The sequence below is a fragment of the Mobula hypostoma genome, chromosome 10 (assembly GCF_963921235.1).
Source record: "Mobula hypostoma chromosome 10, sMobHyp1.1, whole genome shotgun sequence".
Lineage (NCBI taxonomy): Eukaryota > Metazoa > Chordata > Chondrichthyes > Myliobatiformes > Myliobatidae > Mobula > Mobula hypostoma.
Genome location: NC_086106.1, coordinates 21,493,811 through 21,565,899, shown reverse-complemented (window position 1 = coordinate 21,565,899; position 72,089 = coordinate 21,493,811). Strand labels below are relative to the sequence as shown.

Genomic DNA, 72,089 nt, shown 5'->3' with positions numbered 1-72,089 from the left:
TCAAACACGACAGCACACTGCTGACCCTTCGGCAAACGTTGCTATACCAACTATTTTAGAAGAACAAACGAGTTATCCGAAAAATCCTTCATACAAACGCATTTTTTACGACTTTACTTCAATATAATAGTATTTTTTTATGTCCCCCATCTCAGGCATGGATTTCCAATCACCCTCCTTTCTCTGTATATATATAAAAAAATAGAAAACAAAATTCCTGATATATGATGTAAATTTCCATCCAGTTACTATAAACGGGAGATTCTTGCGCCCTAGGGGAAAAAAACTATCTTTGAAATACATAATCTTACGGAATTCTATTAAGCTGACTATCAAACAGTGTTGCTCCAAAACGAAATGATCTGGTTGACTCAAACCTTCCCCTAAGGCATTCTCTAATCCATGAGGCCTCATGGTAAATCTTCTGAGTTCTCTTATTCAACCTTCAGCATCCTCTCTATACTGAGACGGATAAAAAATAGCACATTTCTCTTGGTAATGTCTAATCGGACCTTTGGAGATATTCTCACGGCATTTAAAATGAATGTCCAGTCAAATAAAGGACAACAGACCATATTTTACTTAAATACACTTGCGTGGCAGGAATGATAAGTCTACTGACGTGCATGCCGAGATCCATCTATACCTCTGCATCAGTAAGAATCCGCTTAATAACCTTGTACTCAGAATTTAGTTTCGATTTTCTAATGTTCATTATTTCACGCGCTTTTTTTTTTCTTTTTAGAAGTAATTTATCATTTATCTACCCAGATCTGAACGTTTTATATATCCCGTTGCAACATGTGGCAACTTTCTACTCAGTACACAACACCATCAGGCTTTATGCAATGTCTCTACTTTTACATCCAAGTCATTGCACAAAATCACAAAGTTTTATTTCAATGCCATCAAGAGTTAGAGATGTAAAAATAACTCAAGAAACATCTCCATTTCGAGAAATCCGGTCAAAATTACTTCCAACTAATACCGCACCTTGCATTTCGAGGACAGGGGAATGTTCTGCAGTTTCATCATATGGAAAATAAACTACGACAGCGGGTTGCGGACTGAATGGTTGAACACGCAGAAATACAATCCTGTGTTACTCAACTGTCCTTTTCTCAATATGAGTTTGGATAGTTTTTGTCCGAATCATTAATTTGAATATGAGAACTATCTCACTTTTCTTTCGATTTACTTGACTAGTTGAGAAACTTCTCGGCACAGTTAACTTCAGGCTGTTGTCGCGATATTTAGGGTACCAATGTTAATCGTGCCGCTTCAATGTTTTCGAATAACAGCGTTTATAGAAGGAAACTATCATAACTGCAGGCTACCATGAAACTAGCAAATTTAAAAGCCTCTCCTTGTTATTTACGTACGTATTTACATAGAAATAAAATGTAAAAAAAAACCCTTCCTGTCCTGCAAGCTGCACCGCCCGACAGTCTACCATAAGACCATAAGACATCGAAACGGAATTAGGTCATTCAGACCATGGAGACCGCTCCGCCAACTCATCATGTATGAACCCGCATCCCACTCAAATCCATATACCTGCCTTCTCGCAATATCATTTCACCCACTGACCCATCAGATACGATCACCTTCTGCCGTAAATGTATGCACAGTCTTGGCTTTCATTGCAGTTTGTGGCATTACTTTTGTTCTTAATGTTCGTCCCTCAATGGTCGCTACTTATCTTTGTTCTAAATGATCGCCCTCAATTTTGAGGCTGTGCCTTCTAGTCCAGATTAGCCCAACCACAGAAGACATACTCTCCATATCCACACTGTCTAGTTCTTCCAACATTCCGACGGTTTCAATGAGATCCTCCCACCCCACTCCACCTCCGCACACATCAACATCCGAGTGAGTATCGGCCAAAGCTACTAAACGGCCATCATATGTTTTTTTTTCATTCATTCGCATGGACCTCCTCTGGGGTCTTTTCGAGAAGAACACATCCTCTCTAAGATATGGGGTCCCAAACTGCTGACAATACACCAAGTGCGACCTAACTAATGTCTTATAAAGACTTAGTAATATCTTTGTGTTTTATACTCTATTGCCCTTGAATAAATGCCAACATTCCATTTGTTTTCATTACCACAGACTGAACCTGAAAATTAAACTTCTGGGAGTCTTGCAGGATGGTACCTAAGTCCCTTTGCACCCTGCTGCAGAGACTTAACTCTAAACTATTCACGGGACAGTTTACAATGAGTGGTACTGACTGATACGTATTTGAATTGTGGCAGTTTACGGAGAACCCGGTGGAAATTTTCACGCACATGGAAAGAAACGGACTACCTTACTTATAGAAGATGCCAGAATTTTCTTTCGAACACCAACGCTACGAAATGTAAAGATGTCTTGCTACCGCGACGCTGTAGTGTCTGAGGTCTAGTGAGAATGTAGACACAGTTAACAGTTGCTTGCCATGGATTCAACAGCTTATGTTGCTACCAGTATTTAGCACTGTATTTGCTTGAAAGAGATATTGAAAAGCAATCAGCGATTTGACTGGCGGCAAACGGCTCCGATTAAAGTAGTGGATATTGGAAAAGGCCATTTTTCTGGGAAATATACCAGTATATTCCCTAGTTGTCTTGTGGCTATATTTCTAGGGTCCGCGCCCTGGGTTGTGTCACGACCATAAACGTGCTTTTTTTTGTGAGTCCTCGAAATTTAGCCCATGAATTCATGTTAACTCAGCCAACTACCGCTTCTACGGCAGTCTCGGACCTCTAGTTCCGGCTTACAATGCACATACGTCCTTCAATTTGTGGCTTATTCACGTGCATGATCAATTGATATTTGGTCATTAACGAAAGCAAAGATTATTCGGAGGACACAAAGAAGTGATGATGCTCCCCACCTGCATCATTTTCCATTCACCAACAGAAGATGAAACACCAAATGCTTTTCTTCTTCTATTTGTATCAGCTTGGGCACAAGCCGGTTTTCCCCGTGAAGTAATGGATCGTATGCAGTGTTGCTGTTTTTTTTTAACTGCAACTTTTCTCTCTCTATCTCTCTCTTATTAATCCAACACACAACTATCATTCTCCACTGCACGGTCGCTTTGGCTTTGTCAGAAAATATATAAAAAAAATAATACTAATTGGTGTTAGCGAATTCAGAGTTACTGCACTCAAAAGTCAGAAGTGACTACAAGCTCACAGCTACCTGTCATTGAATTTTACTTCTACTTTTAGTCTGTGCTGATATTATGCATTATTACAATGCTGTCCAAAAGTAACCTTACGAACAGGAACTCGTCTTCCATTTGGGCAAGTTACTGCCTTCCAGAGGCAACGACAAATTTGCATCATTTGCTAACTCACTTTTCTTTACTTTTTTGTTGATCTTGTCTTCCCTAATGGAACCGCGTCTGTGGTGCGGGGTGTGCAGTATTGTTTTTGCTGTTAGTAGTTGGTATGCCAAACCTAACGTGGGGCGTTGAGCAGAACGAGGCTGTAGTTCGGAATGGAATACTGCAGATAAAAATATAATCAATTCCAAACTTGTGAAGCTAACGTGAATTCCAAATGGGAAGCAAATAACGGACATATGAGTATTTCGCAAACGTAATGTCCACAGTAATGTCGGGGGTGATTTCAGTGTTCTGCCATTGAGCTCAGGTAACGCGATTGAAAGCATTTTTATTCTCTAATGTCTTTCCTTCTAATACGCCGGTGTAAAATGTACTTGAACCAGGTAATATTTTTGTGTATTTGGCAAAACCTTACAAAAAAACACTATGCAAACACACTAGGAAAATGCGAAATTCAAAGAGGAAATCAAAAGACGCATGAACCAGCTATACATTGTGCCCATAGTAATATCTACAACTGATAACATCTGAAAGACAGTACGGTAAAGATTAAATAGTTAGGGCAACACGGCAATATTTATGTGAATTTTCAGAGCGCAACAACCATTAACATATATAGAATAGTTCATCGTAATCTACAAATGAGCATGCATTGCTACGGCTACACCTAAGATTTTACTGGCTTCAGCTTAGAGGAAAAATAAAGCATATTATTAATTAATTGAATTGTTACACCATTTTCTGTAGATATAAACATGAGTTTGGATTGGATAATTACAGAAAATTCAGCAGGTAGATGGTAAGGCACTGAGGAATGCAGTGGAACAGACGGATCTGGGATACAGAATCAAAATCCCCTAAAAGTGGCGTCACAGGTAGATAGGGTCGTAAAGAGAACTTTTGTCCATTGGCCTTTATTAATCAAAGTATTGAGTATAAGAGCTGGAATGTTATGATGAGGTTTGGTAAGGAATTAGTGAGGCCGAATCTGGAGTATTGTGTTCAGTTTTGGTCATCAAATTACAGGAAGAATATTAATAAGGTTGAAAGAGTGCTGAGAAGGTATACAAGGATGTTGCCGGGACTTGAGAAACTCAGTTACAGAGAAAGATTGAATAGGTTATACTTTATTCCCTGGATCGTAGAAGAATGAGGGGAGATTTGATAGAAATATATAAAATTATGGTCGGTATAGATAGAGTGAATGCAAGCAGGCTTTTTCCAATGAGGCAAGGGGAGAAAAAAATAGCGGATATGGGTTAAGGGTGAGGGTGGAAAAGTTTAAAGGGAACATTGGGAGGTGTGGGGCGGGCTTCTTCACACAGAAGGTGGTGGGAGTATGGAATGAGCTGCCAGACGAGGTGGTAAATACGGGTCTTAAAAAAAAGCATTTAAGAATAAATTGAGCAGATACATGGATGGGAAATGTATGGAGGAATACGGTCCGTGTGCAGGTCAGTGGGACTAGGCAGAAAATAGTTCGGCACAGCCAAGAAGGGTCAAAAGGCCTGTTTCTGTGCTGTAGTTTTTCTATGGTTTCTATGGTTTCTAACTATAGCTGTTTAACAGTAACTGATTACTTACAGAGGTAAAATCTGGTGGCAAAAATCAACCATCAATAATTTGTTTTAAAATAAAAACTCATGAAATAATTCATACCATACAATAAATGCAAGCTTGATCCAGTTTTAGAGACAGAATATCACAAATTATATTACATGATGTTACAAATAGGACAATCCATATTTCCAGATCGGATATAATAGTACAGGAAATACAAGGGAGAGCAACAGATACAGTGATTCCAACTACACATAACCTGTAGAATTCAACAAGTAAATAACACCAGAATTATGCTATATTAATATAGGAAATTGAAAGACATTGGAACATCAATAGGTACTCATTGCCTCGAGGGTAATATCCACAACTGGTTTCATTCAAAGGGCACTACATAATACTGTCTTTACTTGACAGTAGCATTGGAATGCAATCGACGATTTCACTAGCCGCAAAGTGCTCGTGCTTGAAATTAGTGAATACTGGAAAGGCCCATTGTTCTGTGAGTCTCCGAAATGCACCGACATATTTCCTGCTTGTTTTATCGCTATACATTTACGGTATCATCGCTGCGTCCTCTGTTTGATTCACTGCCATGAACATACTTCTATTGCGTTTCCGTAAAATTTAGCACATGAATTGATGTGGACTGAGCAACGTTCGCTTTCAGCTCAATCTACGGACTTCCAATATCTGCGTACCATGCAGGATCTTCCTTCACTTTGTACGTTATTGACGTGCATGATTAATTGATGTTTGGTCATGAGTGAAATCAAGGATTATTGGTAAGTTACAAAGAAGCTGTACCAGCGATGATATTCCCCACCTACATCACTTTCTATAAAAGAGCGCGACCGGTTTTTCTCCTCTATTTGCACCATCTAGGGCAGAAGTAGATTTTCCAAGCGAAGTAGTGACATGCCCTTGTTTTTTTGTTTTTTTTTTACCTAATATACTGCTATCACTATTCACGTAACGGTCAACTTGGCCTTGTCAGATAACTTAAAGTGACAGCGATGCAGAGTAATTGCAGTGAAAAACGCAGAAGTGACTGCAAGCTTACCGATACCTGTCATTTAAATTTCACTTCTACTTTCAGTCTATGCTGGTATCATGCACTATTACAATGCTGTCCAGCAGACGCCTGAGGAACAACAACTCCTCTTCCATCTGGGAAAGTTGCTAGCTTCCAGTGGCAACGTCGAAATCGTATTTTAGCTACGTCGCGCTTACTTTACTTTAGATGTGTTGATCTTGTCTTCCCTAATGGAACGGCATCTGTGATGCGGGATGTGCAGCAAAGTATTTGTTGTTCATAGTTGTCCTGGAAAAAAGTGCGGTAGGGAGTTGAGCACCATAAGGCTGTAGTTCGGACAGGAATACTGCAGGCAAAAATATACACAATTCTATATATGTGAAAAATACAGATTGATGTGTACTTTACATCACTCTGAAGTGATGACACAAACAGCAGCACATCCCTAAGCCTCATCCTTTCCATAGATTGATCCGATTATGTCACTGCCTATGTTCATTTATAATGTTACCCCCCACCTTACGTACGGGTAGAGGGATGGAATAACATTTATTTCATTTACTTTAAACTTAATGAGTATTCTCGTGGTCTTTAGTATAGCGGGTATCTGGAGATTTGCAGAAATGTTGCAGTGTTGGCATATCTGTTTAAAGCTATTCTCGTCCTTTTTTTGTTTAAAATTTATTGAGTTATGTACGTGATATACGTTTGAAAGGCTATACCTGGGAAGTAAGTTGCTTCCGCTTGCTTATTCTGTCATACCGTATCTGCACGGTGATTATGGACTATCACATCGTAAGGGGGCTATACATCTCTCGCAAAGCGTCTTTTCCCCCTATTAACATGCAGGTTACACAGGGGTAAGGTATATCACCTTCTTAGCCCTCCGTCCTGGGCCATATGAAGCCATAGAAACACGTGTTCGATGGTCGCATGTGCAGCTGGTGCATATCACAAGTTTTGGTTATGCGGCCACTGACATCAGGCAGACAATATGTGTAGAATATTGATTATGGCTGTGGTCACCAGTATTTCAAAGCCGCTGCTCAGAATGAGGCAATGGCAAAACACTTGCGCAGAAAATTTGCCAAGATGAATCATGATAATGAGACCATGATATCCTAAGTCATAAAACACGACATATAATGCTGAACATAACAATAGATCAGATAGAATGTAATTTATAGACTAACTCTAAAACTGGATCAAGCTTCTAGAGTAGATGTGGTCTGTTTCATGAGATTGTATTTTCAAGCAAGATTGCGATGAGTGATGCCTCCCACTCGAATGCCCCTGTGTGAGTATAAGATCGAGTTAATTTGCATCAGAATCTGTAATGTGTTGGATGCTTTCGGGTTTCACTTGGAATTATCTGCATTTATCATCTAGAATTGGATAGCTTTTTATTATTATTATGTATTTTGATATATTTTGAGTTAATCATCTGGTCAAAAATTGCAATAAGGAACCAGTTTGTATCGGAGTGGAGACCACAAACTTTGGTCCATGGTCTTAATAACTACCCTGTCAGTTCGACATTCGTTCTCCAATTGGTTAGCTTTTCCTTATGTATGTATTATTTCTTCATGCTTCCTAGTTGAAGCTTCAAGTAAGCTTAGTTGTGATAACTTCTCACCGGAATGGCATATGCTGTCATGGAGTGCTGAACCCGCTTTTCATTAATGAGGATATATCCTTAAAACTTTGCTCAAACTATTGTGTATATTTTCAAAATATGTTTTGTTGCTCTTTGTACTCCTGCCCGAGGTAGCATTGGTCTAAATGCATTGAGTCCACATAGTGTTTTCGAAATATTTCACTTTTTTTTTTTTATTTTTGTTTGTAAATTTCCAAATCAGCATCGTGCCAAAATAATACGTTAACAGAGCTGTAGCTAACGTGTAAATTGATTTTGGCTGAGCTCTAGTTGGCATATTTCTAAGTCGTTATATATTCTGTCCAAAGTTTATCCTTTATCGTGCCATGATCTATTTCTGTTGCTTGCTGATGTCCGAGATAAGACTTTTGTCAGTGTTATATTCATCCATCAGTTCTATTATTTATCTCCTCTTCTGTATTATATTCTACTCGCTCTATTGCACCTTTATTTCTAATGTTCTGCATTTAATTTGTCCAATGTTCATGTTTATATCTCTAAAAATATCGCTAATATTTGAATTAATTGCTTTTGCTAAACTGATGACGGAGCGTAGAACTTCAAATCGTCGATGTTTTGCCGTTGGGTCAAAATTCAGTATACATCGTTTAGATATCTCTGATTTGACACACCTTTTTTTGTTTAATTCATTGGATTAGAGGGCATGATTATAGCTAGATAAAACGATAATCGTTTTTTGAGATTAGCAAGGAAAAGCGCCTCGGATATTTTCATTATGGTTGTTTTACTTCTTTGGTTATTAATATTTATACCGTGCAAAGTGTTATTTGTGTAGTTTTGTTTTCATATGTTTCTAGTTTCCCTAAATATTGTCGTAATATACTGTTGTTGAGACTATTAGCAAATATTATTTTTTTGCAAATATTGATCGCCTGTTTTGTTTGGGCATGTTGGGTCAGTGTGCATGTATACTCTCTATGTGGGGTTAAACGTTAGCATATTGTTTTTTTTCGGTAAACTGAGCATCGTCATCAGTATTCTGTGAAGGCTCTATGTCTGTGCTTTTTCAATTTCCATCAGATTGTAGATTAATCGCTGAAGTGATTAAACTTCTGTCGACACCGGGTGGTGTCACCTCCTTATTCTTTTTTTTTGGATAGCACTGTTACAATCTTTAGGTCGGTTTCATTCTAACTCTTGTGATAATTCATGTTTTTTTTGGCTGAACCATTTCTTTAGAGAATAGATTAATTGAAAAATAACTATAAGTTGATTTACAATTCGTTGTCCATTTACTTACTTGAAGGACTAGTTTGTGGAGAAGCTGTTGATCAGTTTCCCTTTGAATGCTGTTATGTCTGCCTCAATTACGATTACTTGATATTATACGTGCAGTACTAATGTGTTTAGTTCTGAAGATTTCTTTTTGTTTTTTTTTTCTCCCACGTCCGTCTGATGTTAGACGCTTCAGATTCCTGATTTATTCGTGGACTTCTCCCAACAGAAACACCAGGAGTAGTTGGAGCTACTTTGAATGCAGGATGCATCTTATTAGGCTTTTCGGGTGGCTGCCCTTCTAATCAGTTGAACAACAATGGCCATTTGCTTATTGTCAATCCTAGCGCTAGCACCTGTTCTCTAACAAGGAGAACATCCACTAATTCTGCTTAAATTCCCGTTTTGCATCAGCTCTGTGCTAAAGTGGTGTACATTTGTCCTCCGTTCGGGAATGCCCTAAGGTATAAGGTTGACACATTTAACTTTAATTCAAATTTCTCTACGAAGTATTTAAACTTCTTCTCTTTCAGGTTTTCACAATTTGCCTCCTACTTCCTTCTGTGTCAGAACCCATCCCTCCCTTTCTTTCTGCACACTTTGAAGCCCTCATAAATCATGCACTCATTATTTTTGCCCACGTGTCTATCGCCACTAATGCTGTTTGCTTCCATTGGTCGGTAGGTCACCTAGTGCGAGACAACAAATTATTCCTCATTGTAGAGAATTTCAAAGGAGCATCGCAGGGAGTTGAGAAACCCTGTGGGTAATGGAGTTGGCCGGAATTAAGTAAAGTGATGCGTTAGATAAAAATATTTCAGCAGTTGAAATTGTACCTTCCACGGGGTAAACACATAACGGAAATATGATTATTTCGAAATGTAATGTTCCCAGTAAAAGCTGCGGTGTTTTCAGTATTCTGCGAATGAGCTCAGGTAACGGGCTGCCAATGATTTTGGCTCTGTAACGTCTTTCCATCCAATCTGTTGGTTTAAAATGTACCGGATCGATGTAATGTCCCGGTGCATCTGACTTCTGTCTTTAAGTAGTTTCATTACTCCGTTGCTAATTGACATTTTTTTTTTCCAAAATGAGATGACAGTTACTCACACATCAGTATGTGTGCTGGAATCCGCTGCTTCTCTTGTTACGTATTTTCCAGGGACCGAACATACGCTGGATCCTCTCTCAATCTCTCTCTTTCACCCCACCCTCTCTCTCTCAATTCCCCCCCACCGTGTCTATTTTTCACTCTGTCACTCTTTCCCCTCGGTTCCCTTCTCTCTATTAATCAGATCCATATCAAGCCGAATCCGTGGTCATCTGTAAAACATTCGCACTGTAATAATTGACTTCTCAATTTCTGTGATCATCTGCAGAATAAGTGCAAACGTGAAATCTAAAGTTGAATTATACCAATCCAGCCCCATAATGACTTGTTCTCAAGCCATGCCTCTGTTTGAAAATTAGTTTCTTGATTTCATTCCAATTCACTATTGTCCACTTTACTCTCTCAATATCTGACTTATTCCGAATCAGAATCAGAATTAGGTTTAATATCATTGACATATATCGTGAAAATTGTTGTTATGTGGCAGCAGTACATTGTAAAACATAATGATCAAATTGGGAATTACGATAAGAATCACGCATACATACATGCATACATACATAAATACACAAACAAATAAACAAACAAACAAACAAATAAATAAATAGATACATGAATGAATGAGTGAGTGAGTGAGTGAATGAATGAATGAATGAATGAATGAATATATATATATATATATATATATATATATATATATACACATAAATAAATAACTAAAGACTGGAGTCGTTGAGTGTGTGTCTTCAGTGTCCTAAACATCCGTGTTTGGGGATCAAAATGCACCGGAATGCAGCACAGCTTAGAATCCTCAGGCCAATGGTTTGTACGAGACGTTCCAAGTTTCAATGACAGCGGCTCTCAATGCATGTCCGGAGAAGGTAATTAGGTGGACATAATGCCGGGAATCATGTGAGCCTGAGGACGGCCACTAAGGCGGATCTTCAGTCCTCCTCTGCGAGGCTCGTTGTCGGGCAACCTCTGGGGGTGCCGAATGCCTTTCTCACATAAAGCACGTCGGGGTCCACTGTGGCCGCCTTATGAAGGCCCGTTGCGCGTGTTGGAAGGGGGGGGATTTTGATTTTTTTACGCCAGTCTTTGAAGGTATCTCGGACGTGTTTCTGTGGACCCTCTACACCGTGCTCATTTGGATCTGGACTCTCCAGTGGAAGTGATACAGCCCTCGGTGAGGCCGGCCTCCCACATTCAGACCTTCTCTATTTAAGTCTTTTTTTCCTCCCTGGCATCTGCCCTTGACTGCAGGCAGGAGGAGTTTCGGCCGAGTGTTGCGGGACGCTGCTCATTTAAACTTTGTCTGCTAGGGTGAGTTCTATGGTTTGTCGGGAAGTGCGCGTGTAGGGATTCTTTAATTTCATTAGGCAGAATTCACACAGACAATTAAGAATTACATTTGCTGTGTATAGCATTTGTTGCTCTGTAAGTTAATCTGTTATTGGTGCTTTTTTTTCTCCCCCGTTCAAATATATACGATGTCCCCGTTTATTTGCGTGACAAATAAAGTGTATCCGAAAAGTAATTACCCGTATCGACTTTTGTTTACACTGGTACAATAGAAACGAAACAATGTTTATTCGAACGATGGTGTAATCACAAACCCAGATACAAACCGATAACCTATGAATTTAAGGATTCAATCGGCAAATGAATCACACTTAAATAAAAACGTAACGTTCAGTAATATAAATATTGTGATGTACAGAACAGCTTAAACTGTAGCAATAAGGCTAAAACATGCCGAAAATATGTGTAGAATGTTTCGTCTTTTGAACCCAGATGGTTCCAGTGTATTTAGTGATAGACAAGGACTGACGTGATCATTTATATACTTGATATATGGAATGAAACGGCATATTTGTGCTGAAGGAAGGGAGAAAATATTTTAAACATTCAGTTTTGTAGAAAAATTACGTCGACAAGTGCATAGACTAGTACATAATATATTCAGAGAAACGATACAATCTCGGGTGTAAACGTCTATCTGGCATGTTTGATTAGAGTGGTGATGCACGCAGAAAACATACCTCAGTCCATGTACGATACACATTTTTAAACGTGTCAAAGCGTAGAGCGTGATCGCAGAACGAAAACACCAATGTCACATATACAGGTGCAGTGTTGAGTACACTATTCACAGATTCAATATCTAACTGTATTAAATCAGAGACGGAGCAGAGACAAGTGAATATACTTCAAAGGAAAAAAAAAGCAATCTGCATGCTTAATAGTTATCGGTCGTATGAACAAGAACAACGCTGCGTATAAAATGCGCAGTTACAAGCAGCAACGCGAATGCAATCACTCACAAGACCTTCTGAAATGCAGCCAAGGTATAATATGTCTTAAACATGGTGTATTTTAATACAAAGATAAACAGTATAGCATTCCATTTACTGCAACAGTGCTAAATGTAGTATAGAGAGCTACAGGACTTCTTGTAGTGTGAACAGAGAGAGGATGTATACCAAGATACTTGCAGATACTTGAAATGCATAGGCAGCCTTAGCTATGTTTCACCCGTTTCACGGGCCGCACCCTCCCAGGGGCCCCCGACTGACATGCAAAATATGCACAGCTCCCAGATACAAAATATTCTCCTGCTATTGCCAGCCGAACCACCAGTGGGCGCTCGCTGCCTGACGTCTGTGAAAATACATTAAGAAATTAACTTGACTTATAAAATTGCTCCTAGCTAAGAAGGCTACTTATCAATGAGAGGAAAATGAAACGCTCCTCTCCTAGTAGTGCTGAAAAACGGAAAATATTAGACACAAAACAAGACGTCTTAAATAGTCTCCCAAAATTTAAGCCTTTCTTTGATCCAGCATCTGCAAAGGGCTTGCTGACTGCAGTTGCTGCTACACAGTCGTCACAGCATGGGGCTGCAATGCCATGTGTCAGTGTAAGCGGCACAGAAGATGTTGATAAACAGAGCAATTAAAATGAGAAAAACAATTCTATTCAAACAAATGGTAATAACGATGCCCAAACTTGGTTTGATGAACAAGCACTACAGCATGATAACAGTCCTACAACTGAGACAGGTGATGGAGATGCGCCACCAGCACACCAGACAGAGAGAAAGCCCCACTAGCATTCGCAGAGACCGATCCGGCACGTTGGCCAGCGCATATTTCCAGTGACCTACGGATCGACATTGTTAGGAGATGTCCCGTTCAGTTAGAGGATATAAGCTTTCTATAGAGCCAATCACGCCGTCGTTTTACCAAGGACAGATATCTTAAAAAAGGTGAAAAATGGAGAAACCACTCGTAGGTAATGGTTTGTGTACTCAGAATCATCTGATTCAATCTTCTGTTTCTGCTGTACTCCATATGGCAAGCGAAATCACAGTCTCGCTTGCGGAGGTTTCAAAGTGTGGGAGCGACTCACTCTCACACTCCAGGATCATGAGAAGTCAAATGCGCACCGTGCCAACATGGATTGCTTGCGCGAGCTGGAAACGCGCTTAAGAAAGTACAGTGTCATTGACAGCACGTACTAAGAAATGCAAATGCTGAAATAAAAACTTGAATTATGTCATGAAGAGGTTCATTGCCATTGTATGTCACCTTGCAGAACGAAACCTTAATTTCCGTGGCCACAATTCCACCTTACATGAACCAAATAATGGGAACTTTCTAGGTCTGGTGGAGCTGCTTGCCGAGTTCGACCCAGTGATGAGCTAACATGTCAGACGAGCAGAGAAAAAAAAAATTGCTGACGACTACTTGGAGAAAACCATACAAAATGAGTTAATCACACTTATTGGAGACAAGACAGTGGAAGCGATAACAGAGAGAGTAAAACAATCACGTTACTAGTCAGTGATAATGGACTGCACCACTGACGCTGCACACATAGTGCTCTGTGACACTGAGCACTGTCACATGCCAAGTAAATGTCGGAGATACTGTTAGTGAGCATTTTTTTTCGGTTTCCTACCAATGCTTGACACAGCAGGTGCAGGCTTAATCGACGTTTTCTTAACGCATATGGAGAATTTACGATTAGATATCTCAAAATGCAGCGGGCAGACATATGATAACCGGAGCAATATACGGGGGAAAAATAACAGGCTTTACAAGAGGGTGCTAGATATTAACAAAACAAAAAGAAAACTCTGTTCATGCCATGCGCTGGCCGCAGCCTAAACATAGTCATTGTCGATGCTGCAAAATCAACAGTGGAGTCTGTGAGCTTCTTTGGGGTGCTGCAACGTCTATACACACTATTCAACTCATCGACACAGAGATGGGAGATTTTCAAGGAGAACGTGTCACAGATGACCCTCAAGGCCATATCCAACACGGGATGGGAGTGCCGCGTGGAAAGTGTGTAAGTCCTGCGCTACGAGCTTCCTGATGTTGGCAATGCGCTCCTGTCACTGATTGAACGTGCCCCACAGAACGGTGACAATGAAACCACATCTGCAGCCAGAGGCCTAGAACAGGAGATCATGTCGTGGAAATTCCTGCTGACTGTTATCATCTGGTACAACGTTTTACATGAGGTGAATCGTGTCAGCAAGCTGCTCCAGAGCCCGCATGTGGGATTCGATGTGCTACAGCGCGAGGTGGAATATGTTCTGAAATTTCTCAAGGAATACAGAGAGAATGGCCTTTTATCTGCCCAAACAGGTGCCAGAGACATAGCTGAAGAGATGGAGATGCGAACGGTCTTTCCTGCTGCTGGAATCAGTAAACCAAAAAGCCATTTCCACCACGAGTCCTAAAGTGCAGATCCTTCCCGGACAGTGACACCTGAAGAACGGTACAAGAGAGAAGTTTCCCTTCCACTAGTGGACTCTGCCATCACAGGCATTAGTGAGCGCTTCAAACTGATGGAGTCATTTTACAGTCTGTTTGGCTTCATTTATGAAAAAGAGGAAATAAAAAAAAGCCACCCAAGGTCGCACACTGAAAGACAACTGCCTTAACATGGAGAGGATACTTGCTGATATGGAAGCTCCGGACCTTTTGTGAGAAGTGTCGGCTGCTGTTAGTGCCGTGTCTGCAAAAGAAACGACTGGCCTGCAGATTCTGAGCTACATTTACAGCAACAATGTGGTTGAACTGCATCCTGTCCTCACTACTGCTCTAAGAATCATGCTGACAGTGCCTGTGACTTTAGCGAGTGGAGAGAGAAGGTTTTCGATGCTAAAACTCATCAAAATGCATCTGAGAACAACTACGTTCCAGCAGCGTCAGTCAGCTCTTGCTCAGTTATCAATTGAGCATGAAATAAAAAGATGAGCTGGAGAAGGATGAGCTCATTAAAGCATTCTCAGTACTCAAGCACAGGAGGGTGGTGATGTTCTAGTGGTTAGGATTTTAACAGATTTTTAGCAAAATTAAAGTTTATAATTCCAATAATAAAATAAACCACATATTTCACTCAAAATGTGCATAGGCGATTTGGCGGCTTTTCCACAAATGGTAATTTCTTACTCCCGCTTGCGACACCTTTCTATGAGACTCTCCTCCTGTTCGCTCTCCAGGCCTTACGTGAACTGTCTGCTGTTCTGAAAGAACGGCGAGACGCAGCTTGTTGTAAACTTCCAGTAGTTACTTTTCAGACACAGTTCATTGAATAATCACAGTATGAATTTTCGTTAAATGTGACATTGCGTTTGTTTTTAATTTAATTAGAGGGAAATTGTTTAAGCTGTTTTTTTGTCAGCTGATACCGAACACATAGTGCCATTCAATGCAGACTAGGTGCTGAAAAGGGCGAGGAAGCTCATTCCAAATCAAAAAAAAAACAAACAAACAAACTTTGTTTGAATTTTTAATTAAGATAATTGTTTGGATTATGTTGAGCTGTCTGTCCATTATGCTGAAAGTGCATATAATGCATCAACGTTTAAGTCCGAAATTATACCATTATTGATGGAAACCAACTTGAATATTGTTTTTTTTTTCTTTCTTTTTTTTTCGGGGGGAGCGGGGGTAGGGCACCATATTAACTATTGAAACGGGCACCCAGATGCTTAAGGCTGCTTATGTTGAAATGGGTAAAGGGACTGTGTGATGTGCACAATGGTGGGATCCAGTATAGACATGGAAAAGGAGAACAGTTGAACATCACATCAACAACGTGCTAGAGAAAAAAGAAAAGTTTACTTGCAAACTCAGAGCTGTGGTTCGTTTGCTGACATTTTGGCAGAAGTTACAGCACAGAAATAAACAACACGGGTATTGGAATTTCTGAATTCCCAGTTAAGTTAACGTTCTTATTTCTGTCTGTCCATACGGGTGGCACATATTTCCTCTCAATCTATACTCAGCGAGTTCAGCCGACCGTCAAAGATCCTCATAAACATATGGTATAATGAATTTTTGTCATATTAAACTGTCTGAATATGGTACAAACACAAATAGAGCATAATATATTGTAAGAGTACTCAATGTTTACAAAGAAAAGACGTACTCTATATCGGGAAGTACATTGCCTGGAGCTCGGCAAAAGAGTAACCCTGAAGTACTGGAAACATACAAAATTCTGTTCCCTTGTGAAACATTCAGGTAGAGAAGAGCTCAAGTAAAGTCTGTCTATAGAACCTGTCGATCCAAACATAAGAGCTCTTCGTTGACTGGGGAAAAATAAAGGCTTCCAACCAAGAAGTTGGATTGGAATGGGATCTAATAACAGAGCGATTAAGAAACTACTAGACAGGTACAAGGAGGATTCTAAAGAGGGGGCATTACATGGGAGGCAGAGTGTAAAGGGTCGGCACCACATTGTCAGCCGAAGGGCCTGTACTGTGCTCTACTGCACTATGTAACACTCCAGTACAGTTGGAGCAAAGGTAGTTGCTGACTTCGGAGAAAATGCAGTAAAGGATATGTAGTGGAACAGTCATAATTACAATCAGTTGTATGGGTTGAAATGTGTCTGTTTTAGTGCGAGAATTAGCAGTAACCAGAACGATAAACACAGGTATATAGGTTCAGTATATCGAGCTATAAAGTAGTGGCCATGACAAAGACTTGGCGTTCATAAAGGCAGAAATGTCTACTGGCAGCTACGGTTACGTATATCTCATAAAGAGAAGAGATGAGTTAAAAGAACTGGAAAGTGGCACTGCTGAGCAGAGATCTTATCATAGCTACAGACATGGAGCATCGTCTGCAGGAATCATCTGCAGAGTAAGAATGGTCGAAGTAAGCAACATGCAGGGGCCAAATAGAATTTGGAAATAAATACAAATATTTTAGGAGAACACAGGACTAAAACTGCATTGCACATTTTCTATAATATTTGGGGCTCCCATCTTGATGGTACGCTCGTGTGGCATTCCTTGTTGAAGAACACTGATTCTCCTTTGTCGCTGCTACTTGTTACTTACTTAAACAATGCTGTTCTGCCGTCATATTCTTATCATTACACGTGGGAATCTCCTCTCTGATATATTTGTAGTTAGATTTTCTGATAGCCATGCATCAATATCAGGCTCTCACTCTCAAATTGTTGGGTGAATGTTATGATATTGTCATCACGGACCACTAATGCTTCATTTCCCTTCACTTTTTCATCAAATCTACCTCATGCCACAAAACCAAATTCAGGATTCTACATTTTTTTTCCAACATCACGACCGCGTTGAATGTAATTAACATTAGGAAAATATTTCCAGTTACATTTAAGTGATGATTATACTTCTATGTTATTTTCATCACTGATTCATTTAGGTAAATTTACTACATAGAAGATACTTAATCTGATCTGGTAGATACCGAAACACCAAACCACGCAAGGGAGTATAATGAGAAAACCCGTTAGTTCGTTTGATGTGCGCTCTAAATACCTGTCGTGTATGATTTAGGAGTGCAGAGGTAGAAGGGTTTACGTTTTGGCTGTTGTTGGATTTATAGAACGATAGGTACAAGGAATAAACATAATATTATTTTATTTTCACCGTGTGAATATAAACATTTCGCCTCAAATCGTCCACTACCTACCAATGAAACATGGAGGCAGGAGATGTGAACAAAATTAATATTGAATCTGCCTCGAGAATGTTGTCGTGATCATACATGGAGAGGCAGGATCACCATGGAAAATACAATTTACTTGTAGTCGTTGGTTTTGGAAAGGAGTGCACGTTTCTTTCTGTTTATATACCTCAGACTCCAGAATCTGTGGAAAAGTCTCTTTTAAGACTCAGGTGAATAGTTATTTGAATATATTCAAGGCAAATTTTAAAAGAGTTCAGAAGCGCAACGGGAAAATATAACCTAGAAAAATGGGAATAGAAATTTGAGATGACGCTCAGATGACACTAATGCCGAGAAGACCAGATTCAAGGCATTTAATGCTCTAACCCTTTCCAGCATTCGCACTACGTAATTTTGCTGTTAACCTTCCATTTTTTAGCATGCGACTATCTAGGATCGGGGCACCTACCCCTTTTTTGTGGCATGGAACAACACCATTCATCAAGGGAACTGTGGACCCCAGGAGGTAAAATCTTTATCCAGAAGAATGTCAATGTCTATGTTTTATCATCCTCAAACACCATTTCTGGCAATGCATCCGAGGTAGAGGAGGTAATAGGTTTCAAAGTCGATTTTGAAAAAAAAAGTATGGACATGATATGTTTTGATATGGAATTTGACAAAAAAGCTCCTCCTTTCCCACAGTCCTTTTTTTATGATGCTCAGGACTGCGTCAGCCGAGTGAACTATGTACCAGCATCGAGCGAAATGCAATTGCTACCTGTACAAGATAATCACTTCTGTCTGTCTTTCAAGTTTATTCATGAACTGTAACGTAAACGTTATATTACTTGCCGGTTTAAAGCCGCTGCTACTGTGGCGGTTGTTGATTGGTTTATCATTTTGATGTTTGAAGCACATATTTCCCTTTGGTTTCCTTGTTCGCTATGGCAGTTGTGTTCTGTTCATGGTGACCCGGGGGTATAAGAATAGCACGTGCAAGAGACTTTTTAACTTTACTTTCTCATCACGGGCTTATCTTCACACTGAGGTCCCGAAGATTGCTAAAGTACCATTACAAAAGGATGCTCCAGATATAGGAGGGACCATCCTCACAATTACCTAAGTGTCAGTTGAATGTTCGGCTTTTTAGTTCTGCACGTATATGGCATTCCGATATGTCCATCCATCGACTGTTCCGCTGACTTGATCAGGCCACACTTTAATTGGAAGAACAGCACCTTACATTCCTTTTGGCTAGCCTCCAACTTCATGGCATGAACATCGATTTATCATAATTGCAGTAATGTCTTCGCCCGCCGCACTTCGCCATTTCCCATCCCTTTTTTCCCCTCCCCTTGTGTCTCTTGGCCCGCCCATCGCTTCCATCTGGTGCACCACCACATCACCCACCTTTTTACTTTTTTTTCAGGGCCTTGACATTCTTCCACCAGTCAATTTCCTAGCTCTTTGCTTCATCCGTCCCGCTCCAAGTTTCACCAATCGCCTGCTGTTTCTCCCTTCTATCCCCTTACCTCTCAAATAACCTCCTCAGCATTTTCTTCATCTGTCCTGCCGAACGACTTCGGCCTGAAACGCCAAGTATTTTTTTTTTCATAGATGATGCCTGGCTCGCTGATTTCTTCGAGAATTTTGTTATACACTTTTTCATAGATGTTGCGTGACTTGCGGTGTTCTTCCAGCATTTGTGTGTGTAGCTGCGTACCTTGGATTCAGTAATGAGGACTTTCTCATGGACTATGGGTTTCTTCAACTGAACACGACCTGGTAGTCCTGGCACTATTCAAACAAAATTTCAATTGCTCTTTTACCTGCTGATTCATGCTTACGTTTAGTTTGACAGACCCAAGTGGCTTCATCAGTTGTCTTAAATACGAAATTCCTGAAACACTTAGCCATGCAATCATTTCGTGTAAAATAATTGGTAAAACAACAAGCCAAACGCAAAGACTTGTGGTGCACTGCTGGTGATAGGGAGTGTAGAAGAGATCTGATGCAAATCCGTACCGGCTGGTGTCAGCAAGTGAGAAAATCAATAGTTTGCACACAGATGTATGGAGGTCCAGGATTTGGAGCTTAGCAATGAATTTCGAGAAGATGCAAAATTAGAAGCACCTGTGTTATTAAATAATGATTAATACACGAAATGAGTAGACAAATCCTTCCTATGCAAAATTATTTTTGAGAGTTGCAGTACTGAAGGAAAAGAAAACGCGCTGCATGGTGCATTTTTGGCAACTTGAAACAAACATCACATCTCGAAAATAACCCAGTATATTCCCAGAATTCGCTGCAAGTACATAACCGTGCACATTCCATGAGTGTGGAGTTCATTGCATTGAGAGGCAGGGCGAAGCCATAATTCTCAGTAGTGCGAATTGTCAGTGCAGCACTCCAACCAGTTTTACGAAATGTTGCAAAGATTGGGTCGTTGCTATTTTTGTTTCTGATTACGCTCTTTTCTATAGCGCGACTTAAATACTGTACAGTGTACGAGTGGCGCTGCCTCCAACAAAAAAACAACTGGGTTTGCAGTGTTGGCTTTCAACGTGGTAGTGTAGCAAGAAATAATGTCACACATCAAAAAAAAAAGGCTCGGAGTGTTCCACTGTATCTTCAAGATTGAGATTTGTTTTAAAACAAGGACTTTTACGCCATCAATATCACTTTCCCAAAACCACGCCACCAGCAACTAATTCGCTGATATAATTCATGAAGATTTACACCTTTACTACAAGGAATTCCTCAGCAGAAGTGACATTAAATAAGAAGAGTGGGATAATGTTCTCAATGTCTGTAACTCAGCAATTCCATGCGATGACCCCTATGTCAATAACTCTATAGACCATGAAACCCTCATTCGAAACAGACGCTCCAATATCGTGGATCTATTGTTATTCTGGTGTCCAACCATTACAGTCCATGACCTGATACTGCAATTTTCCAAAGAAAAAGGCAGGTTAGGTGGAGACATCCAGAACAACAGACTCAAAAGTTGGGTGGGACGGCCACGTGATTAAGCTGATTAGAAATTTTATGTGCATGACGTACGCAGCGGAAATTACACCAACTTTACAGAGAAATAATAATAATTTAAATAATAACAACAACAACTGTTTAATCGGTACTGTATAGTTCAGAAGGCATGATATGGAAAATCCGTAGAATATATCAGTACAAATCAGCAGAAATTTGTGACATAGGATCGGAATATGTTAAATCCTTGTGGGTAGAGTTAAGAAACTACAAGACAAAAAAAAGACCCTGATCGATGTTTTATACAGGCCTCACAACAGTGGCTGGCAGTTGAGCCACACAGTACAGTACAGAACGGAAACGACGTTTCAAAAGGGCAGTTATATGATAGTCATTTGAGATTTTAATATGCATGTCGATTGGGAAAATAAGGTTGGCAAAGGAACTCAAGAGAATGAGTTTGTTGAATACCTGAGAGATGGGTTTATAGAGCAGTTTCTCGTTGAGCCTATTAGGGGATCACCTATACTAGGATGGGTGTCATGTAATGAACCGGCACGATCAGGAAGCTTAAATTAAAATACTCTTTCGGAACCAGTGACCACAATTAGAAACTTGATCGAGAGAAAGTAAAGTCTGACGTAGCTGTATTTCAGTGGAGTAAGGGAAGTTATAGTTGTATGAGAGAGGAGTTCGATAAACTAACTGGAGGGATCTTGTGGCAGGAATATCAGCAGAGCAGCAATGCCGTGCATTTATTGGCAAACAAGAGGAAGATGCAGGGCATGTGTAATCTAAAATTTCAGAAATACTTAGAAGGGCAAAATACTACAACCATGGCTGAAAAGGAATGTAAAATCTAATGTAAAAATAAAAGACAGGGAGTCCACCAAAGAAAATAACAGTGGGAAGATGGACGATTCTTTTTTTCTCAAACTGTAGAGAACAACTAAAAGAATCATTAGAATGAAAACGTTGAAATATGAATGCAAGCCGGCAGGTAAGATTAAGGTCGATGGAAAAAGCTTTTTCAAGTATGTTAAAAAAGTAAAATAGAGCTGACAGTGGATACCTGTCCACTGGAAAATGAGGCAGGAAAAATAATAAAATGGGAGAAGGAGATGGGAGATGAATTGCATGAGTATTTTTTCATCAGTCTTCTCTGTGGAAGACACGAGCCGTGTGTCAGATTTTGCAGTGTTTGAAAGAAGAGAAGTGGGTGCAGATACTGTTAAAAGGGAGTATGTGCTCAAATCGTTGGAAGACAAAAAGTGCATAAGTCACCCGGACCCGATGAATTGCACCAAAGGTTCTGACAGAGATAGCGTTCCAACTTGTTTCGGCGTTAGCAATGATTGATTAAACATCTTTGGTCTCTGGCATTGCCAGATGACTACAAAATTGAGATGAGAAAGGCAGATAGAAAGAAAGTATAGAACATTTATCCTGTACTCAGTTATTTGGAAGATGTTAGAGTCAATTGTTAAGTCAATTGAGGTGATTGAGTACTTGATCACACAGGACAAGATATAAAAATGTCAGCATTGTTTCCTCAAGAGACAAAGTTGCTTAACAAACCTGTTGTAAATATTTTACCTGATTACAAGTACAACAGATAAAGGGATTTAGGAGTTGTTGTATATTTACACTTTCAGAAGGTCATTGACAATGTGCCACGCAGGAGGCTGCTTACCAATGTAAGAGCCCATGGCATTACAGGAAAGGTCCTGACATCAGTAGAGCATTGGCTGCTTGGTAGGAGGCAGCGAGTGGGAATAAGGATCCTTTTCTGGTTGGATGTCAGTGACAAGTGGTGTTCTGCAGGGATCGGTGTTCCGACCGGTTTTTTATGCTATATATAAATGATTTAGATGATGAAATAGATGGCTTTGTCGCTATGTTTACAGACGATGCGAAGATTGGTGCAGCGGCGTGTAGTTTTGAGAAAATACGTAGGATGCAGAAAGACTTAGACAGATTAGAAGAATGGGCAAGATAGTGGCAAATGAAAAATAATGTTGGACAATGCATGGTCATGTAATTTGGTAGTACAAATAAATGTGCGAACAATTTTGTAAACGGGGAGGAAATCCAAAAATCTGAGATGCAAAAGGATTTGGGAGCTCTTGTGCAGAACACGCTAAAAGTTAATTTGCAGGTTGAGTCGGGGGTAAGGAAGGCAACTGTAATGTTAGGATTCATTTCAAGAGGACTAGAACACAAGAGTTGTCATGCTGAGCTTGTAGAAGGCACTGGTGAGGCCTCATCCTCAGTATTGTAAGCAGTTTTGAGGTCTCCATCTTAGAAAATATATGCTGGCATTGGAGCGTGTCTAGAGTAGGTACACAGGGATGATTGCAGGAATGAAAGGGTTATCATACGATGCATGTTTGATGGTTCTGGCTCTGTACTCGATGGAATTTAGAGAGATGAGGGGGGATCTAATTTAAACTTTTTGCATATTCAAAAGCCTACGCAGAGTAGATGTGGATAGGATTCTGGGAGATTCTGGGACAAGGAGACACAGCCTTAGGATAGACGGCCGTCCATTAATGACAGAGGCTCCGAGAAATATCAATCGGCAGAGGGTGGTGAATTTGTGGAATTTGTTGCCACATTCAGCTGTGGAGGCAGGTCGTTTGGTGCACTCAAGGCAGAGATTGATAGGTTTTTGATTAGACGTGACATGGAATGTTCCGGGGAAATGGCCGTGAAATGAGGTTGATAGGAAGCAAAAAAAAAATCAGCCATGATTTAATGGCGGAGCAGGCTGTTCCCAGGTCTTATTCTCTTCTTCCTCTATCCAATTTAAATGCCATGTATTTTATGAACTCTTTATTCTACCTTTGCCTCTGAAGCGGTTAAAAATAATAGCCACATCTGGAAACTACTGGTATAATTCGAGAAGAAAGCGAAACTGCTTCCAAATCTCAGTGAGTGCACTTTCTGTCAGCCAGAAGAATTGTTTTTATATTTCAGTATTTCCTTATTATCTGAACATACCATTGAAAATGAGCATCCAGAGACTGCAGCACACACACACAGACATACATACAAACATATACACGCATACACAGACACGTACACATATACACAGATGCATATGTACCTACTCACAGACATACACAATATGCAAAGAACATTTGTTCCCTCGCATATTTGTTAATATTTCAAAAATTAAGATTGGAAATTCGTTGATAAACGTGTTGTGCATGAGTCCCCGGTAGACACCTTGTAGCGCTGATGAACGGGAAAGAAACACTGTCCAACAAGCATAGGAAATGACATGATATATCTGTATTAGGAAATGAAGGCATCACGAAAACATTACAGTCGATAGCAATAAATTACACCCGATAGTTTCTATCTCGTGATGAGTTCCTTTTCCAGACTTCAAGAGAATAGTTGCTCCTTCCGCTTCCATGACTCAAAACATGACAGTAGCTTATAGGGAAGGGAGAGTGACGGAGTGAGTCATAGTGACCGTTAGAGTGATATTGTGTACATATGATAACGATGTCAGAGAAAAAGAGACAGAGAGGCTGTTTCGCTTCACTTCGCTACTCTGCATGACTTCCTTGGATATTTGTTGAAATAAAAATGCAAATTCATTCACGCACTGCATTTTAATCAGCACCATCTATCAAGCTGAAAAATAAAGACTGTGGTATAATTGCCCCACAGTCCTTGAGCAATATTTGTTATTGAGGTGAACGGACAACATACTCGGACCAGTGCAGAAGTACATGGGTTAAACTGCTTGTCATAGTGAGGAGAGCTGAGTGAGCTTACGAACAGTTGGCTTTGTTGATAATGCAAGTGATGTTGCTGTCTCTATGGAGAAAACATTTCGGCGAAATTGGTCACACCGCAGTCTTAGTTAATCGCAACCATTACATCTCAAATAAAGAGCATAAAAACCGAACAACATTGAAGAGCTGTTTTTCACACACACACCCCAGTTTTTTTTGCTTTCGACTCCTCCTAACTCTACAAACCCACTGATAGCCATATGAAGCTGCATGCTCCCCCCACTCCCTTTCCCTGCTCTGCCTTTATTCTCGTTACCTCCGTAAACATGTCAATATTCCTAGCTTACACTGGTAACGGTCCAACGACCCTCAACTCTTTCTGTGCTACATGGACGACTGCACTGGTGCACCCTTGCTGATATGTTCAATGTCATCAACTTTGTCTCCATCCTCCACAGCAGTCAACAAATTATTGTGCATTTCTGACACGTTGCTTGCCGTTTTCAATCTCTTTGCCACCATTCCTGGAGACATCTGGAAACCATCTGCAGATATCTTTACAAACCTGCTGACGCTCACAGTTATCTTGACGAGATTTCCTTTCACCCTGGACTGTAAAATATTCAATTTCCTTTTCGCACCTCCCCCATCTTTTCTTATTTATTCAGAGGACGAGACACTACCCCTATTGGCGTTAAAATAGTAAGGGAGGAGCTTGCAAACAACCTGAGTGGAGACGGAATCTCAGCTATTGCTCATTAAATTATGACGTTTTCTCCCACAAGAGGTAAATCTGAAACAGCGCAGCAATTGCATAACTCCAGAACAGCAACTGGAGGAGTTGTCTCTGCCCAGTTCTGAAGAATACCCTGCCACAGCATTCTAGCTCTCCGTCATGTACACCATCTGACACCCGGAGACGAAACGATGAACTTTCTCTTGAATGTCACGCTGTGTCTTTGCTTTCGCCGTGAGTACTGGTCACAATTTTCCGCAATGTGCGAGTAAAATATAAAACTGAACAAGTAAATTCAGAAATTCATGAACTCATTGTATCAGCCGTCTTGCGTGTTTCGCGTCTAATTACGCTTTTCATCTCCATTTTCTTATTTTCCAGACTTCTTCTGCCAGTCCGTGACCCAGAGCCCGACAGTGGTAACAAGAAATGAATGCCAGTCCCTTACCATCACATGCAAGTTCCGTCCTGATCAGCAGAAATACAATCATTTTGTAACTGGGCATTTCTTCAAATATACGCAGCAAAGGACGGACTGGGAGCGTATCTACACAGGAGGAAGATATAGTATAACAGAAAATAAAGCAGAGATGACAGTTACCTTGAAAATTACGAATCTCGTAGTTATGGACAGCGCCACCTATTTCTGTAAAGTTGAATATAAATATACACAGAGCTGGGAAAGCGATTCCCGCCGTACACAAATAAGCGTTGTAAATTATCCCATCTACACCTTAAGGAGCGGAGTTAATCTGCTGATAATTCCAGTAGGCACTTCGCCTGCGTTCCATTCAATAGAGTTTGTAATGAGACTGGAAGTTCAGTGTTCATACTGTAGTTCTTATCTCACTGAGTTTGCATGCATAAAACCATCTTTCCCAAAAACTGGGTAGCAAGCAGCAACTGAGAACGATCCCCCCCCCCCTCCCCAATCCCTTACTTAAGACGGGATCTTGCTCCAATAACATGGAAGCTGGAATAGTAGTTGGGAAGACTTTATCGCCGGCCCAGTCCTGTTCTGCGATTTGGACCTGACTTGAAACACCGTGGGTATGGAACACACAACGGAGGGTAATCGAACAAGAAACTTCTGCCCAGATAAATTATCTATTTTGGAGTCGGGAAAATAGAATTATATATTGAATTATTTTCACTCTGTGATCTGGTGAATCCCACTATACTTTGCCCCTTCAGATTTTTTTTTTTTTTTTTTGGCACTTGCTGCCGTTGAAGGAACCGACATTCGGAAAATACGAAGTGTCCAGTTTACAGGGTTTTCTTTTTCAAAGGTAAATTCACGGGGGGTTGTGGAACACTGGATGCTGTGTTTTGCATGTTCTAGAAATCTGGAACTATTGTAGACTGTCCAAGAACTACTGATGATTACACAAAGGTGAGGATGATTCTTGTAACAGTGAGACTGTCAGATGGATCACGGTGAATTACGACACTCGCTACCTTGATGGAACCGGGTCCAAAGTCACTGTCACAGTCGGTAAGTATCTGAACAGGCCAAATTTATAAAGCCTTTTCTTCAATAATCTTGCAAGGGCAGTTTCGCTGAAGATATCAAGTTTGAGATTACTAGAGATAGAAGCTATAACGTTCTGCTTGACAAAGAATAACGCCTTTAGATTGGGAACCATGACCCCGTCTTAGAAAAGGTACAATTATTGTAAGGACAGCGCTTCTCTGTAGCCATGCATTTCGGGAGAAGCGGCAATGGTTAATTGACATATGCGGGTAGCCTTCTGTGTTACTCGTAGGAGGTTTGGGGGCAGAAGAGGAAATGCTGATCTTTTGTCTGCACATTGCTCTATCAAGTAGGACAGGAATTTACACGGAAATTCTGTGCTAAGAGCTGGTGCCGGTACAGAGAATCTGCATGTTGAAAGATTGAGAAAGTAACTTCATATTATGGAGGAACTATAGACACAAATAGTCAGCGGAGACGCCCAGTTACGAATGAGCCTGACACCCGCGTGTAAACTGCAATGCAAGCGACATCTCTCAGCTTGTGTGAGAACATTTTAAGATGACAGCATATGTACCATATGCAGTAAAAGTAGAACAATCAGTATCAAAAAATAAAATAAAAAATGAAAACTGACTGAATTGTAAGTAAAACAGAGGATGACTTGGCACAACGATTGGGGAAACAAGAGAAAATCTGCAGATGCTGGAAACCAAACCAACACACGAGAAAGTCTACAGGAACACCGCAAGCCAAATAACATCTATGAATATCCTGATAATTTGACTCTGCCCAGTGCATCACCTGTGCATTCTTTTCCATAGACGCTCCGCGCTGCTGGGCTCCTGCAGCATTGGGGTGCATTGTACCAAATGGTTAGGATTTATTTACACCGAGATGTATCAAATTAAACAACGTGCAGTACTTGCCCCACAGGTCTGCATCCCAAGATTGCAAATAATTCCCGGCTCATGGCTATTAATCTACTAAATCGAAGAGCAGAATATTTCCAGAGAGTACAGTAATCTTTCTTCATGTTCATCTTTCCCTTACGGTAGCGAAAAAAACAAAACAAAAAAAAAAAAAACAGAATGCTACAAAATAGAACAGGAACATCCCCCATCTCTCTGGGTGCCTGCTCTGGGAGATTGTTTCATAAACATTATATGTTTTATTGATTAATTCCCGTGAAGTTTCACATTTTCCAGCATTTAAATGTGGTCATTTCATTGTTTTCCTCCTGCACCATCGGATAATTAGTTCTCCACAAAATTAAGTCGTCGGAAAAATTGCCTAGTGCAATGAAAGCATTCTGGAGACACTGTCAACGAAACCAGCAGGTGTGCGTCCTTCACTTATTCCTACGGGTGCCCTGTCCAGCAACGATAGTAAAGTAATAGTGTTGCCTCTTTTAATTTCCCTCAGATCCATTATCCCTGGTGTCCCAGAGTCCGCCTCTACAATCTTCTAATTCTGAAGACGACGTCACATTAAGCTGCAAATATTTCGGATTTTGTACATATACGGTACACTGGTTCCGGCAGTTCAAAGCAAAGCCTCCAAAACTTCTGCTCCAGGGCCACACTTCTGGAGAACAGGATCAGGAAAATGCTACCGAAAGACACTTCTTCAGTTCTCTTGATCGTGAGCAGAAAATCAGCAAGTTACTGATCTCAAAACTGCAAGTAAGCGACTCGGCTTTGTACCAATGTGCCATAAGTCGGCGAGGAGCACAGTGATAGACAGGAGGAAGCGAGATGCGCAAAAACCTCAATGTGGTGGATTACACAGCGTTTCAAAAGACGAAAGGAGCTGTACAAAAACATGCGAGCTCCAAGACCGAAGTAAAAAGACTGAGAATATTGCACTAATGTTTCAGGTTCGAACAGGTGCAACGTCAAATCCTTATACTTCATCTTCAGCTGAAGTCCATTCGATAGTTTTCGCGCCATCAGTCAATGGTGGAATTTAAGTGCTATTTACATGCAGACATTTTCGGAGTCTTTCGGTTCCGAATGTATCATCCGGCAGCCGGACTGGAACAGGTATATTGTGGTGAGCATTCGCTCCACGATTGGAGACTCGAGGAACTTTTGTTTTTAATGTACCTCAACTGTATTGAGATACGCAGAAAAAAAACAGACTGGGAAATATGAATGGAAAAAAAAATCATTTAGTCACTTACAGGCAGGGGAGGAGATTATTACACGCCTGTGTTAAAGTCAGGTTGCCGCACGAACGCAGAACCGAACAGCGGTATAAGACACACTAAAATGTTAGACTAAATGAACTGAATATCCCACCATTTGTAACGTAATTTTTAAAGTGTCTGTCATTTTCATTTTCTACGAGATTATGCATCCATAGAAATATCTCTTTTAGATCTTCTGTTCAGACTGATTATTTGAATAATTTCAAAACAATTCCATGCATTTTCCTGAAATGTATCATGCACAGATTATTGGGAACATAGGAAGCGGGTTTATTATGTTGAGATGATATTAATATGGTGTAGAGCATGACTAATGACTACAGAACCCCAATCCTCCACATTCCAAGGTATGTAATTTGACAGGAAAGACATGGGAAGATTGCGTGATGAGATGCTAACGATAAATATTCAAAACACAGGTAATTGTTCCATATATTTTGCAGGTGGCGTAGTGACATCAGCGTCGGACATCGGGATGAAAGGTCCCGAGTTCGAATCCAGCCGTCTGTCCTGCACGCTTTTCATCCGTGCTGGTTTAGGAGCTGGTAATCTCTTTGGAAACTCATCCGGCAGAAAGCAATGGCAAACCACTGCTGTAACTTGCTTTGTATGCGGTTCCCTACTAAGTCAGAGAGGCCTGGACGGATATTTTCAACCACTCGGAGAAACTCCGGATGCAACGGACCTTTCCTTTATTCACAGAGTATTTGAGCAACTCAGGGTGCTCTTTGCGGAACTTCCTCTGAGTCATTGTATAAATGGTCGTTCTTTTTTTTTGGAGGTCAGCAGCGAATGAATATTCCCATATTTACAAAACCCAGCACAGGGTTCCCGCAATTCCTGCACAAAATAGCTTAAAAACACTTACAAATGATGAAATTTCCATAACTTGACAAAAAGAACAAAATGATGATAAAACTAAAACTGCTGGAGGTAGCGAATTATAAAACGATGGGTCATCTGCCGTTCGACATCTTATGGAACATAAAACAAAGAATATCAAACGCAACAACACACTACAGACTCATCGTCACACGTTGCGGTTCCCACTAATTTAGAACAACTGAACTACGTAACCAAACATTCCCTCATACAAAGTCAATAAACTTCAATTTATTGTATACATTACATCTATATAAAAAGTATTTTTGAAAGAAATCTTCATTATTCTTCTATCATCTCCGGCATGGATTTCCAGTCACCCACCATTCTCCGTTTGAAAAAAAAACAAAAATCTCTATTTCTGTTATCTGCAGGAAATTCACCGTAAACGGAGAATTACACATTCTCTCTATAACGAGCAGGACAGAAAATAATACACTTCTTTGAGTGATATCTCATTGGATCTCAGCAGAGGTATAGTACCTATTCGTGGCATCCAAAATCAACATCCAGTCCAATGAAGGACAGCACAACATAATATTTCTCAGATAAACTTGATTGCCAGGAATAATGGATCCACTGCCGCAGATGCCGAAATCCCTCTGTACCAGTGGACGCCTAAGAATCCTCAAGTAACATTGTAATCAGTCGTTAAGTTCTATTTTCAAATGTTCGTAATTTCACACTTTCTTTTTCGTTTGAAACGTTTTTTTTTTTCATTTCTCCACCCAAACCTCCACCCTTTCTCTGACCCGTCGCATCATTGGACAACTTTCTAATCGGTACACAATGCCACCAACCTTTATGTACTGTCTCTACTTTCACACCCACGTCATTAGAAACATGCAAACATAGAAAACCTACCGCACAATACAGGCTCTTCGGCCCTCAAAGTTGTGCCGAACATGCATCTACCGTAAAATTACAAGAGTTACACATAGCCCTCTACTTTTTCTAAGCTCCACGTACCTATCCAAAAGTATCTTAAAAGACCCTTTTGTATCAGCCTCCAACACCGTTGCCGGCAGCCCATTTCACGCACTCACCACTCTCTGCGTAGGAAAGACTTCCTCTGACGTCTCCTCTGTACCTACTCCCAGGCACCTTAAACATGTGCCCTTTTGTAGCAACCATTTCAGCCCTGGGAAAAACCATCTGTCTACCCACACGATCAAAGTCTCTCATCATCTTATACACCTCTATCAGGAGACCTCTCATCCTCCGTCGTTCCAAGGAGAAAAGGCCCGGTTCACTCAATCTGCTTCCATAAGGCATGCTCTCCAATCCAAGCAAATCTCCAATACATCGTAACTATGGTTTATACATTCTTCCTGTAGTGAGTCGATCAGAACTGGACACAGTGCTCCAAGTGGGGTCTGAGCAGCGTCCCATATAAGTGGAACATTATCTCTCTGCTCCTAAATTCAGTTCCACGGTTGATGAAGGCCAAAACACGGTATGGCATCTGAACCTTAGAGTCAACCTGCGCAGCTGCTTTGAGAGTCCTACGGAGGCGGACCCCAAGATCCCTCCGATTCTCTACACTGCCAGGAGTCTTACCATTAGTAATAGACAATAGACAATAGGTGCAAGTGTGGGCCATTCGGCCCCTCGAGCCAGTACCGCCACTCACGCGATCATGGCTGACCATCCACAATTAGTATCCAGTTCCCGCCTTACACCCATAACCTTTGATTCCGCTATCTTTAAGAGCTCTATCCATCTCTTTCTTTAAAGTATCCAGAGACTTGGCCTCCACCGCCTTTTGGGGCAGAGCATTCCACATATCCGCCACTCTCTGGGTGAAAAAAAAAACTTTTTCCTCAACTCCGTTCTAAATGGCCGACCCCTTATGCTTAAACTGTGGCATCTGGTTCTGGTCTGACCCCTCAGCAGGACCATACTTCCTGCCTCCAGCATGTCCATCCCCTTAATAATCATGTAAATAGGGCATATCATCGGCATATGATCAGAGTAAAATCAAAATAACAACGCTAAAATGTAAAACGCCATTACGGAATTTCTTGGCTTTGCTGCTTTTGTACCCCTGTGCAATGCAATGCTGCAGAGCAGTACAGCGGTTTTGTCGTGGGATTATACTATATATGGGCAGGTTTGCTTACCATGCTAAATGGCACGTACTGTTTGTACGGCCACTTGGGCTACACGTGGCTTTAGACGGGCCTCTGGTGTTACAAACCGCGTGGATATCTTGTGACTGTCTTACGACGATGATGTAATTGAGTAGCTGATGAGTATGATGTAATGGTCTTTTGGGGGTCACCTGATGTAGTTTTTCCCCGCCGATGGGAGGTCACGTGATGACATGTTCACCACGGGTATAAAAGGAGACCCGAGGGGTGACGCAGTTGGCTTTCCAGTTAGAACCACAGCCAGAGACTCCGCACCGCTGTATATTTGCCTTATGACGCAGTTCTGATTTAAAACGGCGTTGTACGTCCTTTTGTAAGGACAACAGTGTTTGGCCGGGCGTTTAACCAATTGCTGCCAGGTTTGTTGATGTATCTTTTTAGTAGTACAGGGGAGTGAAGACGGGACCCTGAAGGGTCGTTTGGTGATTTTGGAGAGAATCGACCATGATTGAATTCGTTCAAGAAAGAGTGATCTGCATCAGATAGCCTCTGCTAAAAGCAGCAGAAAAGGCTGTGCCGTATCTAGTATCCAGAGGGAAAAGTCAGTGCCTTCAAACCGCTTTGTTTCCGTCGTCGTGAATCCTGCAGACAAGGCAGAATCCGACTGGGATGGGCAGTGACGTCGTGCCCTCGAGAAAATCTCTACTTCAGGAAAGTCTCTCCTAATTGACTGTATAAAGCTCTTGGACTTTCGAATCTTTTGGCATTCTTGTGGGATTTGTGGAGCAGGGCCAGGTTCAGATTGCTGCACTGCCCTTACCAGTGCTGCTGAGAATGCTGCGCGGGGAAGGTGTTCTCCCCTTTGTATTTACTCAGGAAACTGACATAGCACATATGGAAGGAAGGAAAACAAGCAGAGTGTCATGAAAGATATAGAGACTAAAGAGGAGGAGTTGCTTCCGCCTTAGAGCGAATAAAGGTAGATAAATCCTCCAGGCCTGATGTGATATTTTCTCAGACCTTGAGAAAAACTACTGATGAAATTGCATGGGGCCCTAGCAGAAATATTTTAAATGTACTTAGCCATAGGTATGGTCTCGCAGTATTGGAGGGTAGCTCATGTTGTTCCGTTGTTTAACAAAGGTCTCAAAATTAAACCCGGTAATTACAGGCCGGTGAGCCTGACATCGGTAGTAGGTACATTATTGGAAGATCTTCTGAGAGACCGGACAGCCATGGGTTATTTAAGAATAATAGGCATGGCTTTGTGCGTGGTAGATCGTGTTTCAGGAATCTGGTAGAGTTTTTCAAGGAGGTTTCCAAGAAAGTGGACAAAGTAAAGGCTGTGGATGAAGAGAGGTGTAATGGATGATTGCAAATCAGACTGGAGGCCTGTGACTAGTGCTGTGCCTCAAGCATCTGTGCTGGGACCATTGTTGTTTATTGTCTATATCAATGATCTAGATCATAAAGTGGTAAATTTGACGAGCAAGTTTGCTGATGACACTAAGATTGGAGACGTTATGGACAACGAGGAAGGCTTTCAAAGCTTGCAGATAGATCTTGACAAACTGCAGGGGTGGGCCATAATGTGGCAGATGGAATTTAATGCAGACAATTGAGAGGTGTTACATTTTGGAAGGACAAATCAAGGTAGGACATACACATTAAATGGTAGGGCACTGAGTAGTGCAGAGGAACACAGAGATCTGGAAGTTCAGATACAAAATTCCCTGACAGTGCGGTTACAGGTAGATAGGGTTGTAAAGGAGGCCTTTAGCATCCTGGCATTCATAAATAAAAGCATTGAATATATCAGTTGGGATGTTGTGGGAAGGTTGTGTAAGGCGTTGCTGAGGCCAAATTTGGAGTATTGTGTACAGTTCTGGTCACCTAATTATAGGAATAATATCTGTAAGATTGAAATATGCAGAGAAGATTTACTAGAATGTAGCATAGTCTTCAGGAGTTGAATTTCAGGGAAAGACTGAACTGGTTGGGCTTTATTCTTTGGAGTGCAGAAGAATGGGGGAAGATTTGATAGAGGTTTACAAAATTATGAGGGATATCGACAGAGTAAAGGTGAAAATATTCTTTCAATTTAGATTAGGATGGATAAATACGAGAAGACATGTGTTTAGGGTGAAAGGGGAAAGGTTGAGGGGGACGTTCGGGAGAAGTGATGGGAGTGTGGAACGAGCTGCCATCTGACGTGGTAAATGCGGGCTCGCTCTTACGTTTGAAGAATACATTCGATAGCTACATGGATGGGAAATGTCTGGAGGGTTGTGGACTGGATACAGGTCATGGGACCAACGGAATAATGTTTCAGCACAGACTAGAAGGGCCGCATGAACTGTTTTATGTTCTGTGGTGTTCTATGGTTCTATGAAACAAGAGGAGTGGGAGAATGTACTCAGTGCCTGTAACTCAGCAATTCCACGCGATCACCCCTATGTTAATACCTGTGTAGACCGCGAAACCCTCAGTCGAAACACAGGCTCCGATATCGTGGATTCAACAATTACAATATATACATCTGCTACTGCAATTTTCCAAAGACAAAGGCAGAGAGAACAACAAATTCGAAAGCTGGGTGGGACGGCCACGGCATTAAGCTGATTAAAAAAAAAAAAAAAAAATCCGTCGCAGGTCAAGTTGACGTATGCAACGGAAATTACATCAGCTTTACAGAGAAAAAAAAACATCTGTTTAATTTACACTTTATAGTTCAGAAAGCATGGAAGGAAAACGGGTAGAATATATCAATACAAATCATTGTACATTTGTGACATATAATCGGAATATGTTAAATCCTTGTGGGTGGAGATCAGAAGCTACAAAACAACAAGGAACCCTGATCGCAGTTATACACAGGCGTCAGAACAATGGCTGGGAGGTGGTCTACGGATTACAATAGGGATAACAAATGTCCTTTCAAAAGTGTGTTGGTACGTGGCCAAGTATTTAAGGTGTCGGTCTAGTGATCAGAAAGTCCTTAGCCCGACCCTCACCTGAGGCTGCGTGTTGTGACCTTGAGCAAGACACTTCATCACACATTGCTCTGCGACGACACCGGTGCTAAGCTAAACCGGGCCTACTCCCCTTCCCTTCGACAACATGGGTAACCTGTAGATTCTAGGAACGAAAGGGTTATCAAACCAGGAATGTTTGATGGCTCTGTTTGTGTACTCGCTGGAATTCAGAGAAATCAGGTGATATCTTATGTAAACGTTTTATTTTAATATTGAAAGCCCTACGCAGAGTAAATGTGGAAAAGTTATTTCCCATGCTGGGAGAATCCCGAACAAGGGGGCATCGCCTCAGGATAGAGGGGCGTCCATTCAGAACCGATATTCCGAGAAATATCAGTCCGTTGAGGGTGTTTTTTTTTTAGACTATGAAGACACGCAGTCCTCAACTATTGTCATTTAATGATGCATGCATTAAGAAATGATACAATATTTCCTCCGGTGTGATATCACAAAACACAGGACAGACCAAGACTGAGAAAACTGACAAAACCACATAATTATAACATATAGTTACATCAGTGCAACAATACCATTACTTAATGAGAAGTCCATGAGCACAGTAAAAAGTTCAAAGTCTCTCAATTGCCCCACATCCTACGCAGACGGGAGAAGGAAGACAAACTCTCCCTGCCATGCCCGACTACAATCCGTCTCTGAGTCATCCGAAAAATTCGAGTCTCCGAATCAGCTCTCGGACACCAAGTACTGTGCGCCATCTCTACCCGAGCAGTTTGACCCCACTCTCCGTCGCCAATATCAGGCAAAACCACAGATTTTGAGACCTTTCCTCCGGAAGATTCCCGCCCGGGCAGTAACGACAGCAGCGAACGAGATTTTCAGAAATTTCTCCAGATGGTCCTCTGTGCTTTCACGTCCGTCTCCATCAAATCAGAATTGTCCAAGGCCCCTATTTAACGGATACGATATAATTTATTCACCGGAGGGCTGCGCACATTTGTGGAATGTGTTGTCACATGCAGCTGTGTAGGCACGTCGCATGTTGCACTCAATGCAGACATTGATAGGTTCTTGATTAGACGTTAAATGGAAGGTTCCGTGGCGAAGGTCGGGAAATGAGGTTCAGAGCAAGCAAAAAAGAAGAAAAAAAAAAGATCAGCCATGATTTAATGGCGTAGAAGCATGTTCCTATGTCTTAAGGTCTTACTGTGTTATCAAACTTAAATATCGTGTATTCTATGAAATCTTTATCTACATTTGCCTCTGAAGCAGTTAAAAATATGAGCCACATCTGGAAACTATTGGGATAATTCGAGAAGAAAGCGAACCTGCTTCCGAATCTCATTGAGTGCACTTTCTTTCAGCCGTAAAAATTGTTTTAACATGTCCGTGTTTCCCTAATGTCTGTATATATTATTGAAAGCGGGCATCCAGAGTCTGCTGCACATACATATAAACACATACACAGATGCATGCACACCTACTCACAGACACACATAATATGCAAATGCCATTTGCTCCATCGCATATTTGTTAATCTTTCAAAAATTAAGATTAGAAAATCGTTGAATAACTTGTTCTGCATTAGGACCCGGTAGGGATCTTGTAGCGCGATGAACGGGAATGAAACACTGTCCAACAAGCTTATGAAATGACTTCATATTAGGAAATGATGGCGTCACGAAAAGATTACAATCGATATCACAAAAATACTCACGACAGTTTCTGTCTCGCCGAGTGTTCCTGTTCCAGCCTTCAAGAGAATAGTTACTCATTCCGCTTCCATGGCTGAAAACACGGCAGTGGCTTGTCGTGAACGAAGAATGATAGGATGATTGATAGTGAAAGTGAGGGTGATATTGTGAGAATAGTATAAGAATATCAGAGAAAAAATAAGAGAGGCTGTTTCGCTTCATTTCGCTACTCCGCGTGACTTCCTTGAATATTTCTTGATATATAAATGGAAATCCATCCGCATACTCAATTTTAATCTGCACTATCTAAACACACTGAATAAATAAAGACTGCTATATACCGTGTCGCACAGTCCATGAGCAAGATTTGTAATTAAGGAGGACCGACAATATATTCCAACCAGTACAGAAGTACATTGGTTAAACTACTTGTCATACTTGGCACAGCTGTGTGAGTTTACTGACAGTTGGCTTTGTTGATAATGCAATAGATGTTGCTGTATTTATGGACAAAACATTTTGCTGACATTAGACAGACTGCAATCTTTGTTTATCGCATTGATTATATCTCAAATACAGAGCAGAAAAACCGAAAAACATTAAGGAGCTGTTTTCACATATACCAGTTTTTTTGCTTTCGACTCCTCCTAAGTCTACAAACCCACTGAAGCCATGTGAACCCGCATCCTCTTCCCACCCCCTTTCCCTGCTCTGCCTCTATTGTCGTCACCACCGTAAAACTGTCCATGTCCCTAGCCTACACTGGTAACGGTCGAACGTCCACCAAGTCTTTCTATGCTACATGGACGACTACACTGGTGTACTCTTGCTGATATCGTCAAATCCATCAAATTTGCCTCCATCTTCCACAGCGGCCAACAAATTACTTGCTACATTTCTGACACGTTGCTCGCCTTTCTCAATCTCTTTGACTCCATCGCTGGAGACATCTGGAGACTATCTGCTGATATCTTGACAAACCTAGTGTCATTCACGGTTATCTTGACGAGATTTCTTTTCACCCTGGAACTGTAAAATATTTAATTTCCTTTTCACAGCTCCCCCATCTTTTTCGCATTTATTAAAAGGCCGAGGGATTACCCCCATTGGCGTTAAGACAGTAAGGGAGGAGCTTGCAAACAACCTCAGTGGAAATAAAACCTCAGCGATTGCTATTTAAACCTGACGTGGTCTCGCACAAAAGGTGATTCGGAAAGAGCGCTGCAACTGCATACCTCTAGAACGGCATTCGGAGGAGCTGCCTCTGCCCAGTTCTGAAGGATAACCTGCCACAGCATTCTAGCTCTCCGTCATATAAACAATCTGATACCCGGAGGGTAAACGATGAACTTTCTCTTGAACGCCACGCTGTTTCTCTGCTTTCGCCGTGAGTACTTATCACAAATTGTCCGCAACGTGTGAGTTAAATATAAAACTTAACAAATAGATTCAGAATTGCATGAACTCATTGTATTGGCCGGCTTGCGTGTTTCACATCTAATTCTGCTTCGCTTCTCAATATTCTTATTTTGCAGACTTCTTCTGCCAGTCCGTGAGCCAGAGCCCGAAAGAGGTGACGAAAAATGAATGCCAGTCTCTCACCATCACATGCAAGTTCGATACTAATAACCAGGCATACACTTATTTTTTAAATGGGTATTTCTTCAAACAAACGCAACAAGGAACGGACTGGAAACGTATCAACACAGGAGGAAGATTTACTATAACGGAAAATAAAGCAGAAATGACAGTTACCCTGAAAATTACGAATCTTGTAGTTAAGGACAGCGCCACCTATTTCTGCAAAGTTAACTATAAATATACACAGAGCTGGAAAAGGGATTCCCGCCATACACAAAAAAAAGCGCTGTAAGTTATCCCATCTAAAGCTTAAGGAGCAGAGTTAATCCGCTGAAAATTCCACGAGGCACTTCGCCCGCGTTCCATACAGTATAATTTGTATTGAGACTCGGAGTTCAGTATTGATAATGTAGATCTTATCTCTTCTGAATTTACAAGTATAAAACCATCTTTCCCAAAAACTGGCTAGCAAACAGCACCTGAGAACGATTTTACCCCTTCCCAATCCCTTACTTCAGATGGGACCTTGCTCCAATAGCATGGAAGCTCGAATGGAAATGGGAAGCCTTTATCTCTGGCCTAGTACTTTTCTGCGATTTGAACCTGACTGGAAACACCGTGGATATTGGGACACACAACGGAAGGTAATCGAACAAAAAAAGACTTTCGAACCGGTAAAGTCTCTATTCTGGAGTTGGGAAATAGATTCATACGTCGGATTACTTTCCCGCTGTAATCTATTGAATTCCATTAAACTTTGCTCCTTTGAGGATTTTTTTTCTTGAACATTTGCTGCAGTTTATGGAACCGACATTCGGAAAATATGAAGTCTCCAGTTTACAGAGTTTTCTTTTTCAAAGATAACTTCACGCGGGTTTGTGGAATGTTGGATACTGTTTTTTCAAGTTCTTTTCTTGCCTGGAATTGCTGCAGATTGTCCAATGACGGCTGCTAATTACACAGAGGTGAGTAAGATATTTGTAACACTGAGACTGACAGTCGGATCACGGTGTATTACTACACTGACTATCTAGATGGAACTGGGTCCAGAGTCACCGTCACAGTCGGTAAGTATCTGAACAGGCCAAACTTATAAAGCCGTTTTTTCAATGTTCTGCAAGGGCAGTTTTGCTGCAGATATCAAGTTTGATTTAGATTTCAGAGATAGAAGATATAAAGTTGTGCTTGATAAAGAATAATGCGTTTAGATTGGCACCCATGACCTCGTCTTAGGAAAAGTACAATTATCGTAAAAACAGTGCATCTCTGTAACCATGCATTTCGGGAGGAGCGGTAAACGTTCTTTCACATAAGCAGAGCAGCTGTTTGCGTTAACAATAGGAGGTATGGAGGCAGCAGAAGTCGAGGCGATCTTGGGTCTGCATATAGCGCTATTAAGAATCACAGAAATTCACATGGAGGTCCTGTGCTAAGTGAAGGAGCCCATCCAAAGAAACGGCATATTGGAAGATCGAGAAAGTAACTCTATATATGCAGGGAATATAGATACAAATGGTCAGCGGAGACGCCCAGTTACGAATGAGCCCTATACCGGCTTGTAAACTGCAATGCAAGCGACATCTGACAGACTGCATGGGAACAGTTTAAGACGACAGCATGTATACCGTATGCAGTAAGAGTAGAGCGAGTAGTATCAAGAAAAAAAAATGAAAACTGACTGAACTGTAAGTAAAACGGAGGATGACTTGGCGCAGCAAACGGGGAATCAATAAATAACCTGCAGTTGCTGCAAACCAAAACAACACACGCGAAAGTCCAGAGGAATTCCGCAAGCCAGATAACATCTATAAATATCCTGCTAAATTGACTCTGCCCGAAGCATCGCCTGTTTACTCTTTTCCATTGATGCTCCCTGGCCCTGCTGGATTCCTACACCACTGGGGTGCGTTGCACCGAATGGTTTGGATTATTTACACCGAGATGCATAAAAGTAAACAACGTGTACTACTTGCCCCACTGGTCTTCATCCCAAATGTGTAAAATCATTCCCTTTCATGGTTCTTAATCTGCTAGATCTAAGAGCAACCTATTTCTAGAGAGTGCAGCAATCTTTCTTCCTGTTCGTCTTTCCCTTGCAATAACGAAAGAAAAATAGAATGTTAAAAAAATAGAAGAGGTAGATCCTTCTAAGTCTGGGTGCTGGTTCTGGGAGATTGCTTCATAAACATTAGATATTTTATTTATTAACTCCCGTGAAGTTTCACATTTAAGAGCATTTAAATGCAGTATTTTCTTTTCTCCTCCTGCCGCGTTTGCCAATTATTTCTCCACCACAGCCAATCGGCGGAATAAATACCAAGGGAATTAAAAACATTTTGGAGACGATGTCAACGAAACCTGCAGGTGTGCATCCTTCGCCTATTCTTATGGGTGACAGATACAGTAACGATAATACTGATCCCTCGTTTTAATTCCTTTAGATCCATTATCCCTGGAGTCCAAGAGTCCGCCTCTACAATCTTTCTATTCTGAAGACGCCGTTACATTAAGCTGCAAGTACTTCGGATCGTGTGCATATACGGTACACTGGTTTCGGCAGTTCCAAGGTGAGCCTCCTAAACTTCTGCTTCAGAGCCACACTTCTGGAGAACAGGATCCTGTATATGCTAACGAAAGACACTTCTTCGGTTATCTCGACCGTGACAAGAAAATCAGCAAGTTTGTGATCTCCAAACTGCAAGAGAGCGACTCGGCTTTGTACCAATGTGCCATAAGTCGGCTAGGAGCACAGTGATAGACAGGAGGAAGACGGATACTCAAAAACCTCAATGTGGTGTGTTACACAGCGTTTCAAAATACGAAAGGAGCTGTACAAAAACATGCGAGCGCCAAGACCGCAGAGAATATACTGAGAATCCTGCACTAATATTTCAGGGTCAAACAGAAAATAACTCATTCAGTCAAATACAGGCAGGGGGAGGAGATTATTGCACACCTGCATTAAAGCCAAGTTGCCCCAAGAACGCAGTTCCGAACAACGGTATAACACAAACTACAATGTAACAAAAATGAACATGAACATCCCACCATTTGTAATATAAACTTTTTAAGGACCATTCGTTCAGGACAATTCCGACAAATTTATTTTTGAAGCAAATTATTCAAAAATTGAATAACAATCATGTCCCACATTTTATTCCTCTACGAGATCATGCATCATGGAAATCTCTCTTTTGGATCTTCTATGCAGGCCGATTATTTGAATAATTTCAAGACAATGTCAAATATTTTCCTGAAAAAAATATGATGGAAATATTATTGGGAACATAGGAAGCTGATTTTTAAATTATGTTGAGATGATATTACTATAGAATAGAACGTGATTAATGACAAAACCCACATTCCTCCACATTCTTCTGTATGTCATTTGGTACGAAAGTCATGGGAAGATTGTATGATGAGATGCCACTGATAGTTTTTCTAAACAAAGTTAATTGTTCAATTAATTTCCCAAATATATTGACAGATTATTTGAGTAACTCAGGAAGCTGGTTCCCGAACATCCTTTGATTTATTGTATAAATCGTAGTGTTTTTTTTTAATTTTGGAGGTCAGCAGCGAATGAAGAATCCAATATTTACAAAAGCTAACAAAGAGTTGTCCCAGGTCCTGCGCAAAATACCTTAAGATGGATCCGCTACCGTTCGACATTTCATGGAATATAAAACAAAGAATATCAAACGGGACCAACACTGCAGACGTATCGTCACACGTTGCGTGTACAACTAATGTAGAACAATTGAACTATCGATCCACACATTCCCTCATACAAAGGCAATAAACTTCAATTTGTAGTCTACATTATGTCTATGCAATCGAATGTTAAAAGAAATCCTCCGGAATCTTCTACCATCTCCGGCATGGATTTCCAGTCACTCACTATTCTCCGTGTGAACAAAAGAAAATGTCTATTTCTGTTATCTGCAGGAAATTCACCATGAAGGTAAGAATTCTCGTGTTTGTCATTACCGCGCTGAAAAAGGAAAATTTCTATCTATGCTTTTCATAAGCTTATGCACTTCTAATAAGTTGACTGTGACCAGTGTTGATACAAAATAAAAGCATCTAATTTGCTCAAAACTTCCCCTTCAGGCATTCTCGAATCCAGGAAGCCTCAGAATAAATCTTCTTTTATTTTCTTTCTGCTCCAATATTTTTACTGATTTCTATATAGAAGAATACAGAGTCCAAGAGAATACATAGTATAAAACAAAATAAGAATTGTAATAATACCAGATACAGTATATTGATCACATTTACCAACTCCTTACTCGATATTCATATAGAGTAGATTAATTCATATACTTCAATTGCTACATACCTCGTGAGTATCTTGTGACTGTCTTATGACCATGACATAGTTGAGTATCTTGTGAGCATAATGTAATGGTCTTGTGATGGTTAGGTGATGTAATTTTCCCACCAGTGTGAGGTCACGTGATTACATGTTCTCAATAGGCATCTAACTGAAAACGCCTGTTGTTAAGCAGTTGATACCTTCTTTAACTCGTCAGTTACTCAGTTACGCTATATATTCGTCTCATGACGCAGTTTCGTTTTAAATTGGAGTTTTACATTCTATTGTCATCTGGTACTGGAGAGTGAAGAACTTACTAAAGTATGGGAACCTGAAGGATTGAGTAAAGTTGGCGTCGTTCGGCGGTTTAATACCGGATCCACTTTATTGAATCTTCGTTTAGAAATAGTGATCAGCAGCTGAGATAACTCCTGTCATACCAGGAAGGTTTGTGCAGTGTTCATTCGCCAGGTAAAGTACGGTTCCTTTAAACCATTTTCTTTCTTTCGTTGTGAATCCTCTGGACAGAATCAGCAGTAACGTCAAGACTTGAAGATATCTGTTTCCAGAGTAGTCTTCTTATTGACTGTGTAAATCACTGGACTTCCGAATTTACCATATTAAGACTGATCGAATTTACCACTTTAAGATTGTGTTCTAATTTACCACTTTTAGAACTGTTCCAGTGTTGCCGTATAGAAGTTAACTTCAGGTTAAGTTAGTCGTTTGAATATTTTTCGCTGTTTTTGAGCAGAGTTTAATAAATGTTTATGTTTGGTTTTGAAACCTGACTCAATTATATATTAATTGTTGCTGGTCACGTGAGAGAATATAAACAATTCTATTGAAATAAAAAAGAAAAGATCTACACCCACTAACAAAGTCAAAGCATTTTGGGAATAAAATGAAAAAAAAAACGTATCCGTTAATAAAATATTCTATTAGCCAACTTCTGTACTTTCACGAGAGGTCAAAGATTATGAAAATAATTTAAAAACAGCCCCCACAAATTTTGAAAATGTGGTTTAGATTCAGAAATTGTACAACGAATCTTTTGTCAATTTAGGGATGCCATAACATCCCTTAGCCACTGTGCACGATTAGGCGGAACAATGTCCTTCCATTTAAAGAAACATACCCTCCAATCCAAAAGAGAGATAAATGCCAGAATGTGGAAATCAGATGTCTTCAAAATTATATCTTTCCTCTCAACAATACCAAATAGGGCAGTTCAAGGTTTAAGCTTAAAATTTACTTTAAAGAGTACAGAAAAAGTTTGGAATACTTCCTTCCAAAAGTTTCCAATACTTCGGCACGTCCAAAACATATGAATAAATTAAGCTTCTCCATTGTTACACCTATCACAGAGGGGAGATATATCTATATAAAAACGAGATAACCTATCCTTGGTCATATAAATCCTACGAAGCACCTTAAATTTTAGGAGGGAATGACGAACACATAACGATGAAGTATTAACCAATTAAAAAAATGCGATTCCTAGTTTTTTTCAGATATTGAAGTCTGTATATCTTCTTTCCAAAGATTTTTGTTTTTGTTTAAAGAATAATTTCTCATTCCCAACAACATATCTTAAATAATGGGTATTGAACCAGTATACAATGATTTCATATTAAGAATTTCATCCAATACGTTCTTATCAGGACTATTAGGAAATGTATGAAATTGACAATGCAGTAACTTTCTACTTTCCAAGTACCGGAAAAAGAAAAAAAAATGGGAAACTATAATTAGTTGAAAATTGTTCGAACGAAGAAAGACTTCATTCTCAAGCAGATCCTTGAAACATGTAATGCCCAATCCTCCCCATTGTTTAAAATCTACATCAGTCAAAGAAGGCTTAAAAGTAATTTTAAAACATGAGCTAGAAAGGGAAAATCTCAATAAATCAAAGTGTTTTCTAAACTGTATCCAAATACTCGAAGTATTTTGACTACCGCGTTTTCAGTTATCATATTTAAGGTTAAAGGAATTGAAGATCCCAAAAGAGAGATAATACAACATTTATTAACCGAGTTAGCTTCAAAGAAACCTACACGAAAAAAGTCCTAATGATTAATACAGTATAACCAAAACGTGAGTTTCTGAATATCATCTGCAAAGTAATAAAACCTAAAATTAGGTAAAACTAAACCTCCATTCTTTTTAACTTTCTGGAGATGGAGATTATTCAATCGAAGACGTTTATTTTACCATATGTGGAAGGATAGAATAGACTCCAGCGAGTCAAAAAAGTATTTAGGAATAAAAAGGAGTAGCCTGAAAGAGGTATAAAAATTTAGGTAAAACATTCATTTTAATAGAATTAATTAGAACAATTAATGATAACGAAAGGGGCGACCAATTTGATAAAGCAACACACATAAAAGTTGCTGGTGAACGCAGCAGGCCAGGCAGCATCTATAGGAAGAGGTACAGTCGACGTTTCATGCCGAGACCCTTCGTCAGGACTAACTGAAGGAAGAGTGAGTAAGGGATTTGTTGATAATGTTCTTTTGATATCATTTAATAAATTAAGAAAAAAAAATCTTTAAGTAGGTATTTAACATTCCTAGTAATTGTTATACCTAAATAAGTGAATTGGTTTCTAACAATTTCAAAAGGAAGGTTAATATCAGTTAATAGCAAATTATTCAAAGGAAAAGTTCACTATTGTGTCGATTCAGTTGATATCCAGAAAAAAAAGACTAAAACAAGAGAGTAAAGAAAGCACAGAAGGTAATGAAGTTTGGATATTAGATATGTAAAGCAATAAATCATCCACATAGAGTGGAACTTTGTGGATAGTAACCTTCCGCAAAATAACTGTGATATAATTAGATTATCAAAAAGCAGTAGCTAAAAGTTCTGAAGCCAGGTCAAAGAGCAAAGTACTCAAAGAGCAGCCTTGCCTGGTTCTTCGTTGAATTTGAAATGGTTTAGAATTCTGAAATTAGTAAGAAAAGGAACGGAAGCGGATATTACTGCTATTTAATCCATTGAAGATAGTTGGACCCAAAATTATTTCTTTTTCTGCAATTTTGAATAAATCATGCCATTCAACGCAAGCAAAAGCCTTCACAGCATCTAAGGATATCACTCACTCCGATATCTCCTCAGAATGAGAATATATAACATTTCATAATCGACGAATATTAAAATGATAATATCGATGTTTAATAAAACCAGTCTGATCTTCAGAAATCATAGAAGGTAAGGTATTTTCCAAATTGCGGACCAGACCTATGGATAGAATTTTAGCATAAATATTAACTAGGATAACTGGTCTATTGGAAGAGCATTCAGCTGTGTTCCTATTTTGTTAAGGATAAGCGAAATAAAAGCTTCATTCAAAGATTGTGGCAACCTACCTAACTTAAAAGAATCTGAAAAAAGAAAAAAAAAGAGGTATAAGCAAAAAATGAGGTATAAGCAAAGAAAAAATAAATGAGGTTTAAGCAAAGAAGAAAAAGCCTTATAAAATTCTCCAGAAAATCGGTCAGGACCTGGAGCTTTCCCTGAATGCAGTGAACGTACAGCGTCGGCTACTTCTTCGTGCAAAATACATTGATCTAACAGTTTTCGGTTATCAACAAAAAGAGTAGGGATATTTATTTTGTGTAAAAGAAAGTATCCATTACCGTATTATCTTAAAGAAGATCAGAACAACAATGTTTAGAATAAATTTCTCTAAAAGTATCATTTATTTCTAAATGATCAGTTGTCATAATAGCGTTAGCTTTATAAATTTCTTTAATCTGTTATTTAGGACTGGAAGTTTTAATTTGGTTAGACAATAATTTACCTGTTTTATCTCCATGAATATAAAATTGACTTTTATCATTTAGGAGTTGATTCAATAAGGCATGTTAATTAAAAAAAGAAATATATATATATATATATATTTAGTTTTAATTTTAACCCGTTTTTTATATATAAATCATGATCCGAAGTCAAAGAATGCTTTCCATCGAACTGTTTCAGCTGATTGGCTAAAATAATTCTAATTTAATTAGCTTTTTTTAATAATTGCAGTGTAAGAAATTATGTGCCCTCTAATATATGATTTAAAGGAATCCTATTTTATACGGCTGGAAGACTCCTCTACCATATTCTCTTCAAAAAAGGAAGTAATTTGCCTGTCCAAGAACCTTAAGAAATCATTGTCAGATAACAAAGTTAAATTAAGACGCCAGAACCTGTTGTCTGAGAGAGAGGGAACAAAAGAAGATTTATGGATAAAAAGCACAACAGTATGATCAGAAATAACAATCTCTTTATACTCACAAAATCGAAATAAGGAAATATTTTGGTTATCAATTAAAATGGTCAATTTTGGAATACGTAATGATGAACATGGGAGAAAAACGAGGATTCTCTATCTGCTGGATCTAAGAAACGCCATATATTAACAATACCATCTTTCATTAGAAACTAATGTATAAACATATCGCTGCTTTAGAAGAAGACCCATCTAAAGCTTGATCTAACCAGCAATTAAAGTTTTCTACCAAATGAAAGTGTATTTTATATAAAAGTTGAAATCCTCTCGCCATAGCCTGAAAACTTGAATGAACTGTTCATCCTCTCCATCGGCTGAAAAGGCGTGAGTTATCAGAATTGTGTGCCTGTGTATATTGTAAAAAAATGAAGAAAAAAAAGACCTTTATTCTTTTTAATTTAGGCAAAAATCTTATTTCCTTCAAAGGATAATTTAATCCGTTCAATTCAAGACTAAGTAACTTAATATTATATTCCATTTTATTATTATTTAAAAGAAAGTTTAAAAGGATAATCCTTAGAAATATTAATAAAACAAAACCGTGACTTATGATATAAGAAAACCAAGCAACAGGTTTGACTATGAATCCCAAATAGCTTCAAAGAAAAAAAACACAAACGCCCTCCCCTCTCCCAAAGAGAGAAAGTCGACCAAAGGAAGTTGATGCCTACAACTAATAGCGACATCTCCCCAAAAATCCTGCTGGCTTACCTCCACAATAAATTAGAAAAGTTGAGATATTCCAACATAGCTAAAACAATAGATAATACAGAAACTGTGAATTCTGATATCAAAAACTATAGAGAAGTAAGTATATACAAAATAATATGGACAAATAGTATATTGGCCTATTAGAACCTTATTCTCAAAGTAAAACTTCAAGGGGTTGTAAAATAAAAATAACTACAGGATTCACCAGAGGCAAAATACACAATTATTCATGTAAGCTTTTTTTTTCAACTGCTCTAACATGACACTTTTAAACTTAGCAGGTAAAGTAATAACACATTAAAGACTTATTCTCGAAATAAATCCTTAAAAAGTACAAAATAAAAATAAAAGAGTACACAGTTTACCAATGTTAAAATAAACAGTTATTCAGTTACCAAATAATATGCAATCACTTCACTGACTCTAAATATTCCTGGGTCTGGAAACTCGAACGGAATCATTTTGCCATCCGTCCTGCAGTGTAATTCTGAGCTTCGCCGGATACCGTAGAGAAGGTTAAAAATCCTTGTTGTAGAACTCTGACATGACGCTTTTAAACATAGCCGCTCGCTCATTTCCAGTGCTGAGAAATTTTCAACAACTCTAATTTGTTTACCATTAAAACCAATCATACGTTTCCCACGAGATTCACGATCTATACAGTCCTTCATTTGAAACTCAAGAAAAGCGATTACCACTGAACGAGGTTTGCTTGCAAACATTTTGTTCCCAGGTACTCTGTGCGCTCGGTCGATTACTGGTATCGATTTTAAGATATCATGAAATAACTGAACCAGAAAGTTTGCAAAAAAAAAAAAATCCATGGGACGATCAGCTTCAGTTAACTCTTCGAGACCAAGAATGTGTACATTATTCCTTTTACTTCTGTTTTCCAAATCAGTAATCTTCTGTCGTAGTTCGTCGTTTACCTTCGATTGCTTTCCATAACGCTTTTGCAGGTCGTCCATTTTCTAATCCAGAATCAACAGAAATTCTTGATTCCTATTTACTTCTTTATCATGCTCAGTTAAGGTTATTTGAGTAGAATCCAGTTTTGTACTTAATTGTTCAAATTCAGAACCAAATTGTTCCTTTCTGCACTGCTGAATTTCCTCGGAGGATTGTTTTCTGAATTGCTGAAATTCCTGGGAAACCTCATTTCAGTGTTTTTTTTTACATCAAATCGACAATAGCATCAAAGATGTAGAAGAATCTTTTCTTTTTTACCTTTAGCATTTCTTGTAGTCATAATGTCAAATCACGGTGGAAAGTAAAACAAGGAAGGTAAACCTGGAGAGGCGAGAAAATGCTGTTATTCCATCCACCGCCAGCATGAAGTCCCAGAATAAATCTTCTGAGCTCTCTCAACAAACTTTCTAAATCCTCTCTATAAAGAGACGGACAAAATATAGCGCAATCATTTGAGTGTTTTCTCATCGGATCTTTGCAGATGTATAGTGCATACTCGCGGCTTCTAAATTCAATATATTGTCCAAAGAAGGACAGTACACCACATTATTTCTTATGTAAGTTTGAGTGCCAGTATTGATGGATCTACTGCTGCAGATGCCGATACTCCTCTCTCGCTCTGCACGGCCACAAATCCTCCACGTATCGTTGTAATCAGTCTTTCAGGTATATTTTCTAACGTTCGTAATTTTACACATTCTTTTTTAGTTTTTAATGTTTTTTGTTTTACTTCTCCACCCAAATCTACATCCTTTCTGTGACCCGTCGCATCAAGTGACAAATTTCTACTCGGTACACAATACCACCAACCTTAATGCAATATCTCCACTTTCACATCCACGTCGTTAGAAACATAGAAACATAAAAACTTGGAAAACTTATTGAACAATACAGGTCCCTCGGCCCACAACGTTGTGCTGAACATGTCCCTACCTTAGAAATTACTGGGGGCGCCCATAACACTCCATTTTCCTAAGCTCCATGTACCTATCCGGAAGTCTCTTAAAAGACCCTATCGTAACCACCTTTACCACCGTTGCCGCCTGGCTATTCCACGTCCTCACCATTCTCTGAGTTAAAAACAGACCCCTGACATCTCTACTGTACATAATTCTAAGCACCTTAAATATGTGCCCCTTCTGGCAGCCAATTCAGCCGTGGGGATAAGCCTTTGACTATCCACACAATCAATGCCTCTCATCATTTTATACAGATCTATCAGGTTACCCATCATCGTCCGTCGCTCGAAGGAGAAAGGGCCGACTTCCCTCAACCAGTTTTCATTAGGCAGGCTCCTCAGTCCAGGCAACACCCCTGTAAATATCCTCCGCACCCTTTCTATGGTTTTCACATCCTTCCTGTAGTGAGATGGCCAGAACTGAGCACAGTACTCCAAGTGGGGTCCGAACACGGTCGTATATACCTGCAACATTACCTCTCGACTCCGAAATTCAAATCCATGATTGATGAAGTTCAATACACTGTATGACTTCTTAACCACAGCGTCAACTCGCACAGCGGCATTGAGCATCCTATAGATCCTTCTCATCCTTCACACTGCCACGAGTCTTACCAATAACACTATATTCTCCCATCATATTTGACCAAACCTAATGAACCACTTCACACTTATCTGTGTTGAAATCCATCTGCCACTTTTCAGTCCAGTTTTGCAACCTATCAATGTCCCGCTGCAACACCTTACCGTCCTCTACACTACCTACAGCACACCGAACCTTTGTGTCATCAGCAAATTTTCTAAACCAAACCTTTCTCTTCCTCATCCAGGTCATTTATGAAAATTACGAAGACTAAGGCCCCCAGAACATATCCCTGAGACACAACACTGGTCAGCGTTCTCCATGCAGAATATGACCCGTCCACAACCACTCTTTGACTTCTGTGGGCAAGCCATTTCTGGATCCAGAAAGCAATGTCCGCTTGGATCCCATGCCTCCTTACTTTCTCAATAAGTCTTGCATGGCTACTTATCATATGCCTTGCTAAAATCCATGTACACTACATCTACTGCTCTTCCTTCATCTATGTGTTTAGTCACATTCTCAAAAAAATCAATCAGGCTCGTAAGGCACAATCTGCCCTTGAGAAAGCTATGCTGCCTATCCCTAATCATATTATACTTCTCCTAATGTTCATAGATCCTGCCTCTCAGGAACTTTTCCATCAATTTACTAACCAGTGAAATAAGACTCACTGGGCTAACTCTACTCCCCTTCTTGAATAAGGAAACAACATCAGCAACCCTCCAATCTTCCGGAACCTCTCCCGTCCCCATTGATGATGCAAAGAACATCGCCGCAGGCTCGCAACCTCCTCTCTCTCCTCCCACAATAGCCTGGGGTACATCTCATCCGTTCCCGGTGTCTTACCCAACTTGACGCTTTCCCAAATCAGCAGCACACCCTCTTTCTTAATATCCACATGCTCAAGCTTTTCAGTGCGCTGCAAGTGAGCACTACAATCACCAAGGTACTTTTCCATGATGAATACTGAAATAAACGATTCATTAAGTACCTCTGCTATTTGCTACTGCTGCATACACATTTTCCCACCTGAAGGGTTCTATTAGTTCACGTCTTATCCTCTTGTTCTTCACATACTTCACATACTTAAGTACCTCTGCTATTTGCTACTGTTGCATACACATTTTCCCACCTGAAGGGTTCTATTAGATCACATCTTATCCTTTTGTTCTTCACATACCTGTAGAATGCCTTGGGGTTTTCCTTAATCCTGGCCACCAAGGCCTTCGCATGGTCCCTTCTGGCTCTCTTAATTTCTTTCCTAAGCTCCTTTTTGTCAGCCAAGTAATCTTCCGAATCCCTAAGAGTTCCTTGCTCCCTGAAACTTTCGTAGGATTTTGTTTTCTTCTTGACTAGATTTACTACAGCCCTTGTACACCACGGTTCCTGTATCCCACCATAACTTCTGTCTCCTTGGAAACTACCTATGCAGTACTCCGGACAAATATCACCTGAATATTTGCTACATTTCTGTTGTACCTTGCCTGAGAACGTTTGTTCCCAATTTAAGTTTCCAAGTAACCACCTGATAGCCTCATAATTCCGCTTACAACAGTTAAACGCTGTTTTAACCTACCTGCTCCCATCGCTCTCCAACGTTATTGTAAAGGGGATAAAATTATGATTACTATCTCCAAAATGCTCTCACACTGACAGATCTGACACATGAGCACGTTCATTTCCCAGTACCAAATCAAGTACAGTCACTCCTCTTGTAGGCTTATCTACATATTGTGTCAAGCAATCATCCTGAACCCACCTAACAAACTCTCCCCCATCTAAACACTTTGCTCTAGGGAGATACCAATCGATATTCGGGAAATTAAAATCTCCCACCACGAAAACTCTGTTTTGCTATTACTCCTTTCCAGGATCTATTTTCCTATCTACTTCTCGATTTCGCTGTTACTATGAGGCGGCCTACAAAAAGCACCCAGTAGAGTCATTGAACCAGTTCTGTGCCTAACCTCCACCCACAGAGACACCGTAGACATCCCTCCATGACTTTCTCCTTTTTCCTCAGCCTTGACACTATCTCTGAGCAACAGTGCCACGCCACACCTTTTTTTAACTCCCTCCCTGTTCTTTCTGAAACATCTTAAACCCGGTACTTGAAGTAACCATTTCTGTCCCTGAGCAATCCAAGTCTCTGCAATGGCCACCACATCATAGCTCCAAGTACTGTTCCATACTCTAAGATCTTCAGCTTTGTTCTCAATACACCGTACATTAAATTAGACACATCTCAAACCGTCGGTCTGAGCGCGTTCCCACTCTGCTACCAGTCTATCTTCCCTCACACACTATCTCCAATCTTTCTCTATCTTTGAGCCGACCTCCTCTTCCGCAGTCCGTTCATTTCAGTTCCCATCCCCCTGGGATTCAAGTGCAAACTGTCCTTCTCGTACAGATCACACCTGCCCCAAAAGTGCTACCAATAATCCAGAAAACAGAATCCCTAAACTCTGCTCCATTCCCTCGGCCACGCATTTATTCTCCACCTCATTCTATTCCTATACCCACTGTCACGCGGCATAGGCGGTAATCCCGATATTACTATCTTTGCAGTCCTGCTTCTGTACTTCCTTCCTAACTCCCTGCAGTCTGATTTCAGGACCTTTCCATCTTTCCTACCTGTGTCATTGGGACCAATACGTACCATGACCTCTGGCTGCGCTCTCTCCCACTGCAGGATATCCTGGAAGCGATCCGAAACACCACGGACCTTGCACCTGCGAGAGAAAGTGCCATCCGAAGTTCTTTCCTGGGTCCACAGAATCGCCTGTTTGACCTCTTAACTGCAGAGTCCCCTCTCACTACCGCCTTTCACTTCCTTTCCCTGCCCTTCTGAGCCACAGGGCCGGACTCTGTGCCAGACGCACGGCCACTGTGGTTTCCCCCATATAGGCTGCCCCCGCAATAGTACTCAAACAGGAGTACATATTGTTCAGAGGGGCAGATACAGGGGTACTCTTTAGTACCTGACCCTTCCCCTTCCCTCTCCTGACTGTTATCCACTTGTCTGTCTCCCGTGGCCTGTCGTGACCATCTGTCTATATCTCCTTTCTATCACCTCCTCGCTCTCCCTGATCAGACGAAGATCATCGAGCTGCAACTCCATTTCCTTAACGCGGTCCCTTAGGAGCTGCAACTCGCCACTTGTTGTGCAGATATGGTCGCATGGGAGGCTGGGAGACTGCAGGATTTCCTACATTAGATTAGATTAGATTAGATTATGATGACACTCAGCCCTCGTTTATTGTCATTTAGTAATGCATGCATTAGGAAATCATACAATGTTCCTCCAGAGTGGTATCACAAAAAAAAAGCAAGAAAACCAAAGACTAACACTGAAAGACCACATAATTACAACATGTAGTTACAGCAATGCAAAGCTATGCCATAATTTGATAAAGAGCAGACCATGGACACGGTAAAAAAATAAAAAATAAAAAAAGTCTCAATGTTCCGATTGCGTCCCGATAGTCCCTAATAGCAGGTAGCAGAAGGGAGAAACTCACTTCTTGGAAGCACCCGACCACAGCTAACTCCGAGTCCGTCCGAAAACTTCGAGCCTCCGACCAGCCCTCCGACACCGAGCACTGAGCACCATCTGTTCCGAGCGCTTCGAACTCGTCCCGACCGCCGAGCAACAAGCAAAGCCGAAGGCTCGGGGCGTTCTCCTCCTGAGATTCTGGATCACACACTAGCAGCGACAGCGACAAATGTTCTTCACAAATTTCTGCCGATGTTCCCTCGTCCTCTCACGTCTGTCTCCATCAAATCAGGATTGGGCACGGCACCCTGCTTGATAGATTACACATATCGTCGCGCCGCCATCTTCTCCTCCTCCATATTTGAAACTGAGCACTGCGCACCTGCCTCACACATATACTGCCTTTCCGAAATTGACAAAGGAAAACTTAACTCGTCTCGTCTCTTTACCGCCTAAACCCGCTGAGCCAAGCAGTCTGCTACACTTTCACTCCGCAGCCCGCTGGATATGGCCGTCTTCTTTAAAACTTGACCAGTTCCACTGGCTGACGTCATGCGCCTGCGCAGATCTGCCTCTACCCCATTTTACTACCCCGAGTAGCAAAATGCCTTCGCTCCAGAAATCCTTAGCCATTCAACTCGCAGCCATATGGCACCGAATCACAAATCACAAAGTAATGTTTAACGTCGCAGAGAGTGAGGGTTTCGAACCAGTTGCCAAAAACATCTCGAATTCCTGAAATCTGGGCATAATAACTTCCAACTAATACAGCACCATAACTTCGGAGAGAAGGGGAATGTTGAATCCACTCTTCCAATGTCCCATGCATCCCATGCCTGTTGGCCTTCGCCAACTACACCAGGAGGCTGAATTTCTCTGTTACTGAGCACTTGACATGGTACAGACTGCGTCCAACAGTGAAGGATTTAAGCCTCAGTAGCATACAGAATTTCACAGCGGGGTTAAGTGCTGTCACAATATTTACGCCCTCCCATTCTCCAATACGTCGAAGCCATTGACCATCGGCAAATAACTATTAGATATGAACATCAGCAACCATATAACATCAGAATTTTTGCACAAAACTAATTAATCTTCATGAATGCAGGCACCTCCTTCTGTAATACCCGTGCTCCCAACTTGATGGTATGTCCCTGTGCAGCTCCATGACGAAGGCCAAAGATTCTCCTTTGTCTCTGGTACTTGTTACTTATTTAACCATTGCTACCCTACCGCCATCTCCTTATGATTGAACTTGGCATGCCCCGCACCCATGCAATTGTAGTTAAATTTACTGATGGAGGTGCATCAATATCAGGTTGTCCCTCTCAAATTGATGTGTGTTTGCTATGATATCGTCATTACTGACGACTAGTAGTTTCTTTATATAAAGGTTCTTCATCAAATTCATCTCATTCCAAAGATCCAAATCGAGGATTATCTTACTTAACAACCGTCGCAACAGCACTGAATGTAATTTACGTTTGGAAAATACTTTTAGTTACCTTTATTTGACTTATATAGTTATATCATAATATGATCACTATTTCATCGAGGTTAATTTACTTGAGGCACCTTAATGAAGTCTTGTTCTTTTCCAAAGAACGAAGCTATACTGAATAAATCCTGCGAATGCTGGAAATATTGAGAGCACATACACAAACTGCTGCTTAAAGCAAGCGGCAGGTATGAAGGCGAATTGCATTTCCTAAAACGATCAAGATACGCGCAGTGATGTGTGGAAATTGTGTTTTTTTTAATGAGTAAGTCACTGTCAGCATGTCTGTCCCACCTGAGGTGCGAAAGACATTGGGGAATTAAACGGAACGCAGAGCTCTTTCATATTTCCAGTCCTCATAGAGATATTCTTGATTGTTCACCGCATGTAAGCCAGTTTGCTTTGAATCAGCCCAGGGAAAGTGAATTGGGTGAACACACAGAAAAACAACGCCGTGTTACTCAACTCACCTTTTCTCAAAATGAGTTTGGATATTTTTTTCTTTCCGAATCATTAATTTCATTCTTCAGACAATCTCAAATTTCTTTCGATTTCCTTGTAGTATCTGCTCTGCAGAGTTAACTCCTTGGCGGGCTTCGGAATACTTGCGGTACCAGTGTTATTTCATGCTGCATCCTTGTTTTCGAATAACGGCTTTGATAGAAGGAAACTATCTTGGAAACTTGAAAATTTCCCAACCGGTGCATGGTATTTATTTACATAGAAAAAAAAACCGTGAAACAGACCTTAACTGCATCCCACCCCCCGCCCACCCCGATAAACCACCATAAAACCATAAGACATAGGAGCGACATTAGGCCACACAGCCAATCGAGTCTGCTCCGCTAAGACATCATGGCTGATCCCGTATCCCACTCAACTCCATACACCTGACTTCTTGCGATATACTTTGACACTGAGGGATCAGAAACAATCAATTTCCGCCATAGATGTTGACATACAATTGGCTTCCACCGCAATCTGTGGCATTAGCTTTGTTCTCAATGCTCAGCCCTCAATTGTCACTCTTTACTTTTGTTCTAAATGTTCGCTCTCAATTTTGATGGTTGTGCTCGCTAGTTCCGAATAGTTCGACCATACCCATGTCCACCCTATGTCCTCATGTCCACCCTATGTCTGGTTTCAATTAGATCCCTCCGCATTCTTCTGAATTCCAGTGAGCTGCCAAACGCTCCTCATAGTTCATTCGTGAACCTCTTCTGGGCTCTCTCCAAGGGCGACACCTCCTTTCTAAGATATGCTTCCCAAAACTGCTGACAACGCTCTAACTGCGGCCTGAGGAAGGTCTTACCAAGTCTCAGCATTTTCCCCCTGTTTTGTTTATCCTATTCTATTCTATTCTATTTAAAATAAATGCCAATATTGAACTATCCTTCTTTGCCACAGACTCAAACTGGAAATATACCTTCTGGGCGCCTTGCACGAAGCCTCCTAAGTCCTTTGCACCCTTGATCAACAGATTTCACTCTAGTCTAATTACTAGATAGTTTACAATGTTCGGTACAGACCAGTAAGTAACTGGACTGTGGCAGAAAAAAAGAAGAACCTGGTGGAATCATTGGCGCACATGGAAAGGAACTTATTATCTTGTTTATAGTAGTTGCTGGAAATGTCTTCTAACACCGACGCGAGAGTTAACGGTGTCATTCTACCGCTGCGCTGTAGTCTGTCAGTTCTGTTGAGAATGGATAAACGTTTAGCAGTTGCTTTCCGCTGAATCAGCAGCTTGTCTGTCTTCCAGTATGTAGCACTTTCTTTGCTTGAAAAATACATTAGAATGCAACCGACGATTTGACTGGCAGCAAAGGGCTCCTTCTTGAATTTGCGAATACTGGAAAGGTCCATCGTTCTGTGAGTCTCGGAGATTCACCAATTTTATGGCTATAAAATTATCGCCTCGCAGCTGTCCCTGGGTTTGATTCACTGCCATCAAAGTACTTTGTTTTCCGATTCCATAACATTTAGCCCGTGAATTGATCACTCTCTGGACTTCCTGTACCTGCTTATCATCCACATTTTCTCTTCACTTTGTTACTTATTCACCTGCATGATTAATTGATATTTGGTCACGAAGGAAATCAAGCATTATTCGGAAGGTACGAAGAATTACTGTTAGCAATGATATTCCCCAGGTACATAACTTTCTGGAAGAGAACTAGAGATGTAATTCCACACGTTTGCCTCTTCTGTTTGCACCACCTGGGGCACAAGTAGATTTTCCCGTGGAAGTAATCACGCGGATGCATTTGTTTTTTTTTCTTAAACTCATTGTACAGCGTCACGGTCCATTTGACTTTGCCAGAAAACATAAAGATATTTGATGACAGCGATGCAGAGTAACTGCTCTCAAAACATAGAAGTGACTTCAAGCTTACCGCTACCTGTTATTTTAATTTTAGTTTTACTTTCTGTCTGTTCAGGTATCATTCACTGTTACAATGTTTCCAACAGACGCCTGAGGAACAACACCTCGTCTTCTATGTGGGAAAGTTGTTACTCACCAGAGACAACAACGAATTTTCATATTTAGCAAATCACGCTTGTTTACCTTTTTTTTTTTGGCTGACCTTGTCTTCTCTAATTGAACGACATCTGTGATGTGGGATGTGCAGCAGAGTATTTGCTGTTGATAGTTGTCATGTGCAGACGCCTACTGGTTATTGATACAGTAACAGCTTGTTGGAGCTGCTCCTATATTGTTACTTTGCTGATTCCAACCTTTTTTTGAAATTTTACTTTTAAACGTAATATTGTTATTATGAGAGGTGCTAAAGCTACAATAATAAAAAAAAAACCCTCCTGCAACTTTGGCATCTATTATGGAGATGTTCCGGAAACATATATATATATAAAGATTCTGAGGAGTTCCTTTTTTCTGTAAACTGTTTTGGTCCCTTGGCAACGTGGGTTGCCTGGTTTCCCTTTTTCAAAAGTTATTGTTTGGATAGAAGAAAGGATGAAAGGAGTTAACATGAAAGGATTAAACAACACCGTGAAATTTAGTAAGATATTGAACTGTATATGTAAAAAAAATATCAGATCCCAATTATTTTTTTACAAGAAATTCATGTTCGTAAAAATAACAATTTACGCCACTTCAGTCGTTGGAAAGGACTTAAATTTAATTCCTCCTTTCAGAATAAGTCCAGGGAGTTTCGAATTTTATTGATAATGCTGTTTATTTTGTTCACCATAAGGTAGTGTCTGGTACCAACGGGCGTTTTGTTATAGTATCAGGAAATTTAGGTAATAAATTAATGGTGTCTGTTAACTTATATGCGCCGAATAGGGACGATCCAGGATTCTTTGAGCGACTTTTTTATTTCAATTTTGCCTGATTTAAATCTTTACTCACCAGTTTTGGGCGGAGATTTTGACTGTTGCTTAGACCCAGTTTTAGATCGTATTCCAGGACTGGTTTTCTTTTTTAATTATTATTATTAATAGTCAAATGATTCATTAGTTTGATCCTGTGAATACTTTACTTTACTTCACCTTATTGTTGCCGAGTATTTGATACTAGAGCTTAAAATCATGACAGCGATATTTGATTCTGCGCTTCTTGCTCCCTGGACTACAAATCGATTGATTGTAAAAAGTAAAAAGCTAATAAATAAATAAATAAATAAATAAATAAATAAATTATAAATCATGAACAGAAAATATAATAGGGAACGTAGGGTAATGCAAAAAAAAAATAAATAAATAAAAAAAATAAAAATAATGAATAAAATAAAACGAGAGGCAGTTCCGGATATTCGGAGAGAACAGCCCAGACCCTGGTCAGGATCCGTTCAGTATTCTTATCACAGTAGGAAAGAAACTGTTCCCAAACCTTCAAGCTCCTGAGCTTTCTCCCGGAGGGAATATGGAGGAAAAGTGTTTTGGCTGGATGGGGCGTGTCCTTGATTATCCTAGAAGCACTGCTCCCATAGCGTGCGGTGTAAAGTGCGTCCAAGCACGGAAGATTGGTTTCTGTGATGTGCTCACGATCTTCTGCAGCATCTTCCGGTCTTGGACAGGACAACTTCCATGCCAGGTTGTGATGCACCCTATAAGAATGCTTTCTACGGTGCATCTATAAAAAATAGTGAAGGTTTCAGGAGACAGGCCAAATTTCTTTAGCTTTCTCAGGAAGTAAAGCCGCTATAGAAAGATAGCAGTCTCATCATGCTCCTGTGTTTTTATTTTTAAATCATCATGTCCTCCCTCAAATAAACAGAGTTTGGTGTTTTTATCCAACTTTCTTACCAGATAAGGATTTTTTTTTTTTTTTGGGTGGGACAAATTACACTTTTGAAGAGAATACGCGGGAAGAGACTTCTAGACTTAGTATATGAAATGCCTTTAAGGCTTAAGTCAGAGGACACATTATTTCTTACACTACAAATGTTAAGAGACCAAAAACTAATAAAGACAGAATTGAACTAGCTAATTAGATGAAACAATTAGATGAAAAGTGTGCCTTGACTCCAGAACCTGCTGTATATAAAAGGAGGTTTGAAAAAGAAACTAAATATGGTCTTCTTTTACCATATCTAATTGAAACTCAACTTCTAAAAGATAAGAGTCAATTTAATATCCACGGAGACAAAGCAGGTAAATTACCGGCTAATCAAAGAAAAACCTTTATTTCCTGCGGAACATTAAGAAGGCTTACCTCTGTTCCGGGATACTGACGGACATTTAACGCTGTACCATTGAGAACATACTCACCAACTGCATCTCAGCGTGGTATGACAATTTTCCCGTGTCGGACGGCATAAAGCTCCACGGGGTGCTGAAAACTGCTCAGCGGATTAGCGGGAACCAAGTGCACACCATTGAGAATCTCTCTAGTAAACGCTGCATGGGGAGGGCGAAACGCATTATCAAAGATGCATCTCACCCTAACCATGGACTTCTTATTCTCCTCCCATCCGGTAGGTGCTACAGGAACCTGTACTTCAGCACCAGCAGCCTCAGCTAGAGCTTCCTCCCTGAGGCTTTGCTCCTGCTGAACCACACATCTGCGTGCTAAGCAGTATTGTATCCATATTGTACTGTCTCAGTATTTTTATATTTGGGTGCTGTAGCACTTCCTTTTTATTCGCAGTTATTTTGTAAATAATACTTTTTTTTTTGCACTTCTGGTCAGATGCTAATTTCATTTGATTGGTTTTGTATCTGTACTCGGCACAAGGACAATAAAGTTGAATCTAATCTATTCTAATCTATTTCATCATGCTTCCTAGTTGAGGCTTCATCTGAGTTTAGTTGTGTTAACTCCTTATCAGGATTGCATATGCTCGCATGCAGTGATGAACCGCGTTTTCGTTGATGAGATTATATCGTTACAAATTCTGTTACACTGTTGTGTAGATTATTGCAATATATTTTCAACCTCTTTGTACCTCTGCCCAAGTAGTACTGGATTAAATGCGTCGAGTAAACATAGCGTTTTCGAAAGTTTTTTTGTAATTTTATATTTTGTTTGTAATTTACCAAATTAGTATCGTACCGAAATATAATGCCAAAAGGATACATTAATAGAACTGTAACAAACATGCACATTGTTTTGTGGTGTGTTTAATGCGGAGCTCATTTTGGCAGATTTTCATAAGATTTTATGTATATTATTTCGAATGTTTTCCCTTTATCATGCCATGATCTTTTCTCGTTGCTTGCTGGTATTCCAGATAAGATATTTGTCTGTTTCGTATTCATTCATCAATTCTATTGAATCCTGCGTTATATCGTACTCTCTCTACTGCACCTTTATTTTTTTTCTTTTAATATTCTGCTCTTATGTATCCAAAATTCGTGTTTATATATCTATTTTTCACTAATATTTGAATTATTCGGTTTTGCTGATCTCATGACGCAGCGTAAAACGACAAATCGTCGATGTTTATTCGAGTCAAATTTCAGTATCATTCGTTTAGTAATCTCTGATTTGATACATTATTTTCGTTCACTTCATTTTATAGAGATCGATAAAACTAAATTCGGCTTTGAGATTCCTCCTGGAAAAGTGCCTTGGATATTTTCCTAATGCTGTTCTTTTTTTTTTTTTTGTTTTGTTTTTCGTTTTTGGCTGTTAATATTAATGGAGTGGAGTGTGCAGTTTTACAACTGTTTCGAGTTTTCCTAAATATTGTCATAATATACTATTGTTGAGAATATGACCTTTTTTTTTCTTTTGGCAAATGTTGATTGCATGCTTTCGTTGGCAAGTAACGTCTTTTTGTTGCTTCAGTGTCCATGTATTATGTCAGTGGGGTGTTAATTGTTAGCATAATTTTGTCTGTAAACTCATAGACGTCAACAACATTCTGTCAACACTCTACGTCTGTGTTTTTTGCAATGCCAGTCCGGTTATGGAACAATTGTAGAATTAATTTAACTTCCGTGAACTCTTCGGATTGCGTCACCACATTACTTGTTTGAATAGCACAACTGCAATCTTTACTTTGGCTTCAATCTAGCTCTTGTTCTCATTCATGTTTTTTTTTTGTTAAAACATCTCTTTAGAGAATAGATTAATTTAATAATAATTCTACCATTCATTGTGTATTTACTAACATGAAGGAATATTTTGCTAATAAGCTGTTGATGAGTTAATGCAGTTACGTCAGTTTCAATTTTTGTTACTCGATAATATACGTGCTTGATGATTATGTTTACTTCTAAATACAATTTTATGCGCCTTCTTCTGCATGTGGACTTCTCCCAAGAGAACCACTGCTCGCTGCATATTGTAGGGTATTTATGTGTCTGCCCGTCTAATCAGGACAGCAACACTCGATATTGGCTTATTGGAAATCCCAGCGCTAGCAGCAGCCCTCTTAACAATGAAACCATCGGCTATTTTTAATACCCTTTGAGCATTCTCTCTGTGCTGAAGTGCTCTATATCTGGCCTCCATTCAGCAATGCCCTGAGGTATAAGTAATTCAACAACTCACTCTCCTCAAATGCATTACAAACGCGATTTTCAGAATCGACCTTCATGTTAAAATCACGCATGCCTATCATAACATTCCTATTTTGACCAGTCTTTTTTTTTTTCTATTTCCTAATGTAATATGTGGTTCACCTCTCAGGTCCTGTGGGTGCTTTGTATATAACTCCGATTAGTTTCCTTTTATGCTTGCAGTTTCTTCACTGTACTGACAATGTTTCAACATCTTCCGATCCTGTGTAACATCATTTCATTCATTTATATTGATATATTCTGCGGATTTTCCATCCATGCCTTCTGGACTACACTGTGTCAATTAAATAGTCTCAGTATGATGTGGCCACTTTTCTTTTTCTGGAAAGCCCTTGTAATTTCGGTTTCATACGTCAAAATGACATGAGATGCACATTAAATTCCTTATCTGCTTAATCATGTGGCCGCCCCACCTAACTTTCGAGTTCACTGTTCACGCTGTCAGCACCTGACCTGCCTTTGTCTTTAAAAAAAAAATGCAGTTGCCGGTCCCTAGAGTGTATTACGTTTGAGTATAACTTAAAACTTGATAGGTCGAATGTAAATTCTAAAGTAGCAGTATTTCAGCAGAGGAAGGAAAATTGCAGTGTTATGTGAGAAGAGTTAGCCAACGTAAATTGGAAAGAGTTGCTGGCAGGGATGTTAGCAAAGCAGCAATGGCGTATGGTCTTGGGTAAAATGAGGAACGCCTAGGGGATGTGTATACCAAAAGTGAATAAACACTAAACTGGCAAAATTTTAAAGCCGTGGCTGATAAGGGAAGACAAAGCTTTTGTAAAATAAAGGAGAGGGCGTAAAACTAAGCAAAAATAGTCGAATGATAAAAGATTGGAGAGTTTTTTAAAAAACCTGCAGAGAGCAATTAAGTGAATTGTTAAAAGGGAAAGAAGAAATATGAAAGCAAGCTAACGGATAATATCAAAGCGGATCATAAAAGCTTTTTTTAATTTTGTTAAAAAATAGAGAAATTAGAATTGGATATAGCACCGCTATAAAGTGGAGCAGGAGAAATAATAATGGGGCAGAATTATTTTGCATCAGTTTTCACTGTGCGAGAAGCGAGCAGTGTGCCAGATGTTGTAACGCGTGAATGAAGAAAAGAGGGTGCAGTTAATATTACATGGGAGAAGGTGCTCTGAAAGCAGAAAGACATTCAGGTACATAAGGCACCTGTGCATCGGAAAGAGGTAACGTTATTAACTGTGGCGGCATTAGCAATGATCTTCCAAATGTGATTTGACTCTGGCATGTTGTCAGATTACAGGAAAATTGCAAATGTCAATCCACACTTTATGAGAGATGTAAGGCAGCAGAAAGGACATTATAGAACAGTTCTCCTGACGCAGTTGTTTGGAAGCAAAGCCAATTTTTGAGGCTGAGGTGTTGGACTACTTTGTGACAGGGGGAAAACTATGACAAAGTCAGTTTGTTTCCGTAAAGGAAAATATTCCCTGACAAGCTTGCTCTAAATTTTAACGTGATTACAAGTATGATAGATAAAGGGGATACAGCGGATGCAGTGTATTTTGTATGCAGAAGGCCTTTGACAAGGTTCCCACATGAGGCTGCCACCCAAGTTCAGAGATTGTTCTATGACAGGGAAGATAGAGCATTGGCTGATTGGAAAGAGGTAGCGAATGGGTACAGTGGATCATTTTCCGCTTGGGTGCCAGTGACTAGTGGTCGGTGTTGGGATCAGTTCTTTTTTATACTGTGTATAAAATGTTTAGATGATGAAATAGATGTTTTTAGCCAGGTTTATAGATAATACGAAGATTCGTCGAGGGGCAGGTAGTGTTGAGGAAACAGATAGGATGCAGAAAGAATTAGATTGATGAGGAGAATGGGCAAGTAAGTAACCGATAAAATATCATGATGGAAACTGCATGGTAAGCCTGTTTGGTAGTAGAAATAAATGTTCGGACTACATTCAGAAAGGGGAGAAAATCCAAAAATCTGGATGCAAAAGGACTTGGGATTCTTTTGCTGAACACCTTTCGGATAACGTGCAGGCTGAGCGGGTGTTGAGTATGAAAACTGCTATTTTAGCATTTCTTAGGCACTAGTGAGGCCTCGTCCTCCGTACTGTAAACAGTTTTGTGTTGCTCATCGCAGAAAAGATGAGCTGGCTTGGAGATCGTTCACAGGAGGGTCACAAGAATAAATCTAGGAATGAAAGAGAAATGTTTCATGGTTCCGGCTCTGTACCTACTAGAATTTAGAAGGATGAGCGGAACCTCATTGAAACCTTTCAAATGATGAACGGCCTAGTGTGATTGGATGCGGAAAGGCTGTTTCCCGTAGTGCAAGAGTTTAAGTCAAGGTGACACAGCCTCTGGATAAAGGGGAGTCTATACAAAAGAGAGATGCACAGGCATTTATTTTGCCAGAGAGTGGTGATTTTTTTTTTTGTTTTATATTGCCGCCATATGCAGCTGTGGAGGCCTGATGTACTTAAGGCAGAGATTGATAAGTTCTTGATTGACCATGGTATCAAAAAATACGGGGAAATTGTCGGGAAATGGGGTTCAGGATGATGGAAAAAAAGGATCAACCATGATTGAATGGCGTAGCAGAGTCGAAGGATCTAATGGCCTCATTTCTGTTCGTATGTCATATGGTCTTATAGTCTTGTCCAAATTAAAAACCATGTGTACGCTGAACTGTTCATTGTGCCTTTTCATGTGAAGCGGTTAAAAATCTTAGCCGCATGTGGTAACTACTGGCGTAATTCGAAGAAAATCGAACTTGCTTTAGAATCGCAATAAGTGTACATTCTTTTGCCATATGCATCGTTCTGAGACTTTAGTTTTCATATATTATGTGCACATATTATTGAAACTGAGCATCCAAAAACTGCCGTACGCAAAGAAACGTAAACACACACAAACACACACACACACACACACACACACACACACACACACATATTCATATATACCTACACGGAGATATACATAACATGTAACGATCAGTTTTTCCGTCACATTCCTGTTAATCCTTCAAAAATTAAGATTGTGAAAGCGCTGATAAACGTTTTGCATTGGGCCCCGGTAGGCGACATATAGTTTTAATGAGCTGGAATGAAACAATGTCCAACGAACTCATGAACTGATTGTCATGTTTCTATATTAAGAAATGAATGCATCACGAAAACATTACAATCCATATCACAAATACACGCACGACGATGCCAGGCACCGTAACGGTTTCTGTCTGATGGTGTGCTGCAGTTCCAGCATTCAAGCTGTTAATTTCTGATTCCGTTTCAGTGACTCATAGTGGGTAATAAGCAGCGTGACACTCAGAGTCTGAATGAGAGTGAAAGTGAGAACGATATGATGAGCGTGGGAAAACGAACTCAGGGAAATAACACAAAAAGGTTGTTTGACTTCATTTTGATATTACACTACATGACTTCCTTGAATATGTCTTGAAATAAATGTTCAAATTCATCTGCGCACTCAATTTTAGTCAGCACTATCAGTACTCACCGAATAAATAAAGATTGTTATATCCCTAGATTCATAGTCCATCAGCAATGTATGGAATTCAGGAGGACCGAAAATGCACTCGTACCGGTACTGAAGTAGATCGGCTAATCTGCATGTCATTGCAGGCTCAGTTGTGTGAGTTTTCTAGCAACTGGATTTGTTGATAATAGAATAATGTGGTTGACTGTATAGAGGAAGTACTTCGGCTAAATTAGCCAGAGTGCAACTGATCTTATCACACACTTTACCTCGTAAATAAACAGCAGGAAAACCGAACAAGATTGCGGAGCTGGTTCTCACACACACCAGTTTTTTTTTTCTTTCGGCTCGCCCCACTTTTTTTCCGAATCTACGGTGCAGCCGTGGCTATCTGCATGCTCCTCCTGCCCCCACGCATTCGCCCCTTCCTCCGCTATCCCTATATTTCAATCACCTACGTAGAAGAGTCAGTGACCTAAGGCTACACTGGTAGCTTTCCAACGGTCCCTAACTCTTCCTGCGCTGCATGGACGACTGCACTGGTGTTGCTTCATGGAAACTTGATGAACTCCTGAAATTTCTCAACTTTCCTCCAAATTCCACAGCCCCCCTGAAAACACCTATTGCATTTCTGACACTTTCTTGCCGTTCTCTATCTCGTTGACTACACCTCTGTAGACATATGGAGATGGCTGGTGATATATTTATAAACCTTGTGACACGAAAAGTTTTGCAAACTATTGCAAAGACCTTGAGTGTAAACTAAACCATAGCAATTGCTACTTCAACCTGACGCTTTCTCGCATAAAACGTAATTCGGAAACTGAGCAGTAATTGCGTAAACCTAGAACAGCAACCAGCTGAGGAGTCTCTGTCCAGTTTTGAGGAATAACCTGCCACAACATTCCAGCTCTCCGTAATGGAAACCATCTGATACGCGGAGACGAAATGATGAACTTTTTCTTGAATGTTACATTGTGCCTCTGCTTTCGCCGTAAGTATCGGTCACAACGTTCAGTACTCTGAGACTTAAATATAAAACTGAACAAGTACAATGAGAACTTCATGAGGTCATAGTACTAGCATTCTTGCGTGTCTCAAATCTAATGACATTTCGCTTCTACATATTCTTATTTTTCAGTTCTCTTCAGCCATTCCGTGACCCATTGTCCAACAACGGTGACAAAAAATGAGTGGCAATCTTTCACCATCACATGCAGGTTCCATGCTAGATAGTCAGATGAATTTGTAACCGGACAGTTCTTTAAACAGACGCAGCCAGCAACAGCGAAGGAGCGGGTCTACACACGAGGAAGATTTATTACAACGGAAAATAAAGCAGAAATGACAATTACCCTGAAAATTATGAATCTTGCAGTTAAGGGCAGCGCCACCTATTTCTGTAAACTTAGATATAAATATTACTATACACGGAGCTTGCCAAGGGATTCCCGCCTTACTCGAATAGAAGAAGAAAATTACCCCATCAACTGCTTAATGTACGGAGTTAATCTGCCCGTAATTCAAGGAAGCAGTTTGGCTGCATACCATACAGTATATTTTGCAATGGGGCAGGAAATATACTGTTCATGCTCCACATCTTGGCTCTTCTTAAAATGCATGTACAAAACGACCTTTCGCAACTACTTTGTAGAGAACAGAAAATGAGAATAATTTCCTGCCTTTTCAATCCCTTCCTTCAGATGGCACCCGACTCGAACAGCATGGAAGCTCGACTAGTAGTTGGGAAGCTGTTATCTACAGCCTACACCTGTTCTGCGATATGAACCTGACATAAAACACTGTGGATTTTGGGATATACACAATAGATGGTAACCGAAGAAAAACTTTTGGCACCGTAAAAGTATATATTCTGGTATGGGAAAATAGAAACATATGATTGATTACTTTTGCTCTGTGATCCAGTCACATCCATTAAGTTTTCCACTTTCAGGATATTATTTTTGACATTTGTTGCAGTTTAGGAACCGATATTCCGAAAGTATAATGTGGCTTTTTATCGTATATTCTTTATTACAGGCAGCTTCACGGATGTTTGTGGAGCACTGGATGATGTCGTTGATGTTTTAATAGTCTGCAATCGCTCTAAACTGTCCAATGACGGCTGCTCATAGACTAAGTTGTGGATAATTTTTGTATCAGGGAGAATGAGAGTCGTATCACAATGAGTTACGATACTCGATATCTAGATGGAACCGAGTCCACGGTCATTGTCACAGTCGATAATTACTGAACTGGCGAAATTTGTAAAACCGTTTCAGCAATGTGCTTGCAAGGGCAGTTTTGTCGAATATATAAAGTTTCATTGAAATTTCGGAAATAGAAGCTATAACGTTGGCCTTGAAAAAAGTAAAGCCTTTGGAATGCCAGGCATGAGTTCGTCTTAGGAAAAGTACAATTAAAGTAAAAGCGGCGCATCTCCGTACCCATGCAGTGCGAGGGGAACGGCAAGGATTCATTCATATATGCAGAGCGGTTGATTGTGTTTCCAGGAGGCGGTTTTGGTGGCAACAGAAGAAGTGCTGATGCTGCGAAAGCACATAGCGCTATCAAGTTTGACGGATATTTTCAGGGAAGTCCTTTGCTGAAAGCAACTGCAGGTCCACAGAAACTGCATGTTGGAAAATTGAGAAAGTAACTCTTCATCATGCACAGGCTATTTGTGCAATTAGTCATTGGAGACGCCCAGTTGTGAATGAGCCTCACACCCACGTGTAAACAGCAAAGCAAGCGACATTGAGAGATTGTCTGAGAACATCTTATGTTGACAGCATCTTTTTACCATATCGCGCAAAATTAGAACAAACAGTGAAAGGGAGAATAAGAAACAAAAACAAACTAACTGAACTGTAAGTAAAACGGAGGATGACCTGGCACAGCGGATGGCGAAACATGAGAAAATCTACAGATGCAGGAAGCCCAAGCAACACACCCAAAGTGCTAGATGATCTCCGCAAGCCAGGTAGCATCTATGAATAATCTGATGAAGTGTCTCTGCCTGAAACATCGCCCGTTTACTATTTTCTTACACCTTTTTATAAACCTAGTGACTCTAACAGCTCTCTGGCCTGCTTAGATACTTTAAATTGGGCTTTGTTACACCGAATGTTTTGGATGTTTACCCGGGCTGTATTTTAGTTAACAACTAGTACTCCTTACCCCACGGGATCTCATCCGAAACATCGAAAATCACTCCCTGCTCATGTATCTTAATCCGCAAAATTAAAGAAAGCAACCTATTGGTAGAGAGTGCATCAGTCGTTGTAAATATGTATATACGTTAATCCTTTGTCCCTTTCGTCTTTCCGTTACATACATGACATATAAAAAAAAAATAGAATTTTACACGATACGACGGGTAGATCCTCCATCTCTCTGTATGCCGGCTCTGGGAGATGTTTTCACAAATGTACTATATTTTAATTATTCATTCTTGTGAAGTGTCATATTTTCCAGGATCTACATGCAGTAATTCGATTTCTGCTCCCAGTAATTTCATTTCTCCTGCTGTACCCTCTGCCAATAATTTCTCCACGTCACTGAGAACGAAACCAGATGGTTTGAATATTTCACCACTTCTTATGGTTGGCGGATCTCGTAACGTTAGTAAAGTAATAGTGATGCCTCTTTTAAATTCCTTCAGATCCTCTATCCCTGGTGTCCAAGAGTCCGCCTCTACAGTCTTCTAATTCTGATGACGTTGCCACATTAAGCTGCGAATATTTCGGATTTTGTGCATACACGATACACTGGTACCGGCAAATCCAAGCAGAACCTCCAAAATTTCTTCTCCACAGGCATACCTTTGGAGATCAAGAGCAGGAAAATCCTGCCTAAGGACACTTCTACGGTTCTCTCGATCGGGAAAAGAAAATCACCATGTTAAAGATCTCAAAACTGCAAATATGCGACTCGGCATTGTACCAATGTGCCATAAGTCGGCGAGAAGCACAGAAATATACAGTAGAAAGCGAGGTGCACACAAACCTCAGTGTTCTGGCTTACACAGCGTGTCAAAAGACGAAAGGAGCTGTATAAAAACCCGAGAGCGCCAAAAATCAGTGACGGAGAAATCTGCATTAAACTCTACGTTTCGAAAACTGTCAAAGATAAATCCTAACGTTCTGTACTCAGCTGCAGTGCATTCGATAGTTTACACGCCTTCAGACAATGTGGAATTTCGCTTTTAATTACATGCCTACACTTCTGGCGTCCTTCGATTCCGAATGTGTCTTCTGTCAGTCGCGACTAGAACAAATGTATTGCGGCGAGCATTCGGTCTATGTTGACAGACAAGATATATTTTTAAGATATATTTTAACTGACGTCTTTATTGCAACATGCACAAAATTCAGACCGGGCACTATGACACGGGGAAAGATCTCATTCATTCACATACAGACAGAGGAGGGGACTATACCTGAACCCCGTTAAATTCAGGGTGGTCCTCGAACAATCAAGCGCATTACGGTACAGACTAACCTAACGTAACAGTAAGTGAACATTTATATCCCACTACGTGTGACGTAATTGTATTAAGGTAATTTCCTTTTGGACATTTCCGTCCAATTTCATTTTAAGAATAAATTATCAAAACTGGTATAAATTTTCATGCTTTTTTTTAACTTTTGGTTGTCAACTGCTAAGAAACTGACAATCCTCCTAATAACCTCATACTCAGACTTTAACTTCGATTTTCTAATGTTCGTTATTACACTCGGTTTTATCTTCCGTTTTAAAAGTAATTTATCATTTTCAACCCAGCTCTACATCCTCCCTATAACTCTTTGCAACATTTGACAAGTTTCTACTCGGTACAAAATACCACCACCTTTATGCAATTTATCTACTTTAATATCAAATTCATTACAGAAAATCACAAAGTGATTTTTACAGTCACAAAGAATATGGGTCTCGAAATAATTACCCCCGAAAAATCTGTAAATACTGAAATCCGGACAGAATAACTTTAAACTAATACCGTCCCATGACATCCGAAGGCAGGAGAAATCGAAATTCACTCTTCCAATGTCCTGTGGTTCACATTCTTGGTGACTTTCGCGATGAACGCCATGAGGTTGAATTTCTGTGCTGCCGAGGACGCGACCTTTTACAGAATGCGTTCGGCAGTGATTGATTTAAGCAGCAAAATACTACACACCATCACATCGGGGGTTAAGAGCTTTCCCAAAATTCACGCACCCTTATCTTCCAACCTGTCGAAACCATAGAACTCAGCGCAAATAAGCATTAAGTTCAAACATCAACAGCCGTAAAGTTCAGGATTTCTAAACATAACACACTTGCTAATCCTCTCTGCTCACGATATGTATCGAGTAAATTCTATTATTCTTTGTCCGTGTGTGTGTGTGTGTGTGTGTGTGTGTGTGTGGCTGTCCATCGACCTGATGAAAACTATGTGACGTTAAAGCGTGTTTTAAGGGTATGTATAGGAATTGGCCAGTCGAAAACTTTTCAAAACACCAAATAGACTGTGGTTTACCCCTTATAAATAAACAGCACGACATCCCTGCCTTTATATTTTACTCATGGCAATCGATATTGCCTTATTTGGTACGGACTCACTCCTCACGTTAGCCGCAACGAAATCATGCACGAGGACTATCAAGTTTGCGGACACCACAGATATCCGAATTCTCTTCTAATTGAGAATATCTTCAACGACTTTGTGCCGGAGATCCAATTACATGACGATACAGCTTCCTAGTGCCTGTTACATCTGCCACCTATTTGCCCATTGTCGTAACTTGTCCAACCTCCTGTGACGAGAAAGCAGGCTATTCTGGACAGGGTATTGAGCAATGAGGAAGGGTTAATTGGTAACCTTGTCGTGAGACGCCCCTTGGGTAAGAGTGACAATAATATGGTGGAATTCTTCATTAAGATGGAGAGTGACATAGTTAATTGAGAAACAAAGGTTCTGAATTTAATGAAGGGTAACTTTGAAGGTATGAGACGTGAATTAGCTAAGATAGACTGGCAAATGACACTTAAAGGGTTGACGGTGGATATGCAATGGCAAGCATTTAAAGATCGCATGGATGAACTACAACAATTGTTCATCCCAGTCTGGCAAAAGAATAAATCAAGTAACGTAGTGCACCAGTGGCTGACAAGGGAAATTAGGGATAGTATCAATTCCAAAGAAGAAGCATAAAAATTAAGTGGCTCACCTGAGGACTGGGAGAAATTCAGAGTTCAGCTGAGGAGGACAAAGGGCTTAATTAGGAAGGGGGGAAAAAGATTATGAGAGAAAACTGGCAGGGAACATAAAAACTGACTGTAAAAGCTTTTATAGATATGTGAAAAGTAAAAGATTGGTTAAGACAAATGTAGGCCCCCTACAGACAGCAACAAGTGAATTGATTATGGGGAGCAAGGACATGGCAGACTAATTGAATAATTACTTTGGTTCTGTCATCACTAAGGAGGAGATAAATAATCTTCC

At 40.2% G+C, this 72,089-nt stretch overlaps 1 protein-coding gene and 1 gene segment (V, D, J or C); both read left to right on the top strand.

Moving 5' to 3' along the window:
• Window positions 1-25,512: 25,512 nt before the first annotated feature.
• On the top strand, window positions 25,513-28,596 carry LOC134352442 (uncharacterized). Its single transcript, XM_063059737.1, has 4 exons — window positions 25,513-25,617; window positions 25,765-26,061; window positions 26,816-26,878; window positions 28,283-28,596. The coding sequence occupies exons 1-4, from the start codon at window positions 25,575-25,577 to the stop codon at window positions 28,594-28,596; spliced, it is 717 nt and encodes a 238-aa protein (XP_062915807.1). The 5' UTR covers window positions 25,513-25,574.
• Window positions 28,597-38,851: 10,255 nt separating this feature from the next.
• On the top strand, window positions 38,852-41,067 carry LOC134352441 (T cell receptor alpha variable 12-2-like). The segment is given in 3 exon segments: window positions 38,852-38,986; window positions 39,304-39,379; window positions 40,754-41,067. Coding segments are annotated over 3 exon segments (525 nt in total).
• The last annotated feature ends 31,022 nt before the right edge of the window (window positions 41,068-72,089 follow it).

Coding starts and splice junctions, on each gene's coding strand:
- LOC134352442 (XM_063059737.1), top strand. CDS start 25,575: ATGAACTTTCTCTTGAATGTCACGCTGTGTCTTTGCTTTCGCC. Junction 25,618..25,764: donor GCTGTGTCTTTGCTTTCGCC/GTGAGTACTGGT, acceptor CTTATTTTCCAG/ACTTCTTCTGCCAGTCCGTG. Junction 26,062..26,815: donor ATATAAATATACACAGAGCT/GGGAAAGCGATT, acceptor CTGTCAGATGGA/TCACGGTGAATTACGACACT.